Below are 72,089 nucleotides of genomic sequence, written 5' to 3'. Positions count from 1 at the left end.
CTCATGGATTATCAACATGAGGCTTATAAAAGAGGGCCCTTTTATTTTATCGACACTTAATGAAGAAGACGTCTCAACTTCATAATGGTGTTATAATACAATGAAAGAAATAGGAATACACACGTTTCGTATGAAACAACTTTGGCAAGATTTTATTCATAAACTTTAACAAGTGTTTGACTATTACATGTATTACAATACATCTACAACTTTCTCGTAACTGTTTTTCTTGTAACAGATTTGTATATAACATAGAATAAACAAGGTGTTTCTTCATAACCTGTTTCAGTACATAGTCATGACCCTATCTTTATATATTAAGAAGGGTTTGAGAGATGACTCTGTTATTCTCATGAATGCTGAAGACTTCGTAACTTTTACTCAATACTTGTCTCTTTGTGGCCGACTTTTGTTTGATATTCGTATCTGCATTTCTACACGTATCTGTGTACAATATTGTTGTCCCTCAAGTGTTTGAGCAGTGAAATATGAAGCCTCGAGCACTTGTTTATTTCTTTTACTTTGGCCCTTTTCCTGAAACAGAAAGATATACGGGACTCGCAGGTGCGATTATAGATGAAGACTGCCTAACTCGTGTGTATTTCCATCAGATTAATTGTAACCCTGGGCTAGGAATTTAAGAATACTCCATTTTGCCTTGCAGGTTGTGACTCATCATTTGGCACGAGTTAGGGTATTTTGCCTAGCATCTAAAATCGTTAGTAAAATATTAATAATCCAAGAGAGAAATTTTAACATGGTGATACCTGACCGTAGGTACTTTCTCAAAAGTAATATCTTTTTAAGTGGACGACATTCCAATGTGAGGGTAAAACTTTGCCGTCCATTGTCTCCAACTGGTATGCTCCTTTTCCCGCAATGTCACGGACTTTGTACGGTCCTTCCCATGTTGGACTTAGCTTTCCTGAGTTAGCAGCCTTTGCAGATTGGAACACCTTTTTAAGCACGAAGTCCCCAATTTTGAAAAATCTGAGGCGTGCTTTCCTATTGTAATATCGTTCAATTACTTGCTTTTGTGCTGCCATCCTTATCAATGCAGCTTCTCTTCTTCCTTCAAGTAAATCAAGGTTGACCCGCATCTCTTCATCATTAGATTCCTTCGTTGCCTGATCGTACCGTGTGCTTGGCTCACCTATTTCAACTGGAATTAAGGCTTCCGCACCATAAACCATTGAAAATGGTGTTTCTCCAGTGCTTGTTTTAGTTGTTGTACGATAAGCCCAAAATACTCCAGGTAATACCTCAGGCCAATTATCTTTTGAATCCTGTAACCTCTTCTTCAAGTTGTTGATAATGACTTTGTTAGTAGATTACGCTTGTCCATTACCTACTGGATGGTATGGCGTAGACGTTATCCTTTTGATCTGCCAACTTCGAAGAAATTCTGTGATTTGAGCTCCAATGAATTGTGGTCCATTGTCACACACGATCTCTTTTGGTGCTCCAAAGCGGCATATTATATTTCGCCATATGAAGTCTTTAACTTCCTTCTCTCGTACCTGTTTAAATGCCCCTGCTTCTACCCATTTAATGAAATAATCTGTAAGTACAAGTAGAAACTTTACCTGACCTTTTGCTTGTGGAAGTGGGCCTACGATATCCATTCCCCATTTCATAAAGGGCCACGGGGCTATAACAGGATGTAGTAACTCAGATGTCTGTGCATATTGTTGCCGTACCTTTGACATTTATCACATTTGGACATGAAACTGGTTGCTTCTTCTTCCATCTTAGGCCAATAATATCCTGTGCAAATTAATGTTCTTACCAGTGACCGTCCCCTTGCGTGATTCCCACAATGTCCTTCGTGCACTTCTCTCATCATATATTCTGTTTGAGAGGGTCCGAGACACCTTGCTAGTGGTCCACCGAATATCTTTCGATAAAGATTTCCTTGATATAAACAATATCGAGCAGCTTTTTTACGAAGCGCGTGAGCCTTTCCTTTGTCATTAGGCACGGTACCTTGCTGTAAAAAGGCAACAATTTCGTTTCTCCAATCCCATGTTAAATGATTAAAATTTACCTCGTTTTTATCAGATTCGAGAACGGAATGAAATAAATGTATGACTGAAGAATTTGTATCGTTTGCTACGTCCGCTGCAGATGCGAGATTTTCTAAAGCATCTGCCTCTACATTCTCATCTCTTGGGATCTGCACTACTTTCCAAATTTGGAATTATTTTATTAACTCTCGTACCTTTGCGAGGTACTCTTGCATTCGCGTCTCTCTGGCTGTATAAGTCCCCAGCATTTGATTGACCACGAGTTGAGAATCACTCTTGATTATAATCTGTGTTATGCCGAGTTCTCGCGCCAATTCTAAACCTGCAATTACAGCCTCATACTCTGCTTCATTGTTAGTTATAGAATGACATTTTATAGCATGTCTTATAGTCTCACCCGCAGGTGGTACAAGGACTATTCCTAAGCCTGCCCCTTTTACATTAGATGAACCGTCAGTGAATAAAACCCAGGTCCCCGCGTTTGCACCATTAAAAACTAGTAATTCTTTTTCTGCTTCTAAATGCATCCCCTGGCTAAAATCAGCCACGAAATCAGCTAGTACTTGAGATTTTATAGCAGTCCTGGGTTGATAAACAACTTCATATTCACTTAGTTCTATAGCCCATTTTTCTAATCTTCCTAAAAGTTCGTGTTTATGCAAAATATTTCGAAGCGGAAAAGCAGTAACTACATTAATGGGATGACATTGAAAATAAGGTCTTAATTTTCTAAATGCCATGATCAAAGCTAATGCTAATTTTTCTAGATGTGGGTATCGTGTCTCAGCTTCCAATAAGGACTTACTTACATAATAAATTGGATATTGTTTACCTTGGTCCTCGCGGACTAAAACAGCACTCACCGCGACTTCAGATACGGCCAGATAGATGAGAAGTTTTTCCCCCGCCTTTGGTTTTGCCAACAACGGTGGTTTTGACAAATAAGCTTTCAGATTTCAAAGGGCTTGTTGACAATCTTCATTCCATTCAAAATGATCTTACTTTTTGAGTGCAGAGAAAAACTTAAAACACCTTTCTGAGGATTTGGAAATAAATCTCCCCAAAGCTGCAATTCTTCCCGTTAATCTTTGTACTTCCTTTTTATTAGTAAGGATATCAGGGATTTCTTCTATTGCTTTGATTTGAGAAGGATTCACTTCAATACCACGGTTAGAAACAAGAAAACCCAAAAACTTACCTGATGCAACTCCAAATGCACATTTTTCAGGGTTGAGTTTCATATTAAATTTTCGCAAAATTTCAAATATAACAGATAGATGACAAATATGATCATGAGATCGCTGGGTTTTGACGAGCATATCGTCTATATATACCTCCATTGTTTCCCTAAATGTTCTTGGAACATTTTGGTGACCAACCTTTGATAGGTTGCCCCAGCATTTTTGAGACCAAAGGGCATTACTTTATAACAGTAAGTCCCCCTGTCTGTGATGAAAGAAGTTTTTTCTTCATCACCAGGATCCATTTTAATTTGATTATATCCCGAGTATGCATCTAAAAAACTTAGAAGTTCATGACCTGCGGTTGCATCAATTAGTTGGTCTATATGCGGTAAGGAAAAGGAATCTTTTGGACAGGCTTTATTTAAATCGATATAATCCACACAAACACGCCACTTACCATTTTTCTTGGGTACGACCACCGTGTTAGCTAACCAATTAGGATACTTTACCTCACGGATCGATCCAATTTTTAATAATTTTTGGACCTCATCCTGAATCACCTGGTTCTTGAAAGCACCTTGCTTTTTTTTTTTGCTTTATTGGTGTGAAAGAAGGGTCCTCATTGAGTTTGTGAGTCATCACATCTGGTGGTATCCCTGTCATATCAGCGTGGGACCAAGCAAAGCAGTCTAAGTTAGCTTTTAAAAATTCGATTATCATACCTCGCATGTTTAAGCTTAAATTGGCCCCGACATAAACCTTCTGTTCAGGCCATTGCTCAAATAATATCACTGCCTCAAGCTCTTCAATTGTCGTTTTGACGCTTTAATTTTATTCAGGTTCCTGAATTGTGTCAGGCCTTGAGTCAAAATCTGTCTTTTCTTGTTCAGCTGAAGTTTGATCTTTTTTACCTTCAACTGTTTCCTGTAATTGCTATTTTTCTTTATTTACGGTGCTCGTACTTGTTACAGCGTTGACACTTCTAGCCATCTGCTGATCCCCACGAATTTGGCAAATTCCCCATGGTGATGGGAATTTAATAACCTGATGTAGAGTTAATGGGACAACATCCATATCGTGCATCCATGGTCTTCCCATGATCATATTGTAGGCCATTTCCATATCAACTACCTGAAATTTAGTTTCTTTAACAACACCCGTAACAAAAGTTGTTAGAATTACCTCTCCTTTTGTTACTACACTTGAATTGTCGAAGCCTGACAAGGTGTGCGCCTTGGGTATCATTTTGTCTTCAGCTTGCATTTCCCGTAGTACCCTTAGTAATATAATATTTACAGAACTCCCTAGATCAATCAAAACTCGTTTTACATTAGTATCATGTACAAGTAAAGATATTACCAGTGCGTCATTATGTGGAGTTGTCACTCCTTCGGTATCTGCGTCATTGAACGAAATACTTTCATTTTTTAGGACCAGCCGCACCCGTTTCCCGTGTGTAATTGTTACCTTAGAAACCTTGTTGGAGGCTGTGTAGGTTATGCCGTGAATATCTTCTCCCCCGCTTATGACATTCACTGTCCTCTTGGGTGAAGGAGGTTGTGGTGGCTCTTGCCTGTTTTTCATATAAGCTTGTTTTCCTTTCTCGCTAAATAACTCAGTGAGATATCCTTGCTTCAATAGATGATCCACTTCACTCTACAAGAATATGCATTCTGAAGTTTTGTGCCCGTGATCATTGTGGAATTCGCACCAATGATCTGGATTGCGTCTATTTGGATTTGACCGCATCTCTTTTGGCCACCGTACCTTATCTCCCATGCTTCTTAAAACAGCTACGAGCTCGGAGGTAGAGATATTAAAATTATATCCGCCGAATCGTGCCTTTAAACTTCTGTCATCATCTCGTGATTCTTGTCTGTTCCGATCATTCCTAAACTTTGAAGAAGAACCAGAGTCCCTGTTCCTTGATTTTTGATCATATTGCTGGCTATCTTGTTTTGACCGTGGGTCTTTTCCTGCAGGTCCCATATATGGATCGTTCCTGTTTTTACCTGATCTTTTTTCGGTTTCTGATCTTCGGGGACCACCCCTTTCTTCATGATGAAACTTAGGTACGGTATCTTCTTCAATTCGCAGCTTCGTACTATACCTATTGTAAACATCATTCCACGTGGTTGCAGGAAATTCTCGAAGGTTTTCTTTGAGTCGTCTTGTGGCTTCAGAACTTTTGTCATTTAAATTACTTACAAAGGCTATTGCAGCCCAATTGTCAGGCACACGAGGTAGAGTCATTCTTTCACGCTGGAATCTATCAACAAAATTTCTAAGCAACTCCGAATCCCCTTGTTTGATTTTGAAAATATCTTCCATTCTTTTCTCAACCTTTTGTGCTCCCGAATGTGCTTTAATAAAAGAATCTGCAAGCTCAGCAAAAGAATTAATAGAATTTTCAGATAAAAGATAATACCAGGTTAATGCACCCTTGGTGAGTATTTCTCCAAATTTCTTGACCAGTACTGATTCAATTTCTTGTTTGGTCAAGTCGTTACCTTTCACGCCTGTTGTAAAAGCAGTCACGTGAGTCTGTAGTACCATCATATTTTGGGATGTCAGGCATTTTGAACTTTTTCGGAATCGGAAGGGGAGCAGCACTTGGCTTCCATGGTTGTTGTGAGTATTTGTCCATGTCTACTCTTTTTATTACAGGCGGAACTCCAGGGATTTGCTAAATACGCTCATTTTGTTCCTTAATCTGTTTCTGCAAGGTTAGTACTAAATGTTTCAAATATGAATTATTTGAATTACCTGGCCCCCCTTCATGTGGTTGACTGGGGGTTGCTCCATTTCCAAAATTATCAAGACCAGAACGGGGATTCTCCAATGTATTATTATTAGGAGTTGGTGTGGGTGGTGCAGCAGGCAATCGACTAACAAGTGCCTGAAGAGCTTTGCCGACCTGTGCATCAATTAGCTTTTGTAAAGCTTCAGTTGTAACTCCTTCAAAGTGTTCAGATTGTTCTTATTGATCAGCACAGGATTCAGTAACAGGAGTGCCTTCACGAGATTGACGTGGTGAATCTGGAGGGGAGGGAACCATATCATTTTGATTTTGATGTATTTGATTCTCATGGTTTCCCAATGTGTTATTACTATTATTGTCGGTGTTGTTGTTTGACATGGTGACGACAATGGACAAGATATAGCTTAAAAGAAAAGATTATCAGATTTCCTGTAACGGAACCAATTTGTTTAACCAAAAATCTGAGTCTTTGGTCAAAGCTAAAAAGAAATTCGGGTTACTGATAATCAGGAGACGAAAATAAAATACTTTTGAGAATGATGGTAAAACAGCAAATAGTTTTGTATTTCAATGAGTTCCCAATAGTATTCCGTGTCCTTACAAATGATGATACTTCTTACTTTTATAGATAATTCTAGGTAAATGAATGAAGCCTCAGCTTTAATGATATAATGATGAGTAATAAATGATATTAAATAAGCCATTATACAATCATTCCTATTAAATACCAATTTTCTAACGTATCAGATATTTAATAATGAATTTGGACTCCTTTCTGTCATCAGATCTTTGTCTTTAATGCCTTCTAATCCGTTGGCTGTAAATGACTTGAATTGGTACGAGACTCGTATCTACACTTCGTCTCGTGCCTATCTAAATTCCTCTTCCTGTGGCTGTCTCCATCCGTGCTTCTTAGTCAATTGTTGCGCTTTGACCATTTAACCAAACCACGTGTCATGCCACGTCATCTTTAATATAGACTCAGTTTTTTTCCAATACATGTATGTCATGTAAGAATACTAAACAAAATGTGAATCCTAAAACTCCTTTCTCATTCAACTCTCTCGTTCACGTTCTAATTTAGCTTCTTCTTCTACTTAATTTTCTTCTTCAATTCCTCATCCTCAAAATCTTTTTTGGCTTCCTAATATTGCAAAACCAGATGGGTTCACAGAATGCAGCATGATGAAACTGGATCTTTACTCGCTAAAATATTTACAAAACATACTTAACAAACAGAGGTGAGATATGGATATGCATAAGGTTCAGTGTAATGCTACAATCTCAAAGTATAATTGATAGGAACTAACATTTATTACAATTACTAGTGTCACACCTTTTTTTTCCTACCCTCGGAAGGGATATAAGGGAGTTTTTTCCAATTAAAGTGACAATCGAAACGAGATTTATTCATTTAAAATTCAGAGTCGCCACTTGGAATATTTATGGTGTCCCAAGTCACTGGTTTAGAATCCCGAATCAAGGAAAGATTGACTCTGTTTTATAGTCCGCGAACACAGAAATCCGGGTAAGGAATTTTGTTAACCCGGGAGAAGGTGTTAGGCATTCACGAGTTCCGTGGTTCTAGCAAGGTCGCTCAACTGTTATTATTGTCCTATTTATCTGATTTTAAAACACATTTTAAACCTATGCGCGTTTTTTAACTTTTAAAAACCGCTCTTATTTATTTAAAGAATTAATTCAAGAGTATTTAAAACACATCGCAAGCCACGCCACATGAAATGCACCCGCGGTTCATAACACGTTCTATTTAACCTTGTTGGAAATTAGAACCAGGCCACATGAAATGTACCCCAGGGTTTTAGTAATAACCGTGATAATTATATAATATACGCGCCTAAAGCAACTACGAAGTTCATTTTTAATATCTAAATTGCACATTTATGAAAGCCATAAAAGATTTAGTTTGCTTATGGCACGCCTCAAATGATCTAATCTTACGAGGGCCATAAATTATAAGTTTGTTGATATGGCATACCTCGATCTACTTAATTAAGCCTATAGATTAAGATAATTCGACAATTGGTAACAGAAAGAGATACCCCAAACATTTTAATTAATCAACCTGTTTGGGCTTATGCTTAGACTCAACAAATGATCAAGGACAAAAATTCACTTCAAACCCAGCGACAAACCAACAGATAGCTTCTTTTCAAGAGACTTCAAGTTTAGGCCTAATTAAGCAATTAATCAAGCAGCATATACTTGCCCAATACTAACAACACTAGCGAAGAGACCTGGGCTAGAGACTAAGCCCAGAAATAGAAGACAAGCATTATAGCCCTTGCCAAGTTCGACTTGGGCCAGGACCTTTGAACGAACACTCCAATTTTAGAATCATTTCAAAGACAACAAGATGTGAACACCAGGCTGAATTTGAACACTTTTAGGCCTGAAAATAAACTAACAATCAAATCGAAAGCAATTTTCAAACTCGAGTTGCTTGGACGTGAGCGAGGCAGTGCTGAATAGCTGAGCCATTTTACAGGCCATAAAAGGGTAAACTAACGTAACAGTAGGCCAATTGAAGGGAGAAACAAAGATTAAACCAGATTTGCTAAAAGAAACAAAATGAATGAACTAGTCTGATGAGTATTCAACCATAACCATAGGCAGCATTTTCAGAAAAAATCCAGCAAACTCACGAATCAACTAACATAAGTCATATTCCTCGATTTATGCATATTATCCTAAGCATGAAACAACTCTTAAACCAGACAAATTTAAACAACACCCCAACAAGAGGTGTTCTTCCTGCAAATACATCCAACACGACAGACTAACACCCCAAATCCAACCTTAACATAAAATGTAATATGAAGGAAATACACATAGTAAGGCTAAGTTAATAGAAGCATAAACAAATTCTAAAGGGCTCAAACAACTATTCAGCAAAAAAACTAGCATTTGTCATTAAATCTTCAACTTAATTACATGGTTTCACATTTGCACCCCATATGTTACTCAAGAACCAAGGCATACCTGGAAATCAAAAAACAAAAACAAATGAGTGAGAACTTCAAGCAGTAACAACGGCTAAACACATCAACAACAGCAGTACTCAACTCTTCTAGACCATTTTCGGACCAAGATGAACCAGAAAGTCTTTTGAAAGCTTTAAGCTATTCCTAACAATGAACCTAGGGAGCAATTTTCAGCAATTTAAGTTGAAATGATGCAGAAAAACTACTGTATTTTTCAGAGTATCCCCAGGCTGCTCAAAAGAGTGAGAGGATGGCCTTATTTATACAACAGAAATCTGTTGTGTGCCCTCTAAGGCAAGGCAATGGGATTTCCCCAAAATACCCTTCACAAGGCATCTTTTCTTAACAGAAAATGGACAGCTGTCCCTTTCTCATTGGTTTCAGCACCTCAGCTAACCAAATGGGGCCAGCTACCCTTGTTCTAGACTAATATGATATTTTCGTAAATAGATAAACCCTAAATTACCCTTATACAACATGCTTATTACAGTCCCTACCTAAATCCTTTATGACCCCCCTTAAGTTTCCTTAATTACAATTAGCCCCCTACAGATCTTTAAGGACTGACAAATATGGAAAACATGACCAATCAAAACAAATAATCACCAATGGATCAAAAATAGACCCACAGAGCCCAAAACTTTGAACATCTTAAAGCTTGGAAACAAACTTAAGATGAACCAAGTTCATAATGAAACCTAGATAAACATGAACTTTAGACCAGAAATATTTAAGATAATTAAACCACGCAAGCATACTAAGCTATGATTCAGAAAAGCAAAACGATGATTGAAACTTGCAGTAATCAACGAACTAAACTAATTAAACGAGCCAAACCAAATTAATAAATCTAAATAAAACCTAAAACACTACTGGTTAAGAAATAAGAGATACTATTAATCCATGGTTTATAATTATTCAAATTTCTTTATTTTCTGGTCAAAAGAAAGAAAATTAAAAGAAAACAGATTAAGGAAAAGGGAAGAAAAGAAAGGAAAATGGGAAGAGAAATCACAGAAAAAGATGGAGAAAACAAGCGAGATACCTAGGCTAGGCGGACGGCGGTTGGCTCAGACGAACATCCAGGTTGCTCTGATTTAAGCCAAAGCTGATATTAATCGAATGTTCTTGTTGAGAACAAATGATCAACATCAGTTTCAAACTAAATCATCTTTGGAAAGTTGAAGGCTTGGGACTTGAATCTTTGCATGTCGCAGATCTAGAATTGGGTGAATTTGGTCGGGTTTTTGGGGAAACTACTGAGGGGTTTGGGTTCATGAGTGTGTGAGGGTTGTAGAGTGCGATTTTGGGTGGATTTTGAGATTTAGGGTTTTTAGATCTTGGATTCAGATCCGAAATCGCAGGGATTTGAGGAAAATGGAGTGGAGATTTGGAAGGGGATGGGGGGTGAAGGGGAGTTCATGGTATTAATTTGATAACGATTGGAGTGGTTTATGGCGTCGCTGCCGGCCGGTGGAGAGTTGGTATGTAAGGGCGGCGGATCTCTAGGGTTTGAGAGACAGGGGGTGAGGAGAAGACTGAGGGGGTTGACAGGGGTATTGGGGAGAGGGTGTTTGGACAATATTATATGAAATGGAGTTGAGTTCCCAGTCATTGGATCATGCAAGATCAACGACTGGGATTTGATCGAGCCAAACGGCGCCGTTTTGGGTTATAATGGGGTTTACCGGGTATTGGCTGGGCTGGGCGGGTTAATGAGAAGAGAAGGGTTGGGTTTTGCAATTGGACAGGCCCAAATTCGGGGTTTTAACCCAAATTCAATTTCCTTCTCTTTTGTTTCTTTTTTATTTTATTTTATATTCCTTTCAATTAATTAAGACCTAAATTACATTTAAACTAAATTAACTTGCACAATTAAGTTAATTATCAATAATATTTACAAATATTAGTTAACTCCTAATTTAAAAAGAAAACTACAAATTAAAAGGTTAAAAATGCAAAAGTGATCCTTTTTTTTTCATTTTTATAAAACAACTAATTTACCAATTAACCTAAAAAAAATTGTAAAAATAAACCTCAAATGCCATGCAGAGTATTTTTGTATTTTTCATGATTTAAATAAAACAAACATGCACAGACAAATGCAAACAATTAACAAAAAGTCCTATGAAAAATCTACAATCATTGCAAATAATGGGAAAACATTATTTTCTTAAAGTTTATGGGAGTAATTCCTATAGGGCAAAAATCACGTGCTCACAATTAGTAGCTGGACTAACACTCAAATTGCAGTCTAACCATGGAAATACAGAAATTGAGATAGTTGTGGATATAGGAAAAGACACACAATTAGAAGAAGGGAGATGAGAAGCTTAGACTTGAGAAAGAGGTTGAGAGGAGAGACATTTTTCTTCAACAATACGCATATCCCCACAATCTCAGACCACTATCCCTTTTAATAGAACCATTGCGCTCACCAATCCACCTGGATCCCAAATTAACCTGGCCCAATTATTTGTTCTCAGCCCAATAGCTATTTGTATGACGTTGGGCTGGAACTGATTCATAACAATACTCCCGTTTTCAATAAGAACCTTGTCCTCAAGGTTCGAGAGATGAAACTCTGATTTTATATTCACATGACAATCCACCAGGTAGACAAAAGTCTCATGCAATTGGATGCTAATGGATCCATCAAGAGCACAACTTGTATCACAAGGAAGTTTAGAAGCATTGGAAATATAATACAGCCAACAACACACATCTTTTTCTAAAAATCAGCTTGTCATCATCTGAAAGTTCCTCATCGAAAGCTATAGCGAGTTCAAGCTCTGTAACTGTCTCCATTAACTTTGAAATATCAATTGACCCACTTTTAAGCTTTGCTATTGCAGCATCCATGATAGAAGTTAAACATTTGAGTATATCACCAACAAATCTATCTCCAATACGATTTGGATCAATAACTTGTACTTTAATTCTGTACCCACTTCCCTTGTATTACTTGGTAGAAGATATGGGGAGAGACACCATCCCGACAATATAAACAATACTACCCCTAAAGCTCGTCGCAGTCATGTCGCTCAAAGTGCATCCTGCATTCTCACATACAACCTTGGGTTTAGTTGGTCTCTGTTCACTTATTGACACATTGGAATCAAGGAGTTGTACCCTGGAGAAGTCATACTTTGCAACATTAGATACAAAGACCTTAGTTTCTTCTACTAAAAGATTTTTATAGAGTGTTTCTGCAATTGCTCTGCTTAGGTCAGTCGTAGGTAAGTACATGAAGCTCCCCATGTGCATCTGACCAGTATTAAACCATTTGCATATATGTAAGCCAAAGGAATTTTTAGGCCAGGGAGTGACTCGAGTAACTCGTTGTATTCTATTGTGCTTCCGCTGCTCTTTTAAAAGCTTATGCCAGCCGAAAATCTGAATCTCAAATGCCTTTGAACTTGTAGCCAACACAGACTTAGAGGATTGTAAATCCTTCTCGGCCATACCAATACACAATGTAAAACACACCAGTTGTACCAACAATAGTAAATGACACAAAACGAAAGGCAATATTAATGAACAACTCTAATACGGTGTTATTAGATATGACGCCTATTCCAACAGTCTCGGCCTCATTGCTCCAGTATGAGGGATGCAAACGTGAACCAGGGTCAAATGGAAAGTCAAGTCCGAAGTGAGCAGTTGGAAATAGATGCCAATTGAAGATAAGTGCAAGAACAAAGAAACATGCCCTCCTACAAGCACAAGAACTGAATAATGCCCCACCATCAATGGAATATATAGAAATAGGAGTGCACATTACGAGCTCTCCTGCTTCATCTAGTGTAATTCCATTAATGTTTGTCATGATCTCATAGTAATGTAGAGATACCTGTACCACCATCCTATTATTCTTCTCAATCATATTTAAATTTTCTTTTTTAGTATTAGAAGGCAAATTGTTACAACCATTTAGTATTATGCAACTCAAAACTACAAGCTGAGAATCTCGCAGTAAAGGTTGCTTAATTACCAACACAAACTCTTCATCCCAATTTGGATATTCAGACTCAACAAATAAAATGTCATCTAAGACAGACTTCTCAACAACTGAAACCTCATTAACTATTGTGAACTTCTTATCATGTTGTTGTACATATTCGTAACAAGCCAGAAAAGGAATCAACCATGATTTCTTATATGAAACATGACCAAGGAACTCTAAAGCATCTTTTTGGGGACTTTCAGTGAACACCTTGTTCACATGGCTTATTTTTCCTACTTCCAAAGCGAAGCCAGTAACAGGGGAGACAATATGTGCATTTGTATTTTCAACACAGGATAAAAGCAAGGGTGAATAGTCATAAGAAACTGGTAATGAAGCATCCTGCGCAAATTGATATAGCACAACCGAGTCAGTTCCTTCTGATTTTTTGTCAAGCACTTTGTCTTCATCGTTTGCTAAAGTTGTAATGTCACTATCTGTATAATCTATAGGTTCAAGTTCAACAGAGTCCGAAGCAACCTGGATTTTAGGAGACGGAACTAAAGATGGCAATTCACGAGAATCACGCTCATCAGCTCCATTGGACAATTTATCAAAAACATTGGCGACCTTTGAGTTTCCACCGTTGAAGGCAGCTTCCAAGTCATACGAGTTTGGGACATGGCTCAGAGTTGCAACTGGGGATGCGGAGGTCACCTGTGGAACCAATGCAGCGTAACTCACGGAGTCAACACTGGCTCGTGAAGTATCTTCCCTAATCACCGAATTTGTGAACGTCCGTGGTCGAAATCGTATACGCAATTTTTCTTTAAAATGCGTCCAATCGAAGAATTGTTTGTTTCAATGCAACCAAGTGAACCAAGCAAGAGCTTCACCATCAATGTAGAAGTAAGGAAGAGGTAGCCAGTCCTTCTAGAAGAAGCCAAGGTATGTGAAGTACAACTTGGCCAGAAAAATCCAGCTATCCGGGTTGCCATCGCCACTGAATCTAGGTAGAAACATTGTTGTTGTTGGGGTTTGATGGATGAAAGCACCAATGTAACAAATGCTACAATCTCAAAGTATAATTGATAAGAACTAACCTCTATTACAATTACTAGTAGCGGACTAACACTCAAATTGCAGTCTAACCATGGAGATAGAGAAATTGAGATAGTTGTGGATATAGGAGAAGACACACAATTAGAAGAAGGGAGATGAGAAGCTTAGACTTGAGAAAGAGGTTGAGAGGAGAGACATTTTTCTTCAACAATACGCATATCCCCACAATCTTAGACCACCGTCCCTTTTAACATAACCATTACGCCCACCAATCCACCTGGATCCCGAATTAACCTGGCCCAATTACTTGTTCTCAGCCCAATAGCTATTTGTATGACATTGGGCTGGGACTGATTCATAACATTCAGTCAATAAGCGAATCAACAAAGAGGAAAAGCGCACATTCAACAGTAATAGGCATGATTCTAACCTTATCTATCACAAGCAAACTAAACATACATTAGTTAAGTCATGAGTTTACCCTCCAGTCCATCATAATCAAATAGAAGCCTAGCAGAAGTAGGGAATAGCATGAACAAACTTCAGTTATTCTATCAAAAGAAATGCGAGTTTTACAAATGTGTACCTAAAGCTGGAAACAAACTTGAATAATCCAAACGAAGCAGAAAATAAGACTCTGAAGTTGAGAGTTGTAACAGAAACAAACTTGAATAATCCAAACGAAACAGTAACATCAAATAGCAGTAGAGAAAGCACACACCAGCTTTGATCTTCAACCCAGAAATCCAGCAGTAAACCCAAGACTAATGAAACTCTAATGCGAAATCACAACCAAATGAGAAGGAAGTTCCAATTTTCAGAAAGAAGAAAAATTAAAGTGTGAAAATTTGTTTCCCAATCAGACTCAAAATGAAGGAAATAAATTCTGAATTTTAGAGGTTTCCTAGTGTAAAATCCATGTGAGAATGTGAAGGGGAGTCTCTTTTTTATAAGCAGAAAATTTTCAGCCCATCTCACATGTGCTCTCCCCAGGGGCGGATGCACGCTTGTTAAAGCGGTGTCACACGACACCGCTTCGTCCGAAAATTTTACTCAATATATGTATTAATACTATACGGAAATGGATAAGTAGGAAAAAATGACACCCCTTGATATAAATTGTATCTTGGTGTGTTGGTTAGGTGCTTGATTTCCTCTAAGAGGTCAAAGGTTCAAACCTCAATTATCACATTTTTCTTTTGCAAATATTTGACAGAGCCTTCGCGGTTAAAAATTGTGATGAAATAGAATTGAACTCGGGATCTTTTCCAATTTAAGACTCAACAAAACCAATAGACTATGACTATTTCTTGTTTAAAAATATGATACACAAAGTTATATTCCAATTCTTCTATAAATTTCGACACCGCTTACAAAATTTCCTGCGCCGTGACTCTCCCTAAAATTAAGGAGAAAAAACATCTTTTTAACTAATTCTCTACGGCTGTCCTTTTCTATCCAGTTTCAACACCTTTTAGAACTAAAAATGGATAGCAGTCCAATACTACAAGCTTCTTATATGCTTATATGAAATTCCCCTATTCTTTACTTCTCAATTGTCCCCCTTAAGTTCTGTTTATTTCCCTTTCACCCCTTTAATTCCAATTGACATTCACATATCAACAATCAGAAAATTAAGACCAAATCAATGATCAAACAAAACAGAAACAACTTACTAATTAAACCTAACTAAATCATTAAATTAATTAAAACTGATTCAATTAACCTAATTAAAACAGAAACCATTTTTTACCAGCATGATGAAACTTGATCTTCACTCGCTAAAAATGCTGGATCTTAATGCAACATGTAAATTTTTTAGCGAGTGAAGATCCAGTTTATCACCTGAATATTTCTGAAAAAAATCATTGATAGTTTTGATGGTCAGTCTTTGCCTAGTAAGAATATGATGGAAGAATGGCTAAGCATCCACAATGAAAAAAGGGCAACGAAAGTGTTTAATATAACGATAAAGATGAGGAAAGATGTTTCAGATTACTATCACAAGGAAAAAGGAATCATAAAAAAATGAGGTGCTTAGGGCGAGAATATCAACAATTATGGCAAACATACTTTCCCTAGAAAGATCTGATTCTCTTAAGTAGGAGAAAAATGCCTTCTTGTGGTTGATGATCAAGGACTTGACCCAATTTAGTTCATAGGCACAGTCAGGTTGTAATAATATTATTCATTTTAGAAGAATTAACCCAAGTAGCAGCCAATTCAACCGCTTAAATTAAAAATAGTCGGTGGAAGTATAAAATATGCATAATTTATGTATTATATATGTATATCATGCATAAACATTGTATAATCTATGTATATGGTTAGAAAAAGTAAACAGTAAATATGACTGGTTATATGTGTAAAGATCCCTTCATTTTATTTAATTTGGGCTTTATTCCATTTTGTAATTGTAAAATGTAAAAAGAGATTTTTTCTTAACTATACCATATATGAAACCTTATTACCAAATATGTGCATACTATGTAAATTACCTGCCCAGTCCACAAATTTCCTACAATTTCTGTACCATTTGTTTAATACACGATTAATTCGGCAAAATCTTCCATAATTAACGCGCTAAAATCAGGAAAAAATCTTGCGATTGATTGAGTCTACATTAAATTCAAGTTTTGAAACGGAAAGGAGATTTCTGTTCTTCATCTTCATCTTCATCTGTTCTTCCATATATTTTCCACCATTGATAGCCATTAAAAAAACTTGAAAGCTTTGAATTCAAATTTGAGTTTTCAAAAATTATTATTTGTTTGGATTGGGTGTTGTTGAAAATAATCGGGAATATGGTTTGGAGTTTATATCTCAGTTTTGAGGGGTTTTGGTGAAGATTGGACTTGGTTTTGACTGAATTTCAGATTGAAACTCAAAGAAGAAGAAGAAGAAGAAGAAGAAGAAGACATATTGCAGAAATTGTAGATAAATTGTAGATAAATTGTAGATTATTTGTATTCTGATTGTAGATGCTTTATTTTCTGTTTTCATAAATAAAAAACTGTTAAAATTTCTACAAATCTTCTGAATAAACGCAATTATGTCAAAAATCACAATTATGCTACAATTGGATGAGAATTGAGATATAAAAATTTAATGTACCTAGTTTGTAGATAAATTGTAGATTATTTGTATTCTAATTGTAGGTGTTTTGTTTTCTGTTTTCACACATCAAAAACGACTAAAACTTCTACAAATCTTCTGAAAAAACGCAATTATGTCAAAAATCCCAATTATGCTACAATTGAATGAGAATTGGGATATTAAAATTCAATGTACCCAGTTTGTAGATATTTTATAGATAATTTGTAGATTTTCAACATAGATTGTAGTTTAATTGTAGTATAAATGTAGTAATTATGTAGATACCCTTACAAATAATACTGCTTTATACATACTTAAAATTGATTTGTAGTATATTTGTAAAATTTGTGTAAATGAAGAGAAAAATTTTGTAGTCAACATGTGCGAAGATGTATTTAGTTCAAATTCTGATCAATCCAACTGTAACTACAATTTATCTACAATTTCTGCAATATGTCTTCTTCTTCTTCTTCTTCTTCTTCTTCTTCTTCTTCTTCTTCTTCTTCTTCTTCTTCTTCTTCTTCTTCTTCTTCGACTTTCAATCTACAATTCAGCCAAAACCAAATCTAAATCTTCACCAAAACCCCTCAAAATTGAGATATAAACTCCAAAACATATTTCCAATTATTTACAACAACACCCAACAAAACAAATAATGATTTTTGAAAACCCAAATTTGAATTCAAGGATTCAAAGTTTTTTAATGGCTGTCAATGGTGGAATTGTTGCTCTTTTATCTCTTTGTGGTTTGTTCTTCTTCATTGAGAAAAATTTGAAGCTGAAGGTAAATGTGTGTATGAACTTTGAAGATTTATCTTCAATATTTGGTGGATTTAAATGGAGAATAATGAAGAACGTGGGTAGCTTTTGTTCTGTAAAGAACCAAAAAGGCAGTAGCTCTATGTCGTAAAACCATAAGAATATGATTTTGAATCTGAAAAGAAATAGGAAAGCGTGGGCCCTACTATTTCGTATGTAACAAAATTACAATTTTCATCTCTGTATTTTTTGAGAAGAAGAAGGAATGGAGAAGAGGAAGAAAGGGGAGGGGAAAAACTGCGTAGGTCTTAGGAATTAGGGGGATAGAGAAACGTGGGATATATGTCCACCTTTAATTAAGGAGTAAAAACTGCCCATTAATTAAACCCTTAATTAAGTATGGTATAAGATTGGTAATTTGGTATACTAAGTGTAATTAAATCAAACCTTAAACATTTAAAATAAATAAGGTGTTAACTTTTGCTATAAGGGGTAAAAATTATAAAAATTGCACGGGGCGCCCTATTTGGTCGCCCCCATTTAACCTATACCCATTTTTTAAAAAAGTTTTAACTTGTACCCACTTTTTAAACAACTTCAACTCCCTTTCTCCTCCTCCTCCTCATTCTTCTTCTTCTTCTTCTTCTTCTTCTTCTTCTTCTTCTTCTTCTTCTTCTTCTTCTTCTTCTTCTTCTTCTTCTTCTTCTTCTTCTTCTTCTTCTTCTTCTTCTTCTTCTTCTTCTTCTTCATTATGAAAATAAAGGTGACTATAAATTTCTTCTTCTTCTTCTTCTTCTTCTTCTTCTTCTTCTTCTTCTTCTTCTTCTTCTTCTTCTTCTTATTATTATTATTATTATTATTATTATTATTATTATTATTATTATTATTATTATTATTATTATTATTATTATTATTATTATTATTATTATTATTATTATTTTTTGCTGCTGTTGGTGCTGCTATGAAACTTCAGTTCATGGGACGATTACCATAAATATGTTTATCAGATTATTTAAAATAAATTATAAATAATTACGTAAGTTAGTAGACAATAATTTGTGAATATTTTCACGTACGTAAGTTAGTATACAATGAAAATTCTATTCTTTTCACGTTTATTGTTTTCAAAATTTATGATTTAGATATTGTTGGCAATCTGATTGTTTATCTAGTATGTTAGAAAGCTTTTTCAAAAACTTCAGCTTATATAGTGCTGAAGTTTTTACAAATGAACTAAATAACTTTAGCAGCTGAAGTTTTTGAAAAAGCTTTATGACAAAACTAATGAATCCAGGACAAAAAAAAACTTCAGCTTTTAGTGTTGAAGTTTTTACAAATGAACTAAATAACTTCAGCATCTTCTGCTGAAATTTTTGAAAAAGCTTATCCAGGACAAAAAAAACTTCAGCTTATTTAGTGCTGAAGTTTTTATAAATGAACTAAATAACTTCAGCAAAAGATGCTGAAGTTTTTGAAAAGGCTTAATGACAAAACTAATGAATCCATGACAAAAAAACTTTAGCAAATAGAGAACAAAACTTCAGCTATTATGCTTAAGTTCAGCAATTACAAACAAAAGCTTCAATACACTTGGTTCATCACACTTGCTACTTCAGGCTCGTCTACTAGAATGCTGAAGTTTTGCGTGATTGCCTTTGCTACTTCAGCCCCATATGCTGAAGTTACGCGAAAAACTGGGTACACTTGCAATTTTTTTTTTTTTGCAAAGCGGGCACAAATTAAAACGTGACCCAAAAAGTGAGTATAGATGCAAATGCCCCAATATAAATAGATACTCAATTGTAATAGGAGGTCAGACAATTATTTTTTTCGATATATAATCAAATTCTCATTTTTCCTCTGAGATTCGGGTATTTCTTCATCATTTTTGCCTCGATTACTCAAGAATTTTTGCAAGTTATAGTATAATATTACTACATACGTCCTTCCTTAGTTCTTTTTTTCCTCTTTCGGAGAATATTCCTTCCTTCCTTCCTTCCCCTAGGTAGATGTTGAGTCATAATTTAAAGTTTATGGATTCTAAACTTGCCATTAAACTCATATTTAGCCTTAGTTACTTAGTTCGCAATTAAATAATTTTACATATTTAATGAACTTTATAATACAAATACGAAATCTAAGCAAAAATTAATGGGTTCATCCAAATCCGTACCTAATACTCTAGCCTAGGAGACATCATCTGGTTATTCAACTTAATATTATTCAAGATAGAATTAGGTTGATCATGAAGTTGAGAGGGCGAGGATGAGAGTATCTTTTGGTAAGGACTTAGTTGCTTTTTATACACGAAATGCATGAAGAAAAGCATTAATTCCTAACTCCTATTTTAGTAGAATTCTTAACATCTATAAATTTCACTTTCCCAAACCAAAATTCTCATAGTACTCCAAAAATCATTTTGTCCCCTCAACTCCTAAAAATGGCAACAAAGAGTCTTCTCCTCGTCCTTGTTGCTAGTGCACTTGCTTTATCTATAGACGCTAGGAACCTTAGAACAATGGTAAAAGCAGTTTATGAACATAAGTCATATTACCCGCCTCCTTTACCGCCTGATTTTGGTGTGTTTCAGGATAGCAAGGCGACTTTTGGTGTAGGACCTGGCTTAGGAGCAAGTATTGAAGGTCATGGTCCACATGGTCATGGAAGTTTTGATGGCAATGAAGGTTTTGGTGACTATGACAATAAGAATGCTAATGATAAAGATGTGCTTATTGCTAGTGGCCAAAGTGAAGTACTAGATGATGGGGCACTTGGGCGTGACCAACCCTAAACTTCGAGTTCCATGTAGTGTCTACCCTAGAGGCGGAGCGAGGATTTCGATATTATGAGTTCTAGATTTTAGAATGACGATTTTAAGTGCTAATAACTGGATCCTAAAATTTTAATACAAATATACCATTTGAGCAAAAGTTACTGAATTCTGCCGAACCCGTAACTAGGCTTCTAGCTCCGCCGAAATGTAGAATCGATGAGAACTTTGTTACTTGAAATGAAACTTCAGTCAATTGGTATTTAGTATTTATACAAAGTCAATTGCCCTTAATTTTGCAATGTTTTCCTAGTCCCTTAATTGCTCACCACATCCTATTGGAGCTTGACCGAAAATCTGGCCAGTCTTATCAATTAGGGACCTCATTGATAGTTTTGATTTCAAGAACATTATTTACATGAATTTAACTTAACTTAAATACATTGAAAATATAAATACTTTTTGCACTGTTAGTATATTTGTAATTATTACTTACGATGTTTTTAGGGTATAATGATACATTAATTTCCTTTTAAAGATATTGTTAGGTTTAAGATTTTAGACTCAAGTTACATTGTATTTGTGTTAATCCAATAAGAGTCTGCGGTAGAGAGGTGAATTCCGAATATAACTCATCAATAGATTATATTGTTCGAACCCTCCAAAATGTTGGCGTACTTATGTCAGATTCTCCAAAAATGCATAATTTTTTGAAGGATTTGACGCATAATATTTTTAAAGGATCCAACACACCCGATGATTTTTTTTAAAGAACCGTGCAACATAGTCAATAGGTGCATTCCTAAAAGATAATTAGTTTTTGTTGAAACTATATTGATTTATTAGTTATAAAAGTGACCTTCTCATGAGCTATCCAAACGAAACCTACATATATTGCTATGAAATCCAATCCATGCTTACATTCAAAATTTAAATAAGATTTTCATATTTTATGCTCTATGTGATACCAAACCAAGATCATAGCTAAATATAATAAACTAGAAATGTACTAAACCTAATCCCAAATTGAATCATTCAACTTCAATCACAGAGTCTGGAGCAATTATACAGTTGCATCATTCCATTACAAACCATAAGGGACAACAAGGGAAAAGCATATTCTTAACCTCCCCAAAGATGAATTTACCCAATCATTTAACTTAAAAATCGGACATTCTCTTTTACAAATTATGGGTTTCTCCGCTAATCAAAATTTAATCACATGCTCCAAATGGCCGCTTTACACTACTCAAAATTTATTGATTTTAAGTTATATACTTTGACGGGTGCAAAATATATTTAAATAATCAAATTACTCATTAAATAATTACGGATAAATTTCTCGATAACCATTAATTAGTAATTTGATTAAAATATTAGTTAACCTGTTATCACATATAAAACTTCATTGATAGTATAGAAAAATATTTACTACAAAATATACTCCTTGCGTCTCAATTGATACGAGGGTTTGACTAGATACATAATTTTAAAAAATATTGAAATTATTATATTTATCGTCTAAAATAAGCTATAGAAATTTCCGTGGCTATAAATATTATACTTGAAATAATAAATATAGAATGACGTGACAAAGGAAGAAGAGCCTTGAAATAAAGATAAAATTATCTTTATGTAACATATTAATTACAAGTTTGAACCGTGAAATTAACCACTAATATTTACATCAAAGATTGCTTAAATCATTTCCGGCTATATGCACGGGACTGCTATTTTATGATGTGACAAAGAAGAATGTCACATAAATTTGGAGAGAATGAATATTATTTAAATCCAAATCTAATTACATGGTCCAAATGGGTCCCGCATACCATAACCCCTCTAGATATTTAGATGAAACCAAACTGCGGAAGACTGAAAATAGTAAAATAAAGATCAAATCTTTCATTCTTGTTACAGTTGATGAACTGAAGAAGAGCAAAAAGAATGGGATCAATCGCGAAAAAGGGGTTGCAAAAATACTTGGTACAACTTCAGCAACATCCTTTAAGAACAAAGGTCTCACCTTTTTCTCACTTTCTACATTTTTTTTGACTAATCTCTCTTTCTTTGCTTCATTTTCTCTAATTTGTTAAGTGGGGTTTGGCTATTTCGGATTTCTAGTTCAATTCATGATGTGGGTAATTTTTTATATCTCGAAAAGTTTCCATTTAAGAACAAAGATCTCAGCTTTTCCCCTCTTTTTTTTGCACCGCTTGTCCGAGTCTCTAAGAGCCCCGACTAATCCCGGGTTGCACAAGTCCTCGGCAAGGAGTTTTCTGTAAGTGCACCACGGTTAATTCAGGTTTTATCCAGTCCGATGACCCTCACAAATTGTTTGCACCCCGTGGGTTTCGAACTTGAGGCCTTGAAAGGGGAGCAAACCACAAGGCTCAAGTCAATTGCCACCGACCCCCGAGGGTTTCTCAGCTTTTCCCCCTCTCTCCTAGTTTCTTTATATTTTTAGTTTTTTTTTTTAATTTTTATATCAGTGAATATGGTTTTAAAATAGAGACTAACTTAAAAATAATTTTAATGTAAAGTTTAAGTTCTGTGCAATGGTAGTGTAAAAGATATTTACACAATCAGGTCAATTAAAAGTTAATAGTAGGTAAATATGTTTGATCATTGATTGTTTATATTTAATACATAAATGGTAAGTAACTTGTTACAACATGTTAAAATTATATTGATAATGTAAAAAAATACTATTAGTGCATATAACTTAAATCCTTAATGTGATGACATGTGACACCCAATGGTGTGGACTAGTCGTCAATGAAGTAGGAGTGGATCATGGTAAATTACAGAGGCAAAAAGTTAGGTGATTTATTTCTATTTGTCTAAATCTTGATAGATAGAGTTACTTGCTATTTGCACCGGTGTGAGGTAGCAATTATGGAGTTGATTAGTTAAGGTGCGTGTAAGTTGGCCGAACACCACCATTATAAAAACAAATAGTTTAACTATGATGGATCTGAGTGCGTTGTAGTTGCATCCTAGTGTAGTCAGAGGTTCATACCGTCTCTACCTGTGAGTTTGGGCTATTAGTGGACAAGAATTGAATAGATCGAATATAAAAGATTCTTGTAGTTGACTTTAACTAGTCTGGAATTGAGACGTAGTTGATCAAGTTGATGAGTGTGGGTCGTGTTTAATGTTTTTAGCTCAACTGGTACTGCGTTGTATTGTTATAGATTTCTGAAGTTTGCAATTTATAATTGCAGGCAATAACAGCGGCAGTTTTGTCAGCGATCAGTGATATAGTGGCTCAAAAGATCACTGGCATTAAGAGACTTCAAGTCAGACGCCTTCTTCTGAAAGTGGTACCGTTTTCATAGCTTCCTTTTAAACATATCCGTTTGCTTCTTTTTCTCCTTTCCTTGTTGTGTGTACTGTGGAAATCTGAAGCATCGCTTGATTTGCTCAAATATGTTCAACTTTATTAACTTTATCGCTGGAATTCGAAGTATTAATCTCTGCACCTAATGGTAAACGCCAAAATACTCCGTAGTCCTCTCGAATGGGTGTATTGCGAGTGCAATATATAAGTTTGTGAATCTCAAGGAAATTTCCGTCACAAGATTGTTGGATTACGCCTCTCATTGGTAAGGTTTGTTTCTGGAGTTAAACGGTCCTGCAACAGTTAAACATTAATTCTGCATCCTCTTGCTCGAAGCAAGGTAAAAGGCTACCAGTAGAATACTTTTCTGACTCTGCCCTTTTTCTGTGAACTGTTCTAGAATTAATTTTCTTAATAGAAAACTTCTACTCCATCCATCCCAATTTATGTGCATTGTTTGACCGAGCACGAAGTTTAAGAAAGAAAGTTTTTTGAATCTTATGGTCTTAAACTGTCACGACCCCAACCCCGGTCATGATGGCGCCCAACACACTGCTAGGCAAGCCCGACCATTCAACAACAGTATCCCAAATCACCTAATGAAGCTACAACAACTCTCGGAATTCCATTCCGACTCTCGGATCAAAATCTCACCTATCAACCGGAATTCGCCAAAATACTAACTTCGCCAATTCAAGCCTAATTCTACTCCGTACCTCCAAAATAAATTCCGATCACACTCCTAAGCCACATATCATCCCCGAAGCTAACCGAATCACCGAAAATCACATCCGAGCCCTCTAACTCAATAGTCAACGTCCGGTTGACTTTTTCCAAAACAAGCCTTCCTTAAAGAGACTACGTGTCTCATTTTCTATCAAAGCCAATCCGATTTAACTCTAACACCGAATACCGATAACGAAACATGAAGAAGCATAAAAATGGGGGAAACGGGGCGGTAACTCATGAGACGACGGGCCGGGTCGTCACATCCTTCCCAACTTAAACAAACGCTCGTCCTCGAGCGAGTCAAGAAACATACCTGAAGCGTCAAACAGGTGAGGATATCTGCTCCACATCTCCCGCTCGGTCTCCCAGGTAGCTTCCTCCACGGGCCGACCTCTCCACTGCACTTTTACAGAAGAGATATCCTTTGAACTCAATTTCTGAACCTAACGACCCAAAATAGCCACTGGCTCCACATCAAAGGTCAAATCACCATCCAACTGAACCGTGCTAAAATCCAAAACATGGGACGGGTCCCCAACATACTTCCGGAGCATAGAAACATGAAATACCGGATGCACACTCGACAAGCTGGGTGGCAAAGCAAGCATATAGGCCACCTCCCCAATCCTCCTAAGTACCTCAAAAGGTCCAATGAATCGTGGACTCAACTTTCCTTTCTTTCCAAATCTCATAACACCCTTCATGGGCGAAACCTTCAGCAAGACCTTCTCACCAACCATGTAGGACACATCTCGAACTTTCCGGTCCGCATAACTCTTCTGACGCGACTGCGCTGTACGAAGCCTCTCCTGAATCACCTTCACCTTCTCTAAGGCATCATGAACCAAATCTGTCCCCAATAGCCTAGCCTCGCCGGGCTCGAACCAACCAACTGGAGATCTACACCGCCTCCCATACAAAGCCTCATACGGTGTCATCTGAATGCTGGACTGATAGCTGTTGTTGTAGGCAAACTCTGCAAGCGGCAGAAACTCATCCCAAGAACCTCCGAAATCAATCATACAGGCACGCAACATATCCTCAAATATCTGAATAGTACGCTCGGACTGTCCGTCCGTCTGAGGATGAAATGCTATGCTGAACTCCACCTGGGTACCCAACTCTCGCTGAAAAGTCCTCCAAAACTAAGAAGTAAACTGAGTACCTCTATCTGAGATAATGGAAACTGGAACACCGTGCAATCGCACAATCTCTCGGATAAATATCCCCGCCAACCGCTCCGAAGAATAAGTAGTACACATCGGAATGAAGTGCGCGGACTTGGTCAGCCGATCCACAATCACCCAAATAGAATCAAATTTCTTCAAAGTCCGAGGAAGACCACTCACAAAATCCATGGTAACTCTCTCCCACTTCCATTCTGGGATAATCATCCGCTGAAGCAAACCACCCGGTCTCTGATGCTCATATTTCACCTGCTGACAGTTGAGACACCGAGCTACATAACCTACAATATCTTTCTTCATTCTTCTCCACCAATAGTGTTGTCTCAAGTCCTGATACATCTTCGCGGCACCTGGATGAATAGAATACCGCGAGCTGTGGGCCTTCTCCAGAATTAACTCTCTAAGCCCATCTATATTGGGCACACATATACGGCCCTGCATCCTCAATACGCCATCATCATCTATAGTCACATCCCTGACATCATCATGCTGAACTCTGTCCTTAAGGACAAGCAAATGCGGATCATCATACTGGCGTTCTCTGATGCGATCATATAAGGAAGACCGAGAAACCACACAAGCCAACACCCGACTGGGCTCAGAAATGTCCAGTCTCACAAACCGATTAGCCAAGGTTTGAACATCAACTGCAAAGGGCCTCTCCCCAACTGGAATGTACGCCAAACTTTCCATACTGACTGCCTTTCGGCTCAAGGCATCTGCCACTACATTGGCCTTTCCCGGATGATACAAAATAGTGATGTCATAATCTTTTAGCAACTCAAGCCACCTCCGTTGCCTCAAATTAAGGTCTTTCTGCTTAAACAAATGCTGAAAACTGCGATTATCAGTGAATACCTCTCAAGATACGCCATATAAATAGTGCCTCCAAATCTTCTAAGGCATGAACTATAGCAGCCAACTCTAGGTCATGAACAAGGTAGTTCTTCTCATGGGGCTTTAATTGACGAGAAGCATAAGCGATAACTCTACCCTCCTGCATCAATACACAGCCAATCCCAACTCTCGAAGCATCACAATATACAGTATATGAACCTGTAGCTGATGGTAAAACCAATATTGGAGCTGTGGTCAAAACTGTCTTGAGCTTCTGAAAGCTCTCCTCACACTCGTCAGACCATACAAATGGAGCACCTTTCTGAGTCAACTTGGTCAAGGGCGACGCAGTGGATGAAAACCCCTGAACAAACCGGCGATAATAGCCTGCTAATCCGAGAAAACTACGGATCTCTGTGGCTGAGGACGGTCGAGACCAACTCTGCACTGCTTCTATCTTCTTTGGATCAACCTGAATACCCTCGCTGGACACTATATGTCCCAAGAATGTCACAAAACTTAGCCAAAATTCACACTTGGAGAATTTTGCATAAAGCTTCTCCTCCCTCAATCTCTGCAACACTACACGCAAATGCTTGGCGTGCTCCTCCTGGCTACGCGAGTACACCAGAATGTCATCAATAAATACAATAACAAAAGAATCCAGATAAGGCCGAAATACACTGTTCATCAAATGCATGAACGTTGCTGGGGCATTGGTCAGCCCGAAAGACATGACTAGAAACTCATGGTGACCATATCTAGTCCTGAAAGCTGTCTTAAGAATATCCGAGTCCCTGATTTTTAACTGGTGATAGCCCGAACGGAGATCAATTTTTGAAAACACCCTCGCTCCCTGAAGCTGATCAAATAAGTCATCAATGCGAGGCAAATGATATTTGTTCTTCACTGTTACCTTATTTAACTGCCTGTAGTCAATGCACATTGCCATCTTTCTTCTTCACAAATAGAACTGGCGTACCCCACGGTGACACACTAGGCCGAATGAACCCCTTGTCTAGGAGCTGCTGAAGCTGCTCCTTCAATTCTTTCAACTCTGCTGGTGCCATACGATATGGCGGAATAGAAATGGGCTGGGTGCCCGGCACCAAGTCAATGCCAAAATCGATATCCCTGTCCGGCGGCATGCCCGACAGATCTACAGGAAATACATCAGGAAAATCCCTCACAACTGGGACAGAATCAATACTAGGAGTCTCAACTCCAACATCTCGCACAAAAGCTAGATATGATAGACAACCCTTCCCAACCATACGCTGGGCTTTCAAGAAGGAAATTACTCTGCTAGGAACATAATTAGTCATACCATGCCACTCGATCCTCGGAACACCCGGAATAGCCAAAGTAACTATCTTAGCATGACAGTCTAGAATAGCATGACACGGAGATAGCTAATCCATGCCCAGAATAACATCAAAATCTACCATGCTCAACAACAATAAATCAACTCGAGTCTCCAGACCCCCAATAGTCACAATACAAGACCGATACACATGGTCTACAATAATGGTATTGCCCATCGGGGTAGATACGTGCACGGGTAAAGCAAGACACCCTTGGGCCGTACCCAAATGATGAGCAAAATATGAGGACACATAAGAATAGGTGGATCCGGGATCGAATAATACAGAGGCATCTCTGTGGCAGACTGGAACAATACCTGTAATGACAGCATCTGAAGCAATATCATCTGTCCTGCCTGGAATAGCATAGAAACAAGCCTGGCCACCGCCTGATCGACCTCCCCCTCTGGGGCGACCCCTGGATGCCTGACCTCCACCCCTAACTGACTAGGCGGGTGCTGAAGAAACTGGAGCAGAAGACGAAGGTTGGCCTCTCTGCTGAAACTGACCACCACGAAGTCGAGGACACTGCCTCTTTATATGACCAAACTCTCCGCACTCGTAGCAACTACCAGGTACTGGAGAAGGGAACTGGAGGGAACCCCTCGCACCTGAATGACCAGCCGATGCACTCGGCGCAGATGAACCCTGAACTGAAGGGGCATAGGATGAGCTCTGAGCTGGGAGAGCGTTAAGTAAAGACTGGCCCTGCTGAAATCCCTGATGACCACGGTCTGAAGATGTCCTACTATACTTTGGACGGGCCGGCTGAGGAGGTTTGAAGGAACGACCTCTACCACGCTGGAATTGGCCCCTAGACGGAGCACCACTGAAACTGCCTGAACCTCTGGGCCTCTTGGCCTCCCTTTCCTCTCTTTTTCTGCGGCGAACTGTCTCAATATCACGAGCAATGTCAACCACACCCTCGAACGAAACACCCAATACTCTCTCTCTAGTCATCAAAATGCGGAGAGAGTAGTTAAGACCATCCACGAATCTCCGGATCCTCTCACGATCCGTCGGAATCATCCAAGTAGCATGACGAGCCAACTATGAAAATCTCATCTCGTACCGGGTCACGGACATATCTCCCTGAGTCAACCACTCAAACTGCCTACGCAGCTCCTCTCTGCGGGACTGAGGTACATACTTCTCCAGAAATAGAGTGGAGAACTGCTGCCAAGTAAGGGGCGCTGCACCAACAGGTCTACGCCTCTCAAAATCTTCCCACCAGGTAAATGCAGCTCCCTGGAACTGAAATGTAGTAAAAGATACACCACTCGACCCCAAAATCCCTGCGGTGCGAAGCATACGCTGACACTTGTCGAGAAAACCCTGGGCATCCTCGCCCTCTGCACCACTGAATGTTGGAGGCTGGATCCTACCAAATCTCTCGAGACGACGCTGCTCATCGTCTGGCATAGCTGGGACCATAAGGTTCTGAACTGGTGCAACCGGCTGAGCTGGAACAGCTTCCGGTGTCTGCAATCCCTGCACAACCTGCTCAGCTGTGTGATTAACAGGAGTCTGGGTGCCTTCCCTGGCCTGTGAAGTAGCTGCGGCTGTAGTGGCTGAGACCGCCTGAGCTAGGCCAGTGCAAACTGTCAAAATCTGAGCCAAGGTCTCCTGAAGACCCGAAATCACAATAGGCATAGCTGGTGCTTGAACTGGTACAGCTGCTGGAGCCTGATCTGGAACTGGGGCAGCTGGTGGATTAAAAGGTGCTGCCCGCGCTACTCTACCTCTGCCACGCCCACGACCGCGTCCACGGCCTCTGGTGGCATCAATGGGTGGCACTGGTGGTCGTCCGCCTCGTCTAGTAGCACGAGTCCTCGCCATCTGCGAGAGAATAGAATGATAGAAATTTTTAGTGTTCGGATCAACAAAGTCGCACGACAAGAATTTCAAGAATATGAAGTTTTCCTAAAGGTTCTGCAGCCTCTCGAGGATAAATACAGATGTCTCCGTACCGATCCGTGAGACTCTACTAAACCGGCTCATGACTCGCGAGACCAATTAACCTAGGCTCTGATACCAACTTGTCACGACCCCAACCCCGGTCATGATGGCGCCCAACACACTGCTAGGCAAGCCCGACCATTCAACAACATTATCCCAAATCACCTAACGAAGCTACAGTAACCCTCGAAATTCCATTCCGACTCTCGGATCAAAAACTCACCTATCAACCGGAATTCGCCAAAATACTAACTTCGCCAATTCAAGCCTAATTCTATTCCAGACCTTCAAAATAAATTCCGATCACACTCCTAAGCCACATATCATCCCCCGAAGCTAACCGAATCACCAGAAATCACATCCGAGCCCTCTAACTCAATAGTCAACATCCGGTTGACTTTTTCCAAAACAAGCCTTCCTTAAAGAGATTAAGTGTCTCATTTCCTATCAAAGCCAATCCGATTTAACTCTAACACCGAATACCGATAACGAAACATGAAGAGGCATAAAAATGGGGGAAACGGGGCGGTAACTCATGAGACGACGGGCCGGATCGTCACATAAACCATCCATAGATATTTGTCTAGGGTAAAATGAGAGGTTTAAAGTTAAATTGTTTAAAAAAAAAGTGTCATTCTTTTTGGCACAAACAGAAAAGGAAAGTGTCACATAAAGTAGGACAGAGGGAGTGATATATATCGGCAAAATGGGATTGTAAAAGTTTGCTGACTTCCTTTCTCACGCTTAATGTAGATGGTCTGATGAACCTTTTTGCTGGTTCTTGAGAATTCTGATTCTCCGATATGTCTGAGTAATTGATGTTAAATTTTTAGATTCTTTGTAGCCCTTCCCCGGACCTATGATTGTTTTTTGAAATATTTTGATTGTGAGCTGCAAAGGATGTAGCAGTTGTTTTCTTTAGTGGGAGTCATTTTACTTTCCTTTTCTTTTGATCGAATCATCCTTTTCCTATTCTGAGCCCGGTGCATAAGGCTTCTCCTTGGAGTCTAGAGACGTCTGCAGTACAGGGTTACCCTTGCCTGCAAGAGAGGCTCTTTCTGCCTAAAATCGACATCAGAATTTGTCGAAACATTAAAAAAGAAGTTAGAATCTTTTAACTAGCTTCTGGAACATATTAACTTATTACTGCACGCTGTATTAAGAAATCAGTAGTATAAGTAAAATTTGAGAAAACTGACAATGATATGAAAGTGATGCTTGAAAATGCTTCGATATCTTTTAGCTGCTGTGAAGTTGTGTCTTTCTTGTTCGGAGAAAATGGAAACAGAACAAACAAATAGCCAGTAAGCATATGCTAGGACGTTTGAGCTTCATCTCAACATTAATTTCTGATGGGGCACTTATTATCAGAATCGTGTATCCTTTATATCTATTCCTTTGCTTACCACATATAAGTTGCTATCTGGGATTTTCATTGGCTGCTAACATAATTACGTGCAGCTTTTTGGCTTTGCCTATCTTGGGCCATTTGGGCATTTTCTTCACTTATTACTGGATAAACTTTTCAAGGGGAAGAAAGACACAACAACAGTTGCAAAAAAGGTAATTAAACACTGCTTCTCTGTATAATTTACAATATGTATCGGGATAAGAAGTTGCAGATTCCTATTGAATCCGCATCCTTTAGTGTCACAATTACCCCTCAGTCCTTTTATTTTTCTTTTTGATGTAATAGATTAATTTCAACATTAATCAATCATAATGAAACTCCTTTGCTATATTACCAATTTGGTCAAACAGTATTTTTCAGTTGGGGAAAGCTCTAGAAGAGTAATGACCAGATTAGTACACAAGAATATGAAACTTGCAATTTAATTGTTTCAGGTGGTGTTGGAGCAAGTGACATCTTCGCCTTGGAATAACTTGCTTTTCATGATTTACTATGGGTTAGTTATTGAAAGTGAGTTTTATTCCGAGCTACAACTATATTTCATCTTTGCAACTCTTAATTATTTAACCTTATAACCCCCCCAAAAAACTAATTATTTCACGGATTACATGATGCTTCTGCAAGTAAATACACAATAAATTGAAGTTATGACTATTGGAACCTTCACTGTTGACTTAGAATGCATGAATCATTTTTGGATTTGAATCTACTAAATTTTTGATAGCCTGTTTGGCCAAGCTTATTTTTGGCCAAAAATGTTTTTTTTTTTGGCCAAAAGTACTTTTGGCCTCAATTTGAGGTGTTTGACCAAGCTTCTGGAAGGGAAAAAAGTGCTTTTGAGGAGAAGCAGAAGCAGCTTTGGAGAAGCAGAAAAAAGTAGCTTCTCTTCAAAAGCACTTTTGGCCTCAATTTGAGGTGTTTGGCCAAGCTTCCGGAAGGAAAAAAGTGCTTTTGAGGAGAAGCAGAAGCAGTTTTGGAGAAGCAGACAAAAGTAGTTTCTCTCCAAAAGCACTTTTTTGAGAAGCACTTTTGAGAAAAATACACTTAGAAACAGTTTTTTAAAGCTTGGCCAAACACTAATTGCTGCTCAGAAGTGCTTTTCAAACTAATTAGCCAAACACAAACTGTTTCTCAGCGAAAGTACTTTTGAGAAAAGTACTTTTGAAAAAAAGCACTTCTCAAAATAAGCTGATTTTTTGTAGCTTGGCCAAACGGGCTATGAATGTCAAATGCACTCTGAAGCGCTACACCTTTTACAAGCTGCACCAAAAGATTCTTTACAGTGTACAAGCTTTGATTAAACTACAAAGTTTTCTCATGTGAAAGCAGCCTGAAACTATTTTTCTTGTGCCGAAGTTGCTCATCTCTATTTTCTGGATCTCCCATTTTAACTAATACCCTGAAATATTCTTGTTTCAAAAGAAGTATTTTGCTTGAGTATTTCTTATTGAGTACTTATGCCATGAGGGTGGGAGAGGAGGAGATGTTTCGTGATTGATAAGGATGTAAAGGTCAAGTGATTTCTGGCCGCTCTGAACTTGGGCGGAAGGAGGAAGGATACTCCTTTTATTTCCCTTCTAATTGTACCAATTATTAGAAGTAGATGATGAATACTCCTAATAAACCAATGATTTTCTCTACCCTGAATCTTGTAATATGTACAGGTAGACCCTGGATCCAGGTGAAGTCTAATATTAAGAGGGAATATCCAAAAGTGCAATATACGGCTTGGACGGTTTGTCAAATTGTCCCTCTTTCAGATTCAAATTTTGTTATTCTGCTGTATAGTGAACTATAACTGTATCAATCGTTCAAACTACACAGTTTTGGCCAGTCGTAGGTTGGATTAATCACCAGTATGTGCCGCTGCAGTTCCGTGTCATCTTTCACAGCATCGTCGCATGTGGCTGGTATGCTACATTTACCTACTCGTCGTTACTTGTTTCTGATATGGTCAACTTCATTTCCACCTCAATGATTGATTTCACAAAATCGTTGATCCTTTCTTGTTTTCAACTTGTAGGGGAATATTTTTAAATCTACGTGCAAGATCAATGGCCTTAAAGAAAGCTTGAAAAAATCTCGAAGTTGCAATTTGGACATGGTACCATATTCATATATAGTTCAACGATTACAGGGGCTTGCTTCTTCAAGCTCCATCCAACCTATACAAGAAGTCGCTCGCTTTCTCTCTGCTACTAGTGGCTTGTCATTAATGAATGCTGTCCGTTTTTAGTTTGTTGTATTTTATCTTTCTTTTCTGTGTTTTTATTTTCTTGAATATTAGGACATCTTTTAACTACAAGGTTGGTTGTCATAGAGCACCATTCTAGTTGATGATGGCCATAATTTTTATAACTACAAAGCTTATACAAGGAATAGTTTATTTCTTCGGAAATGCTTTTACAATTTGATTTCCTTATTTGCATTAGTCATGGATGACAAAACAAATCCAAGAATGCAAAGAATGCCAAAGCTGGGCAAAGATCACTTTTCGCCCGCGACCAAAACTATTTACCTTCGGTAACCACAAAAGTGTATGAAATTTGTATATTTTTGTATATATCTTATAGAAATGCATATATATACAAAAAATATGTATTTATTCAGCTATTATTTTGAAACGGCTAAATAATGTCATTTTCCCTATATTTATTTATTTATTTATTTATTAGTCTTTTGAAGGGGAATGTTGATGTAACTGGTAAAGTTGCTGCCATATGACCGGGAGGTCACAGACTCACTGATGTTTAGCTTAAAACATATATATTTCTATGTATATCGCCTCATATTTTACTTTTGTTTCGTGAATTTGGGATGTTAAATACTATGATTTATGTTAATTTGAAGTGTTTTTTGTGTAGGAATGATTCGGGAGCAATTGGGGGCGAAACGCGCAAGATTTGAACTAAAACGAACAAAACCGAACGAATTGAGCATTTGGGCGTCACAGGCAGCGTCCGGCGCCACCTGTGGCGCTGGAGGCAGAATGGAAGTTGAGGCAGCGCCCTGGTGGGCGCTAGGCGCCGAGCTGGGCGCCGTTAACACGGATTTTGTCCGGGACACAGTTTATTCGGCCCTAGGCCTACCCAACACGTATAAAAGTAAGACTAAACATATTTTTGGAAGGGAAGACGCCACTTTGGAGATATCCAACATATTTTTGAAGGGAGTTTCACGTGGAGGAACACACACCACGCGTGGAGGAGGCTTCTAACTAGTTTTTCTTCTCTTCTCTTCCTTTAATTTCATAGTTTATTAGTTCTAGAGTTTTGGGTGCTACATAAACGTTGTAGTTTGAAGCTTGAATAGTTCTTATTATTTTATCATATTGGTTTATTTATTCAATCTTGCGCTTAAGTATTTGATTGCTTGATCACCAATTGAATACTATCTACGAATTTAGGATTGAACTCGGGAGAGGAAATTCTAGATTGCATATAAGATTGAGTAGAGCAAGATCTTAACTCTGAGGGGGAGCGGATTTGCGGTTAGGATAGGAATATACCTAATCGCCTTGCTTGGTTACTATACAGGAATTATTAATGCGTTCTTGTTAATCCTAATTCCATAGGAATATAGGCGTTAGGTTAGCTTGAATATGCGAGTTGTACTTCGGGAGAAGGCTACGAGCAATATTAACCCTGTCAACCAATAAACCAGATAAATTAATTAGACGATTTAAGTGAAAAAACTCAACGGGATTGTTAGCTAACCCATAGCTCTAGAATATTCACTCACATTGAATTCATCTTTATAATTCTCCAACTTGTTTTCTTTAATCTCTTAGTTTGTTACGTTAGATTAATTTTAGCTAAATATTTATATGTTAGGATTCGCTTGAATAGATTAATTATTTGGTTTAATTTAGTTGATAGTTAATCACAAGTCCCTGTGGGTACGATATCTGGACTTACAATCCTATATTACTTGTCGACCACGTACACTTGCGTGTGCGTTTGGGAGCAACAAATTTTTGGCGCCGTTGCCGGGGACTTAGAAATTAACTATTCTACTAGATTAAATTTTTACTTTTGCCCTATTCAAGTTTTTATTTTATTTTTATTTTAACTTACTTTAATATTTTATTATCTTTGTTGACATGGCATCTTGGAACGATAACTGGTCAAATATTGGTTGTTCTTATTTTGGTGATCCTTGTCGATATTGTAGAGGACCATACTTAGGGCAAAATTGTGCATCTCAATCTGATGTGTGGAATTTTTGTACTGTGTGTGGTTGTCAAGGTGGCCATTGAGATGGCTGTCCTAATTCTTATTATCCTTCTCAGAGTTCTTATTATAATGTTTCTAATAATGTTTATGAGTTTGATAGGAGCAATGAAGTGGAGGATATAAAAAGCATGACTCGTATTATGGACATGATAAGGCAAATAGCCGAGCAACAGAATATGATGAGGCAAATAGTCGAGCAACAAAGCCTTGATGCCTTAACGATAAAAAAACTCCAGGCTAGAATGGACGAATTAATGGCCAATTTCCAAGAAGAACTTCAATTCGATGAAGAGAGCGAGTTCCCACAAGAAGATTATTTTGAAGAAGCAGATATAGTGAGACAATCTTGGCTTAAGGAACAAGCTCAACTGATAAAATCTCATGAGTTTCTCCGTGATGGTCTTTCAAACATGACAGAACAACTGATAGAAGGAAGAATTGAGCTCAGGCAAGAAATAGACTAATTTGGCTTAGATATCCATGACATTCATGATCAATTGAATAAAAAGGTTGAGGCGTCTGATGCCCTACAACCAGTTTTTGTGGATACTGGCCAGCTTGAGGAGCGGAAAGAGGAACTCTAATTATTCGACCAAAATATTATTAATGATGCCAAGGTTGACGTAGAGTGCAAAATTGAGGATGTCAAAAATAATGCAATTTTGGAGTTGGAGCGTATTGGACCTCATTCTAAACATTTTTCAACATTGTGTTTGGTTGGTGACATGAGAATTGATCCAGTCGAACATATGAAGGAGTCAATGGATGAGGAACAAATTGCTTATATTCTGAAATTTGTGATGTCAAGGAGACAAAATGATATCCCCCACTTAAAGGCCAAGAAGTGCAAGATGCGATACCTATTGCTTGGTTCATTTATTTTTATACAACCGCCCCAAGAATGTGACAAAAAAATTGATGCAAAATTGGGGGCACAATTCATATCTTCAAAGTGGAAGGAAAAGTGGTGAAAGTAATGGTGTCGTGCCGCGACGTTAAATAAAACGCTTATTAGGAGGCAACCCAGTCTGTATTTTTTTTTATTTTTTATTCTTTATATAGTGTCAAGTTTCGTATTGTTTTTGTTTTGCAGAGTAGGGGAAGTCTGAGTAACCGAAGTTGAAGCTGAGGAGCATGTTTGAGCTTAAGTGTGGGGTCGTCCCGACCCTTAATATTAAGGATCATGTCCGAGCTAGGCCCGAGAAGGCCTTAGGGAGTATTTCTCCCTCTGTTTTAATATTTTTTATCTATGATCATGCATCGAGGACTATGCATAAAATAAGTGTGGGGTGGAGAAACTACTTTCTGAAGTGTAATTGTATAAAACTATTTTTATTTAGTTTTTCTTTTAGAACTCGTAGTAGACATACTCTAGGTATAAAAAAAAACGAAAATTGAAAAAAAAAATTAGAAAAAATTCAGACTTTTCCCGACGATGGATCTTTTGGACAATTTTCTTGAGGTATAAAGTCCGATTAAAAACACCAAAAAAGATTTTCTTTTAAAGATAGTTAGGTAGTATCCCTTGATTTTTCTTTGGGCGCCGGTTCTTTTTCAAGGGTGTAGCTCGAACCGAGTACTTTATTTATTTATTTATTTTAGGAGTAGTTTAGGAAGAAACTGAGTCGCTCTAAGATATTCGTTGACATGGTTGATGCTAGCACATTAGGCTATGACATACATTCTGTTTTCCCATGTATTTGGTTTGAATTGTGAAGTCTAAGTAAAGTAAATAGTCTATTTTGTGAAGCCTTTTCTCAGTTGCTTGACTTGTATACCACATAGTGCAATATTGCTTAAATTTCTCATTTAATTGTGCTTGCTTAACTTGAGAGTTGAACAGAACCGTCTTGATTGAGTCATGTGCAACGTGTGTGTGATGATTTGTGATTTTCTGTGCTATCCTATGTAGTCTAGAACTTGCCCCGTATGTTAATTAAAGTGAAATTGTAAGTTGTGCTAATCTAGGAGATGACATAGTCATTTTCTTGCTTGATCATGGATGTGCTTGTCACATAAAAATAAAATTTTTCGTTGCTAGCCCCTTTGTGCCTATAGACCTTTTCTTTGGCAACCACATTACAAGTCATACCCCTATTTTGTTCTGAATTTGATATTGATTGAACCTTTACCTCCTAAGGCATTTAGTCGCTAAAAGAAGTAAGGATTAGCGATTGGGGAGTAGCTTTTGAGTGAAACCATGGAAGGACCCGTTGGTGTACTAAAGGTGAAATCAAAAGTCACTAGCCGATGAACTTTAATGTATGGAGTGTGTGAAGAAAAGAAAAAAAAAGAAAAACAATTGCAATAAAAGAAAAAAATGATAGTACAAATAATGGAGAAAACACATACACCTCCAATTCTTATTGATTTGTGCTAGTGGAATTATAGAAGTGCTTAATTGAAAAGAGGCTATGATGTATATGACAAGTGAATTGGTTAAGAAAAATATGTGCTTGAATTGTGAATGTAGTGTATTAAAGTGCTTAGGAGGGTTAGTCACTATTTCTAAATGTACCATACCCGTTCCTTAGCCTACATTACAACCTTAAAGTCCTAATTGATCCTAGATTTGGCGAGCTTAAATTAGTAGAGATATACACTACGGGAAAGCTTATGGTATGACCACGGGATGCATATGAATTCTTTGTGAGAGTGAGCGAATTTTGTTCAATTGTGCGATGTCCTTAATCTATATTCAAAAGTATATTTGAATGTGTGGACTACTATATTCACCCTTTTATTTGTTGGTAAGGACACATGATCTCATGAATGATTGGTAATGTTGTAAACTTTCGTGTTGGGTAAGTGCATGACTTGAGGGTGCTTGGTGGTTACAAGTCGGCTTTTGAGGTTGAGTGATGACAAATAGGTTGTTGGAATTTATTGAATTGAAATATTATACATGGGTATGCTTAAACGGGAAGAATGTGAAATTTTGTGTGTTCATACTTGTGTGCCTGTATTAATAATAGTCAAGGGTATAGTGTGTGATTAAAAGTTAAAGTGATCCTTATAATTGATACTTGTACGTAGTTAGAGGGTAGTAGATTGTCCCATTGCTCGAGGACGAGCAAGAGTTTAAGTGTGGGGTGTTGATGTTTAACTTAAAACATATATATTTCTATGTATATCGCCTCATATTTTACTTTTGTTCGTGAATTTAGGATGTTAAATGCTATGATTTATGTTAATTTGAAGTGTTTTTATGTGTAGGAATGATTCAGGAGCAATTGGGGGCAAAACGCACAAGATTTGAGCTAAAACGAACAAAACCGGACGAATTGAGCATTTGGGCACCACAGGCAGCGCCTGGCGCCACCTGTGGCGCTGGAGGCAGAATGGAAGTTGAGACAGCGCCCTGGTGGGCGCCTAGCGCCGAGCTGGGCGCCGTTGACGCGAATTTTGTCCTATTTTGCCTGGGACACGGTTTATTCGGCCTTAGACCTACCCAACACGTATAAAAGCAAGACTAAACATATTTTTAGAGGGGAAGACGCCACTTTGGAGATATCCAACATATTTTGGAAGGGAGTTTCACGTGGAGGAACACACACCATGCGTGGAGGAGGCTTCTAACTAGTTTTTCTTCTCTTCTCTTCCTTTAATTTCATAGTTTATTAGTTCTAGAGTTTTGGGTGCTACATGAACGTTGTAGTTTGAAGCTTGAATAGTTCTTCTCACAATCATATTGGTTTATTTATTCAATCTTGCGCTTAACTATTTGATTGCTTGATCACCAATTAAATACTATCTACGAATCTAGGATTGAACTCGGGAGAGGGAATTCTAGATTGCATATAAGATTGAGTAGAGCAAGATCTTAACTTTGAGGGGGAGCGGATTTGCGGTTAAGATAGGAATATACCTAATCGCCTTGCTTGGTTACTATACAGAAATTATTAATGCATTCTTATTAATCCTAATTCCATAGGAATATAGGCGTTAGGTTAGCTTGAATATGCGAGTTGTACTTCGGGAGAAGGCTACGAGCAATATTAACCCTGTCAACCAATAAACCATATAAATTAATTAGACGATTTAAGTGAAAAAACTCAACGGGATTGTTAGCTAACCCATAGTTCTAGAATATTCACTCACATTGAATTCGTCTTTATAATTCTCCAACTTGTTTTCTTTTATCTCTTAGTTTGTTACGTTAGATTAATTTTAGCTAAATATTCATACGTTAGGATTCGCTTGAATAGATTAATTGTTTGGTTTAATTTAGTTGATAGTTAATCACAAGTCCTTGTGGGTACGATATCTGGACTTACAATCCTATATTACTTGTCGACCACGTATACTTGCGTGTGCGTTTGTGAGCAACACTCACGGGTTCGAGCTGTAGAAACAACCTCTTGCAGAAATGCAGGGTAAGGCTGCGTACAATAAACCTTTGTGGTCCGGCTCTTTTTCAAATTTCGCGCATAACGGGAGGCTTAGTGCACCTTTATTTTTATTTATTTATTTATTTTTTCTCTTGGCTCTTCTACTGTGACTTCCAAAGCGAGATTCTTGAGAATAAAAAGATTGAGTTGTCGTAATGACAACAATCTTCATTAATTTAGCCAGGCGATCGAGGCCTTTGACCAATTTCCCTTTAGCACCTCACAAACGTGTTCCTCATATTTTTAACGAGGCAGTGAGCTGAACTTCTGCTATTTAATTTCTTCCTATTGTTTAGTTTTTTTTCTCTGTTTGGAGTGCCAAAAAAAAAAGAAAAAAGAATATGCTTTTTCCTAGATGCTTGGCTAGAGATCATTCATATCGAGTTATAAAAGTAATCTTTCTGAGTTTAAGTTCTATGCTGTGATTATACAAAAAGATAGTTTCATAATCGGTTATTTATAGAGTAATTATAGGTAAAATTTCTATGATAAGTATTAAGGATGATTAGTTACTAGTTTTCACAGATTATATTATATTATAGTACAAAAATCTTTACACTGTCAAGATCTTTAACATACTCTTTACTGTTTATCATACGAGATTTCACAATATCATTGATCCTTTATCGTTTTCAACTTGCAGGGAACAACACCAAGGGTTGTGGTGAGATGAGTATGATCCCTCCACCCTTAACTAGAGGTCTCTGATTCGAGCGTTGAGAATGAAAAAACACTTGGTATGTGGCGCTTTCCCTTAATTTGCCTTACGCGGCGTGAGCTCGGATTAGTCGAAGCTCCAATATGTGTACTGAATATTAACCGGGGGAACTTTTAAGGGAACATTTTTAAATCTATGTGCAATATCAATGGCTATAAAGAAAGCTTGAAAATCTTAAAGTTGCAGATTTAGACGGGGCAACATGTTCTTATGTAGTTCAAAGATTCTGGAAATGGATGTGTTCTGTTGCTACATTAGTTTTCTCTTCTCTTTCTTTTTTGGGTTTTTTATTTTCTTGAGTATTAGGACATGTTTTAGCTAATTAAATGGTTGGTTTTCATAGAAAACCATTCTAGTTGATAATGGGCATATTATAATAACAAAGCTTATATAGGAGATTAGGAGTATTAGTTTATTTCTTGGGAAATGCTTTTTCAATTTGATTTCGTTATTTGCATTAGTCATGGATGACAAAACAAATCCAATAACTCATAGAACGCCAAAGCTTAGACTAAACAAATCCAATTTTTGTTATTCATATTGATCAATGGATTTTTAGGTCTAACCTATGAAATATGTAGACACGTTCTATCGAATGATAAGCGGTGGACTTTTGATAAGGTAAGAAGAGGCTTAAGCACGACAGATGTCATATACTTGAGTGGCAAAGAAAATCGAGACCTTACATTTATTTATTTTTTTGGTAAAAGAAAAAAGAAAATCTTTTTCCATGTTAAGAAGTAAACGAAGCAGATCAAGTTTGAATAACATTGTCACACCTCCTTTTTACTATACCCCATAAAGGGCATAAATATAAGAGAGTTTTTTCAATTAAAGGACAATCGAAAGGGGATCGTTTATTTATTTATGGTCCGCGAACACAGAAATCCGAGTAAGGAATTCTGTTAACCCGGGAGAAGGAGTTGGGCATTCCCGAGTTCCGTGGTTCTAGCACGGTCGCTGTGATCATACTTGACTTATTATTATTACTGATTTTAGATACTATGTGCATTTACCCCTTTACCGCTTTTAAATTAAAAATTATCTTGAAACGGGTCACGCGTACGTGTACCCATTTGTTTGGCGCGTCAAAAATCATGTCACGCGAACGTGTCCACAATTAATAACGCTTTATTATTGTCAAAAAGTTTGGCCGATTATGCGGACGTATACGCGGTCATGATAGTGTATTAAATGTGCGTAGAGCAAACTACCAACATTTGTCATATTTTCTATCTAGGTTATTAACATGAGGAAGATGAATAATTAATTTGTAGATGACACGCTTCAAAACTCTTAAAATTGATTAGTGGCCTATTAGCAAATGTTTCTATTGTTAAAGGAAATTGTTCGAAGCTGCGCGAACGCATACTCCTATTTATTTTAAGAAACCGTAATCATGTCACGCGAACGTGTCCACAACCACGATAGTATTTTTAAACAGTCCTAAAGGTTTCTCTACGAATATTTGTTATTTTACATCTATATTATGAAATTAACACAAGAGCCATTTGTTACTAAGCGTCTAATTATAGCTTGCCTCAAATTAATTACCACAAATAATTGAACTAACACGATTTAAGGCCTAGGTGTTCAACTATTAGGGAAGGGGGGAGGGGCGTTAGATGTTCGGAAGTTGGGCCACCCCTATTAGTTAACATCAACAACAATAAAACTTTGGGCTCAAGACAAGCCCATGACAAGCGAAGACAACTAGACCAAAGTAAACAGAAGCCACCACTGCGAAAGACGGGTTAATACCAATTCTGCATTACACTATCAAGCACTGATTCTCTTTAGTCTTATGTCCGTGTCTTACTACGATAGTATTCAGAATCTAAAACTGAAACATTAATCAATTCATGGGAATAGAGCCTATATATCTGATGGAGACATGCTGCAAATTTTCACGACAAAGCATAATGAGGTTAATTCACCACCTATTTTAGCTCTTCTTTAAAGTTAATAACTTAAACTCCTATTCGTGAGGCGTCCATGCTGTTATACTTAAAGAATGAATATCTCTTAAATAAACAAACCAATTCAAAACTCTTGTTGAGTTCACAAAGGGCTCAATCAACAGTATAGAAGAAACTGAGAGCACACTCTGTTTTCTCACATTCAATGTCAAATCCTTATATTTGCCAAAGCCATGAAACATACATTCAAACCAAACAAATTTAATTAGTTAAACTAGTAGTCCCAGTCCATAATTAATACACACATAATTGATTAGTACTCTGGACTCAATGTACTCCTGAAAGTCCAAATCTAGCATAATGTTAGAAAATCCAACTTCAAGTTTCACATTACATGGCTATCAAAATAAGTGTGATACAAAACTCTCCACTAAATACAAGACCATTTCTTTAGACTCAGAGACTAAAGATTCAGAGAATAGGAAAAGAGGAACTAAATTATGATTAACAAACTAATGCTAAGCACCACAATTCCATTTTCATTTCACCCTTCAAGTCAAGCATTCACATTATACAAGTTTTCGAGCATGTACCTGGAAATTGAGAAGGAAAAAGAGGTGAACAACCAGCAATAACAGCAGAACAAAATGTACTGTAGTATCAATGCAACAGTGACTTCACAGCAGCTTGAAACCCAGAACAGCCAAAATTAAACCATCTCCCAACCCAGGTGCAAGATGTGAAACTTTCAGGGATTTTTAACAAATGAAGAAGATCAGAAATTCCCAGTAGACACAGAATTATATCAGTTTTTATCAAAGAAATATGCTGGACATTAATGCAGTTTCAGAATGCTCAGCTGTTTTTGGTCTCTCAGAATTTTCTCTTTTTCAGTCTCTTCGATCTTACTTGAATGTCAAGTTATGATGCCTTTATAGGCAAGGTTCTAGGGCAACAGAAAAAATTTCAGTTTTTGCCCTTTACTCCTTTTTTAATTTTTGTTTTTGCTAGTTGATCCTTAATTTAAAAACTCAGCTTTCACATAGGACCCCAAGACACCTTCCAGGAAACTTCCCTAGTTAGTTATACAAGATTCTTTCACCTAATGCCCTAAACTACCCCTTAATCCCCCTGTTTTTACCCTTCGGAACCTCAAATGGGTCATGGGTTAAACGACCCAATGGTTACACAGGCCTGGGCTCAGAAAATCCATTCGAGTTTCTAGGAATGAATTCTGAAATGAATTCAAAGCCCAAAAGGCATAATGACTCAAACCCAGATTTAGCAAATTACGGCAAATGGTAAAGAAACAACTGAATAATTTTCACAAAATTTAAAACCTGAACTAAAATACTAGTTAATGCAAAATTAAACTAAATTATCACATTAACCTAACTAGGTTAAACTAAAAGGCTAAATAAAGAAGATGAACACAGAATTTATCAAGCAAAACCAAGCAAAAAATCAAGGGGTAAGCCTGGAAAAGAACAAACTGAAAAAGAACAGACGGTACAAGGTTTTCACTTGGCCGGAAATTTTGGTCGACATTTCAATTGAATTATCCGAAGAAAAGAAGAAGAGAAGAAGAAAAATAAAAGAACGAACCAAAGAAAAAAAAGAAACTCACTGACTCGGCTCGCGCTCATGACTGCCTCTCCGATTAAAGCCCCAATATAATATCAATCGCCTATTCTTTGTCAAGAACAGGCAAGTAATGCTATTTCGTGGTAAAATCGGCATTCTGACACTCGTGAATATTGGAGAAGTGGCCTTGCATGAATGAACTTGGCTTTGGCTTCTAGGGTTCGAACCCTAGATTTAATATTTGAGGAGTTCTAAGCATATTCGAATGGAACGGATTGAGGATTTGGGAAGAGGGGAGTGAGGGGGTTCTCTGGTGTTAGTTTGGGGTCGGTTTGTGGTGGCTCCGCCTCCGGCGGTGGGGGAATTTAGGGGCGGCCCTTAGGGTTTGGCAGGGGTGGGTTTGTGAAGATGAATTAGATGAGGGAGATGAGTTAGGGGGTAGGGGGTCAGTCAGACAGTTTTATACTGTCAAGCCCACAGTTCCGGACCATCGAATGAAGCAAGATGAAGGGCCAAGATTTGTTAAGGCAAACTGAACACGAAACGACGTCGTTCCACTCCCTTATGACGTCGTTTCAACGGCCTGGGTGATGGCCTACTTGGACCGGGTAAGACAAAGGACTTTGGGCCGGGTATTAGGTAATTTTGTTTGGGCTGGGGAAATTTGGGTTGATTTTGGCCCAGTTTTGGATTTCCTCTCATTTCTTTCTTTTTCTTTTCAATTTCACAATTCTTTTCTTTTTCAAAAATTAAAATAAAACCTAAATTAATTAATAATAATTTTTAAATTAAATTAACCTACCCAATTAGATTAATCACTCACCATGGTATTTACAATGATTAATAAAATCCTAAATTTAAAGAAAAATTACACAATTCAAAATTAAAAAGTAAAAATGCAAACTGAATTATTTTGTGATTTTCATTTTTTATAAACAAACTAATTTACTAATTGATCTAAAAATATAAAATCAAATCTTAAATGCAGATGCAACATATTTTTGTATTTTTCATGAATTAAATAAAATAAACGTGCACAGACAAATGCAAATAATTAACAGAAAATGTCACGAAATCCAACAAAATTGCAAACACTAAAAGAAATTATTTTATTTTGAATTTGTTGAAGTAATACATATAGGGCAAAAATCACGTGCTCACAAACATAAACATAAGAAACTAAAACTTTGCATTTGTAAAACTCCATTACTTAAAACTTTACTAGTATTTTAGCAATAATTAATTAATGATTTAATCTGAGTCTCCTAAGTTGGAGATTGTGCTGCAATTTTCACACACAGTATCATACCACGTGGGTTTGAAAATGAGTCAATCATATACTACTCCTCATTTTCAGGAATAGGACTATTTAGGAAACACATTAATATATTATGATTTTAAATTCCTAAAATTTCCACAAAATGTTGGCAATTGAATATCCACGTGATTCTTAGTTTTTTATTTTTTGGGGGGAAAGAGCATCTACACTAGTAGTAATATGAGTAATAATTAAGGAAGATCAGAGCAAGTCTATTGTTAGATATGAAGTCTCACAAAATCTTTTTGCCCAAAAATTACAATTTTTGTATAAGCATCCACTAACAAGTAAAAAAGAAAAAGAAAAAGAAAAAGAAAAAGAAAAAGGATGGTCATAGTGTTGAGTTTATTTCCTTTATGTCAAACCTATTCACTAAAAAAAAAAGGAATTAGCCACGAGCTTCGACACCAATTTGTCGCTAAATTACTCGTAACTAATAGAATTTCTTGATAATCTGTCGCTAATTCGTTGTTAAATAAGATTAGCGGTTAATTTTTCTGTTTAACTACATAATTTGTCTGTCGCTAATTTATATTTTTTAATCATCCACTTATCCTAATCAACTCCTATACTATGTAGACTATTTGTTTCTTTTCATCACTATTTTTGTGTGCTAGTTTTGATCAAAACATAAAGGAATTTTTACCTCCTATAGCAAAGATTAACATCTTATTTATTTTAAATAAATACCATTTAAAAAAATTATATTCTATAGATACCTTTTAATGTTTATAATAAAATATCTAATTTTGGTTACCTCCTACCCCTAAACCACTAAATACGCTATTCAGTTACACTATTTTCTTCTCTCTCTACTTTGATACATGCCATTCTCTTCCCCCTTCTCCGAAAACAGGATGCCCAATCTCAAAATTCCTCTCACTATAAATATCTAGTGAAACTCCTTGCCACCGCAGCATTTGATAATACGTAGTCAATTATTAGATTCGCACCAGTCAAAAACGCTAGAAATTCCTACTCTTTTCTCTGGAGAAAGAAAAAAAACAAAGCGTTACTATTGAAAAGTATTTCAAACCGGCGATCGACAACCAAGATATCACAGTTCGTGAAATCAAGCCTAAGAACAGGCGAATCATGGTAAAATTCAAGAAACCACCTATCGTTTTGGCTTTTGTTATATGGTGAAATTTCCAGCGGTGGGAACAGTGAGATTCAGGGTTTTTGCTCGACAATGGATTCGCCGGAAATTAGGGTTTGTTCTTGAACAAAGATGACAGAGTTTGGGGCTGAGCAACTTGATTTTCTGTTAATATATTTCAATGTATTTTCAACGTATCACACTGTATTTTCATGTATTTCATTGTATTCATTGTCTTTTTTTCCCATTGTAATTCAATGTATCTCGCTGTATTCCATGTATTTCATTGTATTCACTGTCTTTTTTTTCATTGTATTTCAATGTAACCTGCCGTATTCTATGTATTTCATTGTATTCACTGTCTCGCTATATGCCATGAATGTATTCATATGTTATTTTTTTATTTAATATAATTTATGTATTTAGATGTATTATATAATTTCTCTGAAGATTGTATGTTTTTGGGGTATTTTTCGATTGAGAATCTTTTTTATAACTGAAAATACAAAATTTGTGTGTTATAATTGAGTTTGTTGAGTTATATTAGGAGTCTATTATGTTAACTGATTCACTTTCCGTTTAAAAATAGTGTAATCCCCTGTTTCACGCCGTGAATACAGTCGAATACAATAATCTGTCCAACTGTAATCCCATGTTTCACGCCATAAATACAGTCGAATACACTTGAATACAACAACTGGTTAGCTGGACTTTCTTGATTCACGCATATTTTTGCTACTGTATTCATGAATACAGTAACTTAAATACATTTAATACATCTTATAACAACAGAAAACGTAACTACAATCAGTAATATAACAAATGATATCTATAAATAACTAATTACCACTAAAAGATAGTGCTTTATGAAAATTTCTCAAACATAAACTATGGGCACATTGCACAAACAATTATCGAGTTAAGTATATAGTAATATTGAAGGGCTTACACCTGCCGGCCTGCTCTTATGCTTTTGGCCAATAATGTAAACATTATGAGTTGTCATTTGAGAATATTCAATATACATAATTTATTTGTTTGCTAGAATAAAATCTTACACAATCAGCCTTCTTTGTGCTTCACGTGGTAATTATCAAACTATAAATTCATAATCTAGCGTGTATTTGTCATCATTTTGTAACAATATGTGTCATGTAGTGTAATTATTTAATCGCTTACAGGTGCTTAATAATTATTCAATCTGGTCCAAATAATTTGTCTCTTAAACTTGTTACACACGTACTCCTAAAAATATATATTTAATAACTCTAATCATAAAAATATTTGTCTAAATTACCCTTTATCTTACTTAATAAAAAGAAAACTAAGGGGGCTTAGAATTTTCTAAAAATAGTCTTGGCCTTGTACCCATTGCCTCTCACTTCCTGTCAAATCTCCTCATCAACTTCAAACAAGTAAAATCCCTCCGTCTCTCTACCTTTACAAGATAGGGGTAAGGCGTTATCCTCTCCAAACCTGATACTGTACGGGGATACACTGAGTATGTTATTGCTGTAAGAAGAGGCGGATCAATGAAGAAACAAGACGTGATAAATGGTTATACAACTATAACTACCAGTAACCGAATCGAGCAGCAACTTAGCCCATCAACAAAATCAAATGTCAATAATAGTCCTGATCCAGTAATTATCGCAAAACTTTACGCGATTAAGGAGGCTATTGCAGATAGAGTGGAGATGCATAAAAATATTGGAGAGCAAAGAAGCCAATGGAACAATATGCTTTTGACATCAATTAATGTCATAACTTTAGCAGCTGCTACAATGACTGCAATTGCAGCTACTAGTACTGTCGTAACTGGTCAAGTTTTCGGACTTAAAATTTCTTCCACTTTATTGTACTTAGCTGCTACTGTAATGTTGGTGGTCATGAATAAATTACAACCATCCCAACTCGCTGAAGAACAACGAATCGCGGCTAGATTGTTCCAAAATCTCCTTAACCAAATCGACACAACTTTATCAATCGGTCACCCTGTGACTAGTGATGTTCAGGAAGCTATGGATAATATCTTGGCTCTTGACAAAGCATATCCTCTTCCCATTCTCGGTATAATGCTCGATAAATTCCCATCTTCTGTCGAACCTGCTGTGTGGTGGCCTCAACAACGACGAATACAAGTCAAGAAGATTAATCAAAATATAAACAATTGGAATGGTTGGAACGGGAAATTGGAGGAAGAAATGAGAGAAATAATGGGAATTTTAGAGAAAAAAGATCAAGAAGAATATATTAGGCTAGGGAAAAAGGCTTTGAAATTGAATAAGATTTTAGCCATTTGTGGTCCTTTAATAACAGGGCTAGGAGCCATTGGCTCTGCTTTTGTGGGATCTTGGGCAGCTGTGGTAGGTATTGTGGCGGGGGCGTTGGCGACGATCGTTAACACAATTCAACATGGTGGACAAGTTGGAATGGTTTTTGAAATGTATAGGAATAATGCAGGTTTTTTTAAGTATATGCAAGAAAATATTGAATTTAATTTGATGGAAAAAGATGTTGGGAGAAGGGAAAATGGTGAAGTGTTTGAATTGAAGGTAGCTTTGATGTTAGGTAGGAGTTTATTAGAAGTAAGAAATCTTGCTAATGCTTCTTCTTGGAAAGGAGAACAACTAGATGAATTTGCTAGCAAGCTTTTTTAGTACTATGATTTTTTATCATCTAACTTATTGGACAGAACCAGGTACATATTTTGTTATGTTTATACATGTAGATTTACTAAGGTATTCTTTTGTTCAATTAACTATGTATTAGAGTTCTGGTCTGGGAGATGAAAGAACAAAGAAAAAAGGAGAAAGAAGATATGAGCAAAATTGATTGAAAGTGAAACATACTTCCAGGCAGGGGTGACAAATATGTGAGTTGGGTTGAATTTGGCGGGCCAAGATAGATTAGGTCAATAAATGAGTCATTGCCCAACCCAACCCAAAGTGTACTTGGGCTAAGATGGGTTGGGTCAAGATGGGCTAAACAATGGGTCATAGCCCAACCTGCCCAACTTGACCCATGATTTAGAACCATGCTTATCTTGGAGATGAGAGGGACCCTCCAACAAAAATCTCATTAATGAAGTTGGTATTTCCAGAGCGACTCAAACTTTGTGTTCAAATTGTCACTTCAAAGATGTGTACCTTGTTAGCTATCTCGTCGTTATTTGAGGAACATATAGTTTTAAGAAATAAAATTTTCGTATTTAATACTTCAAATTTAGTTATGAAACGATTATTTTTTTAGTTGCAGCTCCTTTGACTAAGTTAATTCAGAAAGGTATACCTTTTAGACGGTGTGATGAGAGCTATCAGAAGATCAAGATTACTTTGACTACGATCCAGTATTGGTGTTGCCTACAAGTTTGGAGTCATACACATCGTACTGTGACGCTTCACGCATTGGTTTTGGTAGCGTCAGAAGCGGACCCCGAATTTAAAAGTGGTGGGGATACCACTATCGAATAAAAATTTGAGCAAATACTCGAGTAGGAATCGAACCCAGACAACACATTGAAAGACAAGTTGTATCCCCCTAAATCGACCAATACAGTTGTCTAAATTTTGAGTGTCAGGGTGCCAATCAAAATATATACTACTCCCTCCGTTTCATATTAAATGAGGTACTTTCCTTTTTAGTATGTTCCAAAATAAATGACACATTTCTAAATTTGGAAATAATTCAACTTTAAACTCTTTTATTTTACCCATTTACCCTTAATGAGAAGCTTTTATAGCCACACAAATATCATGGCCCTGCAAACTTTTTATCCTTTAAGCTTTTAAGACCACAAGTTCCTAAAGTTTTTTTCTTCTTCTTAAACTCCGTGCCGAGTCAAACTACCTTATTTAATATGAAACGGAGGGAGTACTTGTTATTTAAGATATATACATCTATTTTTTTCGAAATTACCGGGGGCCGAAGACCCCCTATACTAAGGATAGGTCCGCCTCTGAGTGGCATGTTGATGCCGGATGATAAAGTTATTGCTAATGCATTACAGCTGTTTAAGCCTCATGATAAGAATTATCCAATTCATGATTTAGAGTTGACAACTATTGTACATGCACTCAAGATTTATATGCGTTATGTATGGCGTGTCATGTGAGTTTTATACTTACCATTAGAATCTTCAACACATGTTCAAGCAAAATGATTTGAATTTGAGATAGCAGTGTGGCTTGAGTTTCTTAAGGACTATGACATACTACTATCTTGTATCATCCGGGCAAGAAATATTGGGTGTGTGTGAATAAAGTCCCACATGAAAAGTAAAAATGAAAAAGAAGCTATTTATAAGGAGTTGGATACTCTTAATGGTGTGAGGTCTTTTGGTGAAAACTGTGCGGGCTTGCTCTAAAGCAGACAATGTGCCCGTTTTAATTGACTTATTTTAAGTGCTTTTAAGCTATTTTGTAGTGTTTGGATAGAGTAAATAAATGCTTTTAAGCCCTCGTTTTAAGCTAAAATGACAAAAAAAAACAAAAAGCCAAAAGCTAGAATTCCTAACTTATGGCTTAAAAGTTATTTTTGCCTTAAAAGCCACTTAAACTAAGCTCATCCAAACGGGCTCAATATTACACCATGTTAAGAGTATCTTTGGGCCATTTTTTAATCCAATAACTGCTATTAAAGCCATTAGTTTGGCGGCAAAACTACGGAGATAGCAGAGTATGGCACAAGGGCCTAACTTAATATATTGCCCGTTTACGGGGTTACGACCTTTACCCGTAGCTTTGAAGATACATACACAACATTTGGTCTTCGGTGATCGTAAATACTCAAGATGATGCGGGGGCACACAGTTAACCTCCAAATTATCTCATAAAATGATGATAGGTCATGTGAAACTTAGTTCAAGGGGGAGATTGTTGGGTGTACATGGACAAAGTCTCCTACATAGAAAGTAAAAGTAAAAAAGAAGCTACTTATAAGGAGTGAGATACTCTTAATGGGGGAAAAACTTTATGTGCTTGACCCAAAGTAGAGAATATATCACTATAAAATAGCATGGTCTTGCCAGTTTTCGGAATGATAATTGAAAAATAGCTAGCATTTGCAAAGTCATTAAAAAATAGCCACGATTTTATGTGCAAATAAAATCTGGACAAAAATATCATAGCTGAAACACGGAAAGTTCCAACATAATATGCTGGATTGGTGAGCTCATGTATATAAACTTTTAGCATATTATGTTGGAACTCCAACACATTATGCAATTGCAGTATATTATACTGAAATCTCATAGTTAAAAAATTCAAACTCCCGGCTATTATACTGGAACATTTTTTGATTTTAAGAGTGTTTTTGTTCAGATTTTATTTTATATGAAAAGTGACTAAATCTCGATTACTTTTGAAATTGTGACTACTAAAACTAGGGATATTATCACATTTAGCCCACGCCAGAAACTATTTACATATGGTAGCCGAAAAATTATATAAAATTTATATAATTTTTGTATATAACATATAAAATGTATATATATACAAAAATATATATAAATTTTATACATTTTTTCGGCTATTATTTTTACAGCGGCTATACAATGTCATTTTCTCTTAAAAATATCTTTAGGACATTTTAACCCAACAAGAAATGCTGATGAGATGAACAAGGTATCAGGCAATAAAGGAAAAATATTCGATAAAAACAAGGTTAGGGCTTCTTCGTTATTATCTATATCTGATAAAGGCAAAGGTTCTGTTAAGCTTTCGGAGTAGGCTAACTACAGCAACCAAGAACAATCAAAGTTGGGCCCAGAAGTTACACATATAAGGCCCAAAGGATTCTACACATTAAGGCTTACCGAGGAATACTCAGGAGCGTTGCCAGCTTCTAAAAACAGGATACTAAGTCATAGATAATGTTGTATTTTTCCTTTTATTTTATAGAGAATATAAATTAGTTATAGACCGACCAATAATGTACGGACAACTGGAGTTAGTTAGTGAGATGTAAGATTCTTTTTAACATTCTTTCTTGTATATAAAGAATAGCCGTGTACAAAGCAACACAATATAATACAGAATAAAAAATTCTCTCAAAATACTCTGACTTCCTACATGGTATCAGAGCTTTAGGTGCTCTTGTCTTTCATTTTTTTCCAGTCATCTTCTTCTCAATGGCTCCTAGTAGTGACGATCAGACCTCTACTATTACTACAACTTCTACCTTGATGGATTCTTCTAATCCTTACTATCTTTATCCTTCTGATTCACCAGGAATGGTGCTGGTCAATTCTCTTTTCAATGGAAAGTGGGTGGAGTAGAGCTATCGTCATAACTCTTTCAGCCAAGAATAAACTTGGTTTCATTGATGGAACTTCCACTCCTCCAGCTGGTGGTTCTAATCAGTATAGTGCTTGTGTCACGATCCTAAAACCAATCCGGTCGTGATGACGCCTATCATGAAACTAGGCCAACCGACACTATCCTAAGTCAAACAAATATTTCAAAATAAGGACATTTTAAGCTATTAATTTAAATAAAGTCCCATAACATGAGTCTAAATAACAAGTGCAGAAATAAAACACAAGCCCGACATAGGGGCATTACAAGTCACGAGCATCTACTAAAGTCTGAATACAATGAAGACTACCACAATCTGAAAAATACTAAAACAGTCTAAGGAAGATGAGAGGGAGAAGAGCAAGGCTGCGAACGCTAGGCAGCTACCTTGCTAACTTCGATGGACCTGCTACTGAGTAATTAACACCTGTTATCGGGTTTAGAATATACCTGAATCTACACACAAGGTGCATGGAGTAATATGAGTACGCCAACTCTGTAAGTAATAAAAGTAAATAAAGACTGAGAAGTAAGAAAACACATAATCCACATCATAACACCACAGTAAGCACAAGATGTTCTCAAACAGTATATAAATCAAGTCATCTCATTAAAATCAAATTTCAGTAAAAAATCTTTTGAAACTGTCCTTCAATAATTTTTCAAAATGAAGTGATAAAATAGTGAGTAAAAGTAGTGAAAACATAACTATCCCCTTGGGCAAAAACTCACTCGTATACAGCCCTCGGGCAACATAAATCACAAACAGCTCCTCGGGCAAGACATGTATTATAAACCGCCCCTCAGGCATAATATCAATCGAACCAGCCCCTCAAGCTACCTCACAATCACTCGTAATCAGCCCATCGGGTATAACATATATTAAGATCAGCCCCTCGGTTATAACATGTATCAAGATCAGCCCCTCGAGCAACAACATATCGCTCACTCTAGGTACCCGTGCTTATTGGGGGTGTTCAAACTCCGGAGGGGCTCCTACAGCTCAAGCGCTATAACAAGCCATCTCGTGGCATAATCAATCAGGCCCTCAGCCTCACATAACAAGTCACCTCGTGACATAAATCAATCAGGCCCACGACCTTACAAAATCATGAAACAGTAGCAACATGCGGGGGCGTGCAGCCTGATCCCATAAATATCCTCACAATACAGGCCCTCGACCTCACTCAGTCAGAAACTTTCAAGCCACTCGAGCTATCAGTAAAACAAGGTGCTCCGCCCAAAATATCATTTTATGCGTCAAAAACGGAGTAATAAAGTCTGACTTATGAAATTAGTAACACTTAGCTTGACTGAGTACAAGTCTTAAATCAAAATAGTGAGGAAATAATAAGAAAAGGCCCCTAAGGATCCAAACAGCTTTGGCACAAGGCCCAAATATGGCATCCAACCCAAATTATAGAAATTCTTTCTAAAACACATAAGTATCAAATAGTTTTCAGTCAAATACACAACTTAATTGTCGCTACGGGATGGATCAAGTCACAATCCCCAACGGTGCATGCCCTCACGCTCGTCATCTAGCGTGCACGTCACTTCAAAATAGTGAAACGATGTAAAATCGGGGTTTCATACCCTCAGGACTAGATTTACAACATTACTTACATCAAACCGATCAAATTCCTACTCTGTGATGCTCTTTCCCCTTGACTCGGCCTCCAAATGCTCCGAATCTATTCACAATTAGTACAACATCATCAATATACGCTAATGGAATAAATTCCACACTAAAAACTATCAATTTAGACCAAAATCCAGAATTCACTCAAATCCGCCCCGGGCCCACGTCTCGAAATCTGACAAAAATCACAAAACTAGAAAGCCCATTCACTCACGAGTCCACCCATACCAAGTTTATCAAAATCCGACATCAAATGACCGTTCAAATTCCCAAAATCATCTCTCCAACTCTCTTCCATTCATTTCCCCCCAATTTTACATCCCAATTCCCAATTTAGATGATGAAAATCAAGATACAATCATGGAATTTAACCAAACTCAAGTGAAGAACACTTACCCCAATCACCTCTCTAAAATTGCCTTAAAAATAGTCCAATTCCATGGTTTCTAACTCAAAATATGAAAAATGGGCTTAAACCCTCGGTTTTGATATTTAACACTACTGCTCGGATTTCACTCTTCGCGAATGTGGTAGTGGCCTCGCATTTGTGAAGCACAACTGCCTCTGACCTGACAGTCCTTCTACGCGAACGTGATGCCCCACTCACGAATGCATACCTTAACCAGCTCAACCATCACTAACGTGACGCCTTCCTCACGAACGCGATGCATACTCAGATCAAACCTTCACGTTCGCGGCCTCCCCTTTGCGAACGCGAAGAACAAATTCCTCTGCTCTCAATAATCCTTCGCTAATGCGATAGGCTTCTCACGAACGTGAAGAAGGAATTCTTTGCAAAAAAATACCAGAAAAATCTACCAACTTCTAAAGCCAACAATTGATCCGTTAACCACTCGAAACTCACTCGTGGCTCTCGGGACCTCAACCAAACATACCAACACATCCCATAACATCATTCAAACTTAGTCAAACCTTCAAATCACTCAAAACAACATCAAAACACCAAATTATCCTCGGATTCAAGCCTAAGAATTTATAAACTCTCAAATTTCACAAACGACGCTGAAACCTATCAAATCACCTCCGAATGACCTGAAGTTTTGTACACACGTCACGAATGACACTCCGAATCTACTCTAACTTCTGAAATTCCATTTCGACCCCAGTATCAAATTTTCCACTACCGACCAAAATCGCCAAATTTCCAACTTTCGCCAATCCAAGCCAAATTCTACTACAAACCTCAAAATCATATTCAGGACGCGCTCCTAAGTCTAAAATCACCCAACGAAGCTAACCAAATTATAAAAATCTAAATCCGAGATCATATACTAAAAGTCAAGACTGGGTCAAACCTTTCAAATTTAAAGCTTTAAGCTGAGAAGCATTCTTCCATATCTATTTCGATTAACTTGAAAACCAAAATCGACGATCTACATAACTCATAATACACCATAAAGGACTAGGCCTGCCCGAGAACTGGTGAGCGAAGAGCAAATGCTCAAAACGATTGGTCGGGTCGTTATATCTTAGAGTTGATGCAATGACATGGTGATATCATGGATACTCAACTCACTATCAAATGACATTGCAGAATTTGTCCTCTACTCCAAAACTACAAGAGATATGTGGAATTAGTTAGACACCAGATTTGGGCAATGTAATGGAGCTCAACTATACCAACTTCAAAAGGAACTATCAGATGCAGTCTAGGGAGTATCAAATATAGCAGGTTATTTCACTAAGTTAAAAAGATTTGGGATGATCTAGATGCACTTAGCACTTTTGATAATTGCTCCTGCATATGCATCTGTGGAGGCAAAGTGAAGACCTTAAAATCTCATCAAGATGGAAGATTGATACAATTCTTGATGGGGCTCAATGAAGTTTACTCAGGAGTCAAGAACAACATACTGATGATGGATCCTCTTCATTCAGTTCATCATGCATACTCTTTGCTAATCCAGGATAAGAAGCAAAGGGAGGTGCATATTTCTACACATCATCTATCAGAAGCTGCTTTTATGGTCTCAACTCAGAAGTTCAATGGAGGGCAGAAACTTGCAAATACCTAGAAGTTCACTACAATAAAAGGGAGATACAAACCAAACTTTGACAAATAAAAGGGAGGAAAATATTGTACCTATTGTAAAATAACAAATCATGTTGTTGGAAATTATTACAGGTTGATTGGATTCCCACCTGATTTTAAATTCACCAAAGGCAAACAGTTTCAACCTACAACACACAACAATGCTTTAGTAGTTGAATCTGATTCAAGTAACACTCAGTCAGTGCAAGATCTAGGGAGTGCCTCTACTGGGAATGTGATCACACAGAAACCGTTTTCTCAATTGTTCCAGCTACTCCAAGAGGTCAAGGTTGGATAAAAAAGTGATCAAATCTCTGATGCAAAATGTCACTGCCAACTCTGCTCGTATCATCACACCTCTTTTAGATCCCAACACTTTTTCACTCTCTTGTCACACTGTATTTCACTCATGGATTCTTGATTCTGGAGCATCAGAACATATGACCTATGAAAAACTATCCTTAAACATATAACATCCTTGACTACAACATTGTATGTTAATCTGCCCAACTCACAAAGACTTAAAGTCACTCAGAGAGGAAGTGTCACTGTTTTATCAGATGTGGTTCTTCATAATGTTCTTTTTGTGCATGATTTTAGGTTCAATCTTCTTTCAGTTCACAAGTTCACCATTTGGTTAAATTGTCTATTGATTTTTGGTTCTTTTGGTGCAATATTGTAGGCTCGTTAATTGAAGAGGTCAGTGGTTCTTGGTGAAGTTAAGCAAGGGCTCTATCTACTCAAGACAGCCCCACTCAAGCCTAGTTCATTTTCAGCTTTCTCTAATGCGGTTTCTGTAGATGTTCTAGTTTCAAAGTCTAATTGTAATAGCAATATTACTTGTACAACTTCTAATTCTCCTAGTAGTGCTTCTAAGTCTAATCCTACTCCATTTCCCCCTAATGTAAGCCTATGGCATAGAAGAATGTGGCATTTGCCTTTTACTAGTATGAAGAATCTATCAAATTTTCATTTGTCATCTCTTTCCAATCATAATCTTACTTGTGTTGTTTGTGAAAAAGAAAGGCAGTCCAAGCTGCCTTTTCCTAGTAGCAACATTTCCACTAATTTAGTTTTTGAACTTATTCATGTAGACACATAGGGACCATATAAAACTAACACTCATGATGGATATAAATATTTTCTTACTATAGTAGATGACTTCAATAGAGGAACCTGGACCTATTTGCTCAAAACCAAAAACAATGCCTTTCCTATTCTGAAATGTTTTATTACTATGGTGGAAAGACAATTCAACAACAAAGCTAAAATCATCCGATCAGACAATGCAAAGGAATTAGGGTCCAGCCTATCCCATTCAGACTATTTAGCAACCCATGGGATCATACACCAAAACCACTTGTGTTGGGAAACCACAACAAAATAGGGTAGTGGAGAGAAAGCATAAACACTTATTAAAAACTAGTAGGGCTCTTCTTTTTCAGTCTCATTTGCCTATGTCCTACTAGGGGAATACCTTTTAACTGCCACTTACCTCATCAATAGATTCCATTCTAGAGTTTTGAGTTTCAAATGTCCTTATGAAGTTTTGTTTGGTAAAATACCTTCTTATGCAGCTTTAAGATGTTTTGGTTGTCTCTGCTATGCATCCACCCATACTCATCTAAGATCTAAGATTGATCCTAGAGCCACCAAGTGTATTTTCATTCGTTATCCCTTTCATTCAAAAGGGCTATAAATTACTAGATCTCACATCCCATAAGATATTTGTTTCTAGGGATGTCAAGTTTTATGAGGATATCTATTCCTTTTCCTCCCCGCAAATCTCCTTCTCACATCTTCCCCATCTCTTTCTCACCTATACTGTCTATTGATCCACTTTCCTCTGCTAACACTCCACCTTCACATTCCTATTTTGCTCCTCACTCTTCTTCTATTTCCTCTGCTAACTCTCCCAACTCCCTTTCCTCTCCTAGCCCCTCACCTATCTTCAGTTCTTCCTCACCCACACCTCCTCTTCCACCCCTATGTCAATCAGCTCTACTTCCAAGCATATTTCTCCTCCTCCTTCTTCCTCTATCTCCCCTAGTCCTATACTTGCACTTAAAAACAACCAAAATGACCAATCCCCTACCTTATTTTGTAGATTATATATGCAATGCTGTTTATTTAACTGATATAACTACTACTTGTCTTACAGCCTCTCCTTCCCATTCTACTTAACCATTTTTTGCTCTGTCTCACTCAAATCAAACTCTTTTCAATTCAGTTTTGCACATTCAAGAACCAACTAGTTTTTCCCATGCATCTTTACATCCTTGTTGACAGGAGGCAATGACACAAGAGTTTGAGGCTTTTGAAGCCAACCAAACCTGGGAGGTTGTAGAACTACCTAGGGGACAGAAGGCTTTGCCTTGATCCTACTTCACATCATATTTGTAAATTAAAGAATTTTCTTTATGGGCTAAAGCAAGCTTCACGATAGTGGTATGCCAAGCTCACTGCAGCCCCGAGCTTCAAGGATTTTTCACATTCCCTAAATGACTACTCCATGTTCTTTAAGAAGACTACTAGGGGATTTTGTATTCTTGCAGTGTATGTGGACGACATACTCTTAACATGGGATGATCTAATGGAAATAGCTAGCTTAAAAGAGTTTCTCCATTCAGAATTCAAAATTAAAGACTTAGGGCATGCACATTTTTTTCAAGAGATGGAACTCATTAGAGAATCACATTGTCTAATTGTTACACAAAGAAAATTTACCCTTGAGGTGCTCTCTAAATTTGACTGCCTTGATAAGAGGGTTGTTGCTTCTCCGCTCGAACCTTCATTGAAATTGCGTGGTGATATTGGTGAATTACTCCCAGATCCCACTATCTATTACCGTCTGTTGGGAAAATTGAATTTTCTAACCCATACTCGTCCAGATTTGTCTTTTGCCCTTCAATATTTGAGCCAGTATATTGAAAGCTCCTCATTAACCCCATTTTCATGCCACATTTTGATGCATTTGTTATCTTCTCACCAATCCAGGCCTTGGGTTGTTTTTCCGGGCAGATTCTTCCTTCAATTGTTGCTTTTTGTGACTTCGATTGGGATTCTTTTCCAGACTCCCGTCGCTCCATTAGTGAGTATTTTATCTCTCGAGGCGGCTCACCTGTTTCTTGGAAATCAAAGAAGCAACCTCTGATTTCCCTTTCATCTGCCGAAGCAGAGTATAGATCTATGCAACAAGTTGTTGCAGAAATCACTTGGCTTGTTCGTCTTTTTTCCGATTTTACTGTGTCTCCATCAATTCCCACAACTAGAAAATAGCTATTTTCTGATTGCCAATACGGTTGAAATGCGGTCAAAAAATGCTGATTTCCGACCACATTCTGACCGAAATAATGCGGTCGCAAATAGCTGGTCTGAAACACTTTGCGACCGAATCTGTCCCTAATTTGCGACTACATCGGTCTGAAAGAGGAAAGAGAAAACGACTAACAAAAGTTGTCAACTTCCGACTGACGCGGTCACAAAGTATTTAAATTAAATTTTAATTTTATATTACATTTCCCACTACTTCGGTCGCAAAACTTTAAAATAATTATACTATTATATCATCTTTCCCATCATATTGATTGCAAATATCAAAAAGTATTTTTTATTTTATTTAAGCTTTCCCACTGACGCAGTTGCAATTTTAATTTAATATTATTTATTTATTTATATTTCTCACTACTGCGGTCGCAAAAATATTTTAATATTATTTATTTATTTACTTTTCCTACTACTGCGGTCGCAAAATGTTATAATTTTGGAAAAAATTATAGTATTTTGTGACGACCTTAGTCGGAATTCAGTCTGAAAATTGCAAATATTTTGACAAATTTCGACTATTTTAAAACAATACCACCTGTCAATTCAAAATTACAGCAACTAAAGAATCAATCTACCATTTCAACTAATCAAACACATAAAATGCAACCAATCAAAGAAAACATAAACATTTATAACTAAAACATCCAAACGCAGGTTAAACATAAGCACCATTCAATCAAATCTTAATATTACAATCATAGTCAAGTCTAAACATTTACCAAGTCTAAACATCCAATCATAACAAATAATAATGTCTCAAATATCACAACCACAACAAACTAAAACTCATCATCCCAGCCACGCTCGTCATTCAAAGAATTAACTTGATGCATATTCATAAGTTTCTCAACTAGACTCTACAATTTGTTAAAATTTGCACGATCTTCTTTCCGTTCCTCCTTCAACTCTTCAACTTTTTTTCATAATGCTTCCACCTCTTTATAATCCTGCGAATAACTCGTATCACCAGACAACAATGTCATAGGACAATCTACAGAATATTGTGATCGAAGACCGCAAGTTCTACCTTTCTTTGCACCACCAACCACGTGCGTCCATATTGAAGATACATCACTGAGTGACAGAGAGTCAAGCAGCCATCTATATTTCCAAAAATCCCATCTTCCATGAACGAACCAAGCATGTGGAGCTTGACTGTCATTTTATCCGTCAACAGTTCCTCGCTGTCCTCATTTCTCTTAATTTCGTTCCCTCTGCTTCTCAACTTGCCGATATTTTTACTAAATCCTTAATTGTCATTCACCATCAACAGATTCATTTGGCAAGTTGGGGGTTGATTCTCAGCCTTCCAACTTGAGGGGGTGATGAGATGAACAAGGTATCAGACAACAAAGGGAAAGTGTTCGATAAAAACAAGGTTAGGGCTTCTTCGTTATTATCTATATCTGATAAAGACAAAGGTTCTATTGGGCTTTCGGAGCAGGCCAACTGCAGCAACCAAGAACAATCAAAGTTGGACCCAAAAGTTATACATATAAGGCCCAAAGGATTCTATACATTAAGGCCTACTAAGGAATATTCAGTAATGTTGCGAGCTTCTAGAAACAGAATACTAAGTTATAGATAATGGTATATTTTTCCTTTTATTTTATAAAGAATATAAATTAGTTATAGACTAGCCAATAATGTATAGACAACCGGAGTTAGTGAGTGAGATGTAAGATTCTTTTTAACATTCTTTCTTGTATATAAAGAATAGTCCTGTACAAAGCAATACACGAAATACAATACAGAAGAAAAAATTCTCTCAAAATACTTTGACTTCCTACAAATACTCGTAAACTAACTAATCTATACACAATAATTCCTTCATTATTAATCGCTGCACAACTGTTCGTACATTATTAACCACCACATAATAATAACATAACATTAACAATATTTGCATTATATAATCCCCGCATAATAAAATGTGAACCAAACGATGCCTAAGCTTATTGCAAAAGAGAGCTACACTGATTATGGCATCACGTTAAGCTTCAAAAAGGAAAGCTAAGCAACGGATTGCTCGATCTATGATGCGAAGAAGTTTGTTTCGAAGGTTTTAGAAAAGGTGAAAAAGAAGAAGGTAATTTTGGATTAATGGTGGCAGGGGCTGATCTAATATTACGGTCGCGGTTTCATCTGAATCACTTTCGACTCACAGTAAGAATTCACTAAAATTATAGTAAATAATAGATATAAACCCTTAAATTTAAACTTATAATAAATTCACTATTAAAAACCTTAAATATTGAACACGAGTTTAAACCCTGAATACGTCTCTGCATAGTGGATCTTACACCTATATGAAGAAAGTATTATTTTGTGCACTTGCCATGGTGGAGTACAAGGTGGATTAGTGTCTTTCATGCTCAAAAGCAGAAGAGGAGGAACTAGAGAAGTTGCTATAATACTTGGCACTTTACTAGGAAACAGTGAAGTTGCTATAGTATTTAGAGCAACGACAGTAAAATTATCTCTGTGTGATTTATAGGTTACGAGTTCGAGTCTTAAAAGTAACCACTAATATTTGCATTAAGATCAGCTGTCTATATCACACCCTTAAGGGTACGACCCTTTGTACACCGGAACTTACGAATCATACGACTTTTTTCCTAAACAAATCTGAATTGAAAGTTAACATTTGTGGATAAGCTATAAGTGGGAGATGTTTAATTTAGTTCTCACTCTAAAGCTTACTCGTGCATGGAATTGTATGAGGTCTCTGTTGGTTACCATTGCCGACTTCGTTGACAATTTTTTCCAGTTCAGCTATGGCGTCTGCTTTCTTATTGGACACTTAACTAATGGAAGTATGTTATTTCATGAGTCAAACACGTGAAAATTCTGTTTTAAATTATTGGTGATCATAAGAGTTGAACTCACGACCGCTGAGTATTGCAATATCATGCTCAAGTATGTGACTATCTGATGTAAATGCTCAAGTTATTATAGAAAAAACGCACATTTATTTACTTAATTATGTCTTAGTATTTCATTTCTCATCGCTTATGTTTTATTTATTGTCTGTGTAAGAAAAGTTATACAATCGAGTCACTTATTATAAGATTATTAATTACTTGTAATTTTTTGATAAGCAATTTCTTAGAACCTAGAAAAAATGCTATTCAGTAACTTGTCATAATAGGTCAAATTACATTAATAATGTACAGTACAAAACTTTTAAACTATTTCTCTTTATGAGGCAAAGTTTGAATCAACATAGAAGTTTAAAAAGGAAATATATGACAATAGTTTGAGGAATCACAATAATATTAGCACTAGGCAATATCATAATTATTTCTTGAAATTGTTGAAGCTAGCCCATTGTGTCTGTATTAATTTCTGACCGAACAAAATCTCCTTAGCATATTTTCTCCATTTTCGATAGAAGGTGCTGTTTTTGATACGACTAATTACGTTTAGTGAAGTTTAAATAGCGATCATTATCAGCCAAAAGCATGTCAAGATTGAGAGCAGTGGAAACTGTCAAACCAACAAAAACAAGAACTGAAAGGGCTGAGAGAAGAAGCATAAGTCCAGCAGAAACAGGACTTTTCACTTGATGTGCATATTGTACAGAGGCTAAGGCTAGGAATGTGAGTGGAAATGAGTAAGACCACCATGCAACATTGAACTTTTTCATTGATTTCTTGAATATTGCTGGCCTACAAACCTATATCACATCCACAAGAAAGAAAAGTCATTAGATATGTATTGTATGTAAGCAATAACGGAATAAGGATTTGAAGTTTAAAGGTTCGCGATTTTATTCCTTTTGTGTTATCGGATTCTAAATACATATCTAATGAAAAGACAAATATAGGGTTCAGAAGTTATAGAGTTCGCCCGAATACGTAACCCATGGATGCCTTTGTATATGTAGGATTTCCTCATTCCATTAGCATATTAAGATCAACTAAATTTTGAAAGAAGAGTAATTTAAACAGACTAATAAGGAAAGTGTATCACATAAATTGTGAAAGAGAAAATACTATGATTCTTTGTCTCAATTTTGTTTTTAATTAAGTACAATGTATAAGACTATATATATAATGCGGGAACAAGACTACTAGATAGGTCCCTAATTATAATATAATGCATATATAGTATCTTTTGAAGCTAATATAATAAAGAAGAAGATGATAGACTTACCAAAGAAGTGAAGAGAAATAGTGACAGAAAAAAGAGCATCCTGCATGACATATCAAAATCCCCAGAAATAGAAGCCCAAGCTAAGCTAGCCATACTTGGTGCAGCCACAAACAAAAAGAAAGAAGGTCTAAGCATAGCAGGTAAGCTATTACTACCAGATAATCTTTGATAAAGTGTAATAAACACTACCAAATAATGTGTTAACCCTAATGTAAATATACAAACTGCACTCTCTTTCCATTCCTTTTTACTTGCAATCCAAGCACCAGTCAAATTTCCTAATACAGAAAGTTGGCTAGTTGGATTTGCAACCATTGATAAAAACCTTTTCTCAGTAGTAAACCATTGTCCATATATTTTCACATCAAGAATCCCAACCGGAATGACGAAAATCCACCAAAAAACTTGGCAAGAACCAACATGTGGAATACTAAATGGTGCTGATTGGAGTAATAAAAGCCAAGAAATCCAAGGAGCAAAGAGATAGTTTACACCAACAGGATGTAAAAACTCAGATTTAACTAAGGAGAAGTGAAAAATGCACCTTAAAATATAAAGAAAAGAGAGGATAATAAGAGTACAAAGGGAAATCCACCATAGTAGAAGGAAAGTAGTTGAAGGGAGAGTATGAAATAAGTGGTGAAGAGTTTTTGATTTATCTAAATGTTCAATTAAAACTTTCCATAACAAGGCTTGACCACCTAAAGATAGGCTAATTCTGAAATAGCCTGCATGAAGTTTAGTCAAAAGAGAAGCAGAAGATGGTTTCTTGGCTACATCTAATTTCATAGTATCATCACTTATTGTGACTTTGATTGTTGATTCAAAAACTTCTTCACCCATTGAAATGGATATGTAAATTAAATTATCAAATGAAGTTCTTGGCTTAGTGCTGAATGTAGGAGAATATGGTATATATTTGTAGAACTTAATTTAGGGCTATATATAGTGATTTGAAGAGTAAAAGTGCACACTAATATAATCCAAGATTAGTAAAATTAAAGTAAGATGTAGTGTGGGATCAGTCATGATCATTTGTTGTTATATAAAGTAAACTTCCTTTGTTAGGTCACTTAGGTGTATACCATTTTATTATAGTTGTAAAAGAACTTATAAAATACACTTGAGAGATTAAGGCTATGTTTGTTTTCTAATGGAGGTGTGAATACGAATCGATTGAAATCTTATTCATTAAGTGCATTTGCTGTTTTTCTTTTAAAATCACCTTATTTGCTCTTACAGAGCTAAATCATTGACATGTTAATAGGTCTGAAACTCTGAATTATTCATATCTTTTATAGAGTCTTAAAATCATCAAAAATTTATTTTTAAAGATATTTGTAAAGGTAATTTCTTACCATTTCTAACTTCTATACACATACATTAATTAATTATGGTAAATGATAAAGGTGCATATGATAGATGCATGCCATGTGTTTATTAGTTTGATAATATTAGGTGCGAACAATATTTTTTCTTTCAATTACAACAATCCTAACAAGGCATTGAGAAATCATTGTATCATTTTAAAGATAATAATTATTTGATCATATTTCTTGCATGAATGACTAGGCTGTTTTACAAAAAAAATTTGTTCTCTATATTAGTGGACACAGACTCACAGGTAGGGATCGCAAATGGGCGGGTCTGGTCGGATAAGATATGAGTGGGGCGAAACGGATAATACAAGAACGGATAAATTATCTAAGTGCTGCTGTAATCCGATCGGTTTCGAGAGTTGTAGCCCCATTCCCCCATTTTCTGTTTCTTTTCTGTACTACAATTGTATTATAACTTATCGGGTTAGGTCGTTCGGGTCCGAAGTGATTTCAAAATGAATTGAGACACTTAGTCTCTTATTTGAAAGCTTAAGTTGGAAAAGTTGACCAGATATTGACTTATATGCAAATGACCTCGGATTTGGATTTTGATGGTTCTGTTAGCTTGGTTAGGTGATTTTGGACTTAGGAGAGCATCTGGATTATGTTTTGGAGGTCCGTAGTAGAATTAGTCTCGAAATATCGAAAGTTGAAATTTTAAAAAGTTTGACCGGAAGTGGACTTTTTGATATCGAGGTCGGATTGGATTTCCGTAAGTTGGAACAGGTTCATAGTGTCATTTATGATTTGTGTACAAAATTTAAGGTCAATCGGAAGTGATTTGATAGGTTTTGGCATCGTTTGTAAAATTTTGAAATTTTGAAGTTCATTACGGCATGAATCCGTGTGTAATTCGTATTTTTGATATTGTTTGAGGTGATTTGAAGGTTCGAATAAGTTCTTATGATGATTTGGGACTTGATGATATGTTTGGTTGAGGTCCCGGGGGCCTCGGGTGAGTTTCGGGTGGTTAACGGATTAATTTTGGCCTTTGAGTGATAGCTGATGTCTGCTGATGTGTTCTTTCTGGTTTACTCTTATGCGTTTGCTAGAGGAGCCTCGTGTTCGCAAAGGGTTAATGTGGGATAGGAAGATTTTGTTTGTCGCGTTTGCAAAGAAGAGGACGCGAACACGAATGCGTGGTCTGCGTGTATATCGCAAACGTGGGAGTGGTGTCGCATTCGTGAAGAGAAGTGAGGTAGCTGGGATCCCCAGGTATTTGGTCTACACGTTTGCGAGGTATTGGCCGTGTTCGCCATGAGTTGAGCTAGTAAAGCTTTGCGTTCGTGAAACGTTGGTCGTGTTCGCAAAGAGTTAGTTTGGGAGGTCGTCATGCTGGTCTATGCAAACGCGAGACGTGGGTCGCGTTCGGGAAGAAGGAAATCTGCGCAAATAATATTAATTTCAAAAGTAAGGGTTTGAACCCATTTTTCATATTTTGAGCTAGAGACCACAGATTTGGGCGATTCTTGAAGGGATTTTCGTGGAGTTGATTGGGGTAAGTGATTCTTACTTGGTTTTGGTTAAATCCCACGATTACGTCTTTAACTTTATCATCTAATTTGTGATTTGGGGTAAAAAATTATAGAAGAAGAGGAAGTGTTCTTGTCATGACCCCAAAACCGACCTGATTGTGATGGCGCCTATCGTAAAACTAGGCCAGCCAACTCATTTCCAAATAACCCATATTTCATTTAAAACTTAAGCAAACCATGTTTTCAACTGCAATCCAATAAAAGATATAAAGTAAAAATCAAAACAAAGCGGAAAATACAAGCTCGACCTCGGGTGTCACTAAGTCATGAGCAAAATACTACAACTGTTCGAAATAAAACAAGACTAGCATAGTATGAGAATAGACAACAAATACACTAAGAGGAAGATAAGGAAGGAGAAAGGCGGGACTTTTTGATCGCCAGGCAGCTACATCGCTATCTCCAAATGAAAGCCCACGACTGAAATGATCAACAACCGCTATCGTGGCCCAAGATACCTGGATCTGCACACAAAGTGCAAGGGGTAACGTGAGTACACCAATTTAGTAAGTAACAAGTCCAAACTTAGACTGACAAGTAGTGACAAACCAAACCGCAACAGGTAATACAATTAAACTGTACAGAAAAGTAGACATGCTTGCAGTTCAAGTAAAAACTCAGCAGTAAGTAAATACAGTCTAAACAGTACGTAGTATAAAGCTTAGGAAATCTCTATGTACCAATGTACAGATAGCATAATCAATGTTCCGTCTACCTCCTCTCACAAGTGCTCAACCATTCGGTACTGTATATGGCCATCATGCCCAGTGAAGATCCATCCCGGAATATATACACATCACTGACCGCAGTCATCCAGTACCGAGGAAGGCCATTCCAACCCTATGGAGAAGATCCATCTTCGATCTAGTATAAATACTCCGAACAAAATCCATGTCTAGGGAAGATCCATCCCTCAATATCATCAAATGCGCTCACTGGGGGTGTGTTACAGACTCCGGAGGGGATCCTACAGCCCAAGCGCTATCAAAATCATTAACATAACCGTTGCGGCGTGCAGCCTGATCCCATAACTCTCACTCACTATCAGTTCTCGGACACACTCGGTCATCACTCTCCAGTCTCACACACACGGGCTCACAATGTCATGATACTAGTCCAAACAATTAAATGATGTGCCAAATAACAAGAATCGAGACTGAGGCATAGTATAAAATGCATGAATAGGACTGAGTACAGAATATCAATGAAGCTAATGATATGATAGCAAGAAATGACCTTTCGGGTCTCAATAGTATCGGTGTAAAGACTTAACATGACAATTAGCATGATTTATAGCTCATTAACTTAATAACATAATCACAACACAGGTATTAGCAAGAAAAAGTCACTAAGCGGTACCATAGAATGATCTAGGCCGCGATTCTCACGGTGCACGCCCACACGCCCGTCACTTGGCATTTGCGTCACCTCAATAGTAATCATGGAACATATAGTTCGGGGTTTTGAACCCTCAGAACCAAGTTTGGAAGCGTTACTTACCTTAAGCCAAGCCAAACTCTAGCCCGCGACGCCCTTGCCTCTTGATTCGGCCTCCAAATGCCCCGAATCTAACCAAAATTAGTATATATCATCAACATACGCTAAAGGAAAAAAATCCATTCGAAAATTATCAAATTAACTCAAAACTCCCGAAATTGGTCAAACTCGACCCCGGTCCCATGCCTCAAAATTCGATAAAAATTATATCACAAGAATCCTCATCCTCCCACGAGTCTATACATTCCAAGAACATCAAAATCGGACCTCAAATGGTCCCTCAAATCTCCAATTTCAAGCCCTAATCCCTCAATTTTAACCCTTAAATCCCACAAATTTCATGTCTAGTTAGTTAGAAATCACCATAGAATTGAGTATTGAGTTCACAAATCTTACCTCCAAGCGTTATCCCTTGAATCCCTCTTTAAATCCTCTTAAAAAGCTCCAAGCCCGTCTGAAAATAGAGAAACTTAGCAAAATTTGCAAAGAAGACCTCTTTATACCTTCTGTCCAGTGTTTTCCGCATCTGCGATCTCAGAGTTGCTTCTGCAACGCTGCACCTGCGGAAAAACCATCATAGATACGGTTTTCACTTAGCCTTGGAGTTTCCGGTTCTGCGGTCAACTTTCCGCTTCTTCGGTCTCGCAGGTGCGGTCCTTATGCGCACTTGCTGTTCTCTTCGGCTCCTCAACTTTCCGCATATGCAGCCCAATATCGCTTCTGCGAGGCTCGCACCTACAGTCCCCAATACGCAGGTGCGGAAATGACAGATGCAACACAGTTCAGCTGCTCAACCAAATTCCAAATCCTCCCGTTAGCTATCCAAATTCATCCCGAGGCTCTCGGGGCCTCCACCAAAGATACCAACAAGTCATATACCACTAATCAAACTTATTCCAACCTTCGGAATACTCAAATCAACATCGAAACACCAAATCAACCTCGGATTCAAGCCTAAGAACTTAAAAACTCTCAAATTCCACAATTGGTCCAAAAACATATCAAATCTCATCCGAATGACCTGAAATTTTGCACACACGTCGCAATTGACACAACCGACCTACTCCCATTTACGGAATTCTATTCCGACGCCAACATCAAAATTTTCACTACCAACCGAAAAACGCCAAAACTCCAATTTCGTTAATTCAAGCCTAAATATACCACGAACCTCCAAAATATACTCTGATCATGCTCATAAGTTCCAAATTACCTCATGAAGCTACCCGAACCATAAAAACCAAGCTCCGAGATCATTTACTCAAAGTCAACTTCCAGTTGACTTTTCCAACTAAAGCTTCCCAAAAAGAGACTAAGGGTCTCATACCTCTCCAAAACCACTCCAAACCCGAACCAACCAACCCGATACCACATAATACAGCTGAACAAGACATAAAGTAGCAGAAATAGGGGAAACGGGGCTAAAATTCATAAAACGACCGGCCAGGTCGTTACAGTTCTCAAGTTAGATTTTTGAGGTTTTGAATGAGATTTTATTATCGGATTGGAGTAAATTTGGTATGGTTAGACTCGTGAGTGAATGAGCTTTCGGGTTTTATGAATTTTGTCAGATTTCGAGATGTGGTCCCGAGGGGGCCGGGTTTGAGCCGATTTTGGATTTTTGGCTTTGATTTAGTACTTTTCTTGTGGAATTGATCCATTTAGCCTATATTTATTATATTGTATTACTTGTGGCTAGATTCAGGACGTTTGGAGATCGATTTGAGAGGCAAAAGCATTTCAGAGTAGAGATTTGCTCGGTTTGAGGTAAGTAACACTTTTAAACTAGGTTCTGAGGGTTCGAAACCTCGAATTATATGTTATGTGATTGCTATTGAGGTGACGCACATTCCAAGTGGCGGGCGTGCGGGTGTGTACCATGAAAATTGTGACCGGTTGATTCCATAGTATTTTATAGTGACTCTATCTTGTTGATATCCGTATTTTCATCACGTGATAAAGTAATTGAGCTGTCAATCGTGTTAGAAATCATGTTTAGGCTTTATGCTGGTACTGTTGGGACCCATAGTGGTCGTTTCTTATTGTCATCTAACTGATTTCATTGATATTTCGTACTCAGTCATGTACATGCATTTCATATCATATCTCAGTCTTAGTTGTTATTTATTGATGCATTATATCATTGTCTCTGGCTAGTTTTCATGACCTTTGTGAGCCCGTGAGTGAGACTAGAGAAATTAATGACTGAGTAAGGCTGAGAGCCTAATTATGAGTGACAGTTATGGGATTGAGTTGCGCGCCGTAGCGATTATACTGCTTTGTGATAGCGCTTGGGCTGTAGGAGCCCCTTGGAGTCTGTACACACCCCCATTGAGCGCAGTTGATGTTGTTAAAGGATGGATTTTCCCTCGACATGGATCTTGTCCGGAGTACTTGATACATGGAGATGGATCTTCTCCATAGGGTTGGATTGGCTTTCCTCAGTACTGGGTGATTGATGGTCAGTGATGTATATATTCCGGTATGGATCTTCCTGGGCCGCATGGACCATATATAGTACTGAGTGGTTGAGTATTTGAGAGTGTGTGCACATGAGGCAGTCGGCATGGTGCATCACATACAACATGTGCATTGGCATGTTGAGATAACAGAGTTATATTCCTTATATGTTCGGATGTGCTTTACTTTACTGTTTTGAGCTGCCTACTTATTGAAAACATGCCTACGTTTCTGCACAATTATTTCTATTTTATCTATACCGGTTGAGTTCGTCACTATCTTTCAGTCCAAAGTTTGGACTTGTTACTTACTGAGTTGGATGTACTCACGTTACTCCCTACACCTCGTGTGCAGATCCCGCCGTTTCTGGTCACGGATGCTGCTGCTGATTGAGGCATCAGAGTTTAGAGACTATCGAGGTAGCTGCACGGCGTTTGCAGTCCTTGACTCTCCTTCTTTATCTCTATATGTATTCAGTTTTTTATTCTCTAGACTCTGTAGTGGACTGTATTCTAGTTTAGACACTCATGTACTCAATGACACCCCGGTTTTGAGATGAATTGTATAGTATTTTGGATTATTTTTTGTGTTTAAAAAGGCTTTTCTTTAATGTTAACTGCTTCCATTTTTATTTTCAAAGTTATTCTTGTGATGAATTGTTAAGTAGAGGCTGGCCTAGTTCCACGATATGCGCCATCACGACGGTCGATTTTGGGTGGTGACAGTTGCTTTACGTTTTAAATCGGAGCTTTGTCATATGTTTATTCCCAACGCTTTTATATAATTATCCATGTCAAAAATTTTGTGCTTCTTTTTCTTTTCTTTCCTTATTAACAGAAGAATTAAAATGTAATATAAACTGATTATTATGAGTGGTGACATGATGTTCTAATTAGTAATTACATACTTTAATACAATGCCTCAGCTTAATTAAACCCATCTTCTGTGGTCTTCTATAATTAGGCCAAATTGGTTGTGCTTCTCAGTCACAACGATCCTTTTAACAATATAAAACACAACTTGATATTAGGTAATAGA

General features: G+C 37.2%; 3 protein-coding genes and 1 long non-coding RNA gene across 4 annotated transcripts; 3 read left to right on the top strand and 1 right to left on the bottom strand.

Annotated features, from left to right (window-relative positions):
* The first annotated feature begins 22,468 nt into the window (after positions 1–22,468).
* LOC107809192 (peroxisomal membrane protein PMP22) lies at positions 22,469–33,838 on the top strand. Its single transcript, XM_075242083.1, has 7 exons — positions 22,469–22,629; positions 23,838–23,936; positions 31,491–31,592; positions 31,875–31,950; positions 33,105–33,175; positions 33,265–33,350; positions 33,464–33,838. Exons 1-7 carry the CDS (start codon positions 22,558–22,560, stop codon positions 33,513–33,515), a joined length of 558 nt encoding a protein of 185 aa, XP_075098184.1. The 5' UTR covers positions 22,469–22,557; the 3' UTR covers positions 33,516–33,838.
* Positions 33,839–40,371: 6,533 nt separating this feature from the next.
* On the top strand, positions 40,372–41,041 carry LOC107809191 (uncharacterized). Its single transcript, XR_001653359.2, has 2 exons — positions 40,372–40,540; positions 40,710–41,041. It is a non-coding gene; the product is annotated as an uncharacterized LOC107809191 (long non-coding RNA).
* Positions 41,042–47,857: 6,816 nt separating this feature from the next.
* LOC107809190 (putative F-box protein At4g22030) lies at positions 47,858–49,400 on the top strand. The gene has a single exon (XM_016633781.2). It carries the CDS (start codon positions 48,237–48,239, stop codon positions 49,362–49,364), a length of 1,128 nt encoding a protein of 375 aa, XP_016489267.1. The 5' UTR covers positions 47,858–48,236; the 3' UTR covers positions 49,365–49,400.
* Positions 49,401–63,161: 13,761 nt separating this feature from the next.
* Positions 63,162–65,103, bottom strand: LOC107809189 (S-type anion channel SLAH1-like). The gene is made up of 2 exons (XM_016633779.2): positions 64,181–65,103; positions 63,162–63,701 (listed from the first exon to the last, which is right to left on the bottom strand). Exons 1-2 carry the CDS (start codon positions 65,021–65,023, stop codon positions 63,438–63,440), a joined length of 1,107 nt encoding a protein of 368 aa, XP_016489265.1. The 5' UTR covers positions 65,024–65,103; the 3' UTR covers positions 63,162–63,437.
* Between the last annotated feature and the right edge of the window lie 6,986 nt (positions 65,104–72,089).

The sequence above is a fragment of the Nicotiana tabacum genome, chromosome 21, assembly GCF_000715075.1.
Source record: "Nicotiana tabacum cultivar K326 chromosome 21, ASM71507v2, whole genome shotgun sequence".
Taxonomy (NCBI): Eukaryota; Viridiplantae; Streptophyta; class Magnoliopsida; order Solanales; family Solanaceae; genus Nicotiana; species Nicotiana tabacum.
The sequence above is the reverse complement of the archived record's forward strand: the minus strand, read 5'-3'. Positions and strand labels throughout refer to the sequence as shown.

Coding starts and splice junctions, on each gene's coding strand:
- LOC107809189 (XM_016633779.2), bottom strand. CDS start 65,023: ATGGGTGAAGAAGTTTTTGAATCAACAATCAAAGTCACAATAAGTGAT. Junction 63,702..64,180: donor TATTTCTCTTCACTTCTTTG/GTAAGTCTATCA, acceptor GATGTGATATAG/GTTTGTAGGCCAGCAATATT.
- LOC107809192 (XM_075242083.1), top strand. CDS start 22,558: ATGGGATCAATCGCGAAAAAGGGGTTGCAAAAATACTTGGTACAACTT. Junction 22,630..23,837: donor AACATCCTTTAAGAACAAAG/GTCTCACCTTTT, acceptor TTATAATTGCAG/GCAATAACAGCGGCAGTTTT. Junction 31,951..33,104: donor CTATGGGTTAGTTATTGAAA/GTGAGTTTTATT, acceptor TAATATGTACAG/GTAGACCCTGGATCCAGGTG.
- LOC107809190 (XM_016633781.2), top strand. CDS start 48,237: ATGAAGAAACAAGACGTGATAAATGGTTATACAACTATAACTACCAGT.